Below are 72,089 nucleotides of genomic sequence, written 5' to 3'. Positions count from 1 at the left end.
GTTTGAATTGATGCATGGCTGAAGGGAATTGATCACCATAATGGTTTTTAAATCACATCTCACACTTAACAGGCCTGTTTGTCAAGCAACATGGTTGCCCTATCAAAATGCAATGTTCCCTGCTTTCGCAGAAAAAAAGGGGGGGGAGTTACTTTCTATCTCATTTAAAGCTATCCTTTCCCCCATCTGACCATCTTTGCCTTCAAATGGTACATTTAGCACAGTGGTTATCCTCCTTTATTGAGTGAAGAAGGGATGCTAAGATAACAAGCTGGACTCTAGCCAGCCTTGCAAAGACAAACCAGGAAACATATTGCATGAATCATTTGGAACTAGCCTGTGCGGAGGGAGATGAAAATGCTGAAGGCAAAAGCTTTAGCAGAAAGCATGTGCTACAAGACTTTGAAGTGTTTTGCCCTCCTTAACGAATATTACCTTGGGACGCACACAAGGCCAGCTTTAAATGTTACTTCACAAGAGATGCTGGAACGAATTCTAACATTGCTCATCTGCTCTGGTTAGATTATTTTTTTTCCCCTTAGAAGATTATGAAGGTGAAATAAGTACAGCTGAAAAATGGCTGCATCACTTTGTAGGCTGAATACACTTTTAATGCTTTCAAATGTCAAGAGTGTTAAATGGAATCAAATGAACAATCTGAATTCCCTTTCCTTTAAAGAAATGGCGTTGCCCGACATTCTTTTTTATGGTCTCTACAGAAACAGTCGCAGTAGTAGCCATGGAAGCTGTTCATGAGGGAGGTGGGGTGGCCACAGGGAAGGGAAAGCAAGGAGGGGAACTAGCAATCTGTCCTGAAGCATCTGGCAGAAATCTAGCAGTGTGCTGGACTTCTGAGTGTCTTGGACAGGTTGAACAAGCCGGCAAAAGTTTGAAGAGGAGAGATGGAACAAATTGGTCTCTTGGAGACAAAGGCTGTGTTATCTAAGAGGATCACAGATGAAAGGGGCAACTGGGATCAGGCCTATGCTGAGGGAAGGAGGGAATTTCCAAATACAAAAAGTGACTAGTTGCAGGCTGACCAGAGACAAAAGATGATTAGACTTGGGCAAAAGGCATTCTGCTGAGTCACTGGATGTGTAACCCGGTAAGTTTCCAAATAATGATTTGGTAGACCTAAGGAGCAGTGGGTAGGGCCAAGTATCTCAGGTGCACACCTCATGTAGGAAAGCCTCATATAGGTAAACAGATGTAACATTAAGTGATTCATAAAATCATAGAATTGTAGAGTTGGAAGGGACCGCGAGGGTCAACCCCTGCAATGCAGGAATCTTTTGTCCAACCTGGGGCTCAAACCCATGACCCCGAGTCTCATGCTCTACCAACTGAGCTATCCCAATAGCTCTTGAATCACTTATTGATGGGGTAATGCACCAATCAGGAGGAGACTTTTGTTCTCAGAAGGGCTAATGAGACCAAACTGAACCATGTGCTTCTGTTAGCAGCTGGCAAACAGTACAAGTGTAGAATTAGTTATTACCATACAAATGAAGGTTGCCCTCTGCTCAGTCCCATGTGTATCTTCTTTTAAAGAGAGTAGCTAGCTTCAGTCAACATTTGGTTCCTCTGTTGTATTGTACAGTGGTACCTCGGGTTACATACGCTTCAGGTTACACACCCTTCAGGTTACAGACTCCGCTAACCCAGAAATAGTGCTTCAGGTTAAGAACTTTGCTTCAAGATAAGAACAGAAATCGTGCTCTGGCGGCGCAGCAGCAGCTCGAGGCCCCATTAGCTAAAGTGATGCTTCAGGTTAAGAACAGTTTCAGGTTAAGTACGGACCTCCGGAACGAATTAGGTACTTAACTCGAGGTATTTGCAAAGTTGTTCCATGTAGTTCCAGGGCAAAGTGTACAAAGTGACAGGTGAACTGATCAACTTGGTAAGATACTGATCCACACCTTCTCCACATCACCAACCCCGTATCTCCTTGGTAATGTGTAGTAAAAATCAAAACAAAATTGATACAATATCATCACCCTCATTATGTTCAATAGTTTAATTTATTATTACTGTACAAAGGAGGGGCACTTATGGGATTTTTTACCCCAGGTTTTAAAATAATTTTGTCAGCTTTGTGCGTATTTTTTTAGTATAATTTGGCCATAATTTTTAAGTGGGCTAAACAAATCATGGTTGTCTGAGCAACCAGGTGATTAAGCTTAAAATCTTAGATATATACAAGAAGTGTATGTGTGTCTCTCTGTGTGTGTGTGTGTGTGTGTGTGTGTGCGCACACACACACACACACACACACACACACACACACAATACCTATATCTGATCTAAAGCTGTGGGGAGTTCAAAGGCCTGCAGAACATTTCCTGGAAGCTGCGGTTCAATCATATCTTAATTTTTCTTCTGTCTCACCTCTGTCACCTGAGGATAACTGACTTGTAAACCATTCTACAATTAGTATTTCAGAATGGTACAGTGGGGCTCATGAAATTCCCAGGAAGCAATGAAGTAGAAAGAATATAGGCCTAGTTATTAAGATACTGAGATTTATTACATGTGGGGGTTTTTTTATAAAAAAACCCCACCTGAAATGAGATTGTTAACTTGGGATAATAATTTCTGGCTCATTTTATGTACTGCAGGAATACTTTATTTAGTCAGTTGATTGGCCAGATCACTCAATTGATCTTTCACCAATTAGAAATATGCCATTGACTAAGGCAGCAGATTTCTTTTTTAATTGATGCAAGCGCTTATAAAAACTAGTGTCAGTTTATTTTTTATTTTTCCCCCATTTCCATTTTTTCACCCAATAGTGGAAGTGGTGGCTACAAATAAAAATTTTTATTTTTATTTTTTAGTAATAATCCAAAAAGAACAAATCCATTAAAAAGACAATTAAAATGACCAGCTTCAACATATAACCAGCTTCAACATATTTAGAAGTCATATTATGGGCCCAAGTTCTGTCTAAATAAAAATGGCTTTGCCCACCAGCTAAGAAACTAACTGGGATCAGCTGCCAAGGAAGCCATTTCTTAAGTTTCCATCTTAGAAGAGGCATGCCTCTTTTCCTCACACATATAAGAGACAGATGCTTCTGAACTACAATTTCTGTCACACTGAACAATGGCCGTGCTGGTTGAGGCCAATGGGAGTTGGAGGGCCACAGTTTCCCCAACCTAAAACTATGCTTGCTGCAACACGCATATATATCCATGAAAAACAAAGAATTGTTTTCCTTCAGAACGGTTGTTTTATGCACATGCAAATGAATGAACATTTAATACATTGCAACTCATAGGACTGATTGACTACAATTTATTTAACTAGGTGACAGACCTCATGTACTATGCTCTTCAAAGCATCCTGCTAGCACAAGCCTGAACCATTTCAACTGCTAATTTATGCTAATTCCTCATTCTGAGTATTAAGAATTCGTGCTTCCAGTTTAGTCTGGCTTTGAAACTTTACTGTAAACGTCTGCAAAGGAAATCTGTGCAGTCATGCTAATCTGGAAGAATCATTGTGCCTACTGACTTATCATTGCAGTTCAGTAGTTCCCAAAATATGAGAGGGACATACATTTCTAAAGTGAAGTGAGGGAGAATGCATTTCCCAGAATGCATCTACTACACTGAATTGTGATTTGGGTCTAACCCAGGCCTGCGAATCACTGCAATGCAAAATAGGAGACAGATCATTGACCTGACTTTGTATCAATTGTCAGAGGCCACCCACCAACAAAACACTCCTGTGGCGTTTGCCTCCTAGGATGGGTCATAAGGAAAGAGAACCAGAGCCAGGGCTTTTACGGCTGTGGCCTGATCTGGTGGAACGCTCTGTCACAAGAGACTAGGGCCCTGCGGGACTTGACATCTTTCCGCAGGGCCTGCAAGACAGAGCTGTTCCACCAGGCCTTTGGCCAAGGAACAGTCTGACCCCCTCCTTTGGTAATCCTCATAGAACTCTAGCCCAATGGTTGCCATTAATTTGATTCTGAATTGATTTGATTCTGAATTGATTTTAGAATGCTGTGTTACTTTCACTGTTGTTAGCTGCTCTGAGCCCGGCTTCGGCTGGGGAAGGCGGGATATAAGTAAATTCTCCTCCCCCTCCTCCTCCTCCTCCTCCTCCTCCTCCTCCTCCTTCTTCTTCTTCTTCCACTGAGCATTCTTCTTCAACCTACAGTCCAGTTGTTAGATCTCAGGTTCACATTTCAAGATGGACGTGCAAAAGGACAACACAGAGCCACTGATATCTTAACTGTTTATTGGAGACAGGCGAAATGTTAAAAAAAAAAAAAAAGGCAGATGATTCTAGTTGGAAGGTGATGCTTTCCAAACTGCCATTATCAGAATGAATCACTCCCAAGGGGATATTTTTATTCTGTTGTCGGCTGAAGTGGTGGAAAGGTCAGGCACTGTGCTAAAATTAAGCTGATAAACAGTGCTTTCAAACCCACTTGTTTTTCTTTTTTTATCAGGCTGAAACTCCAAATAGGGCATGATCCACCTATTTAAGCAATTTCCTCCAAAATTAAGAAAGGCTTATAATAGTTCCTAAGTAACACGAAGGAGTCTTTCTCCACTCCTTTTTCTTTTTGTCAGATATCATTTGTAAGTTTATTGGTTCTACCATGAAAAAAACTAAAACAAAGAAGAAAGTCACCAGTTTTGCACATGAGTATAGCCAGGATTTGGGGGGGGGGGCAGGCTTTTGTTAGGAGGGCAGACTTTTGATGGGGGGGGCAGAATCTCAGATTTATATTGGTTTTTATTGACTTAGATTGACAGGAGGCAGCTGTCCCCTGCCCACCCCCACTACACCCATGGTTCCACACAACCCACCCCAAACCAGAAATGCAAATTTTCAAAATCAAAGATGTTGAAAAAATCCCAAAGAATAATATCGAAGAACAGGGGGGTAGAGGGGCATTATGGGAGAGAGGGGGATGTGTGTTGGTGTGGAAGCAGCAATTGTGGTAATGTGATGCATGAGAATCTTTCCCATTCCACTTACTGTGTTCTCACAGTGGCCAATCAGATGCCTGTAGGAAACCAGTGAACAGAATATGAGCGAAAAGCAGTCTCTCCTCCAGTGGTTTCAAAAAATAAAGAAATCCCAGTTCTTGTCTGTGCTCCTCCAACATCACACCTGAGCCCACCTTCAGCAGGTGAGTCAGAGAAACTGGTGGGCGGCATGGTAGACTAGCAGCAACCCTAGTTTGCTATAACTGGCATCACTCTTCAAATATGGATTTTCATCTCAATCTTTCTGATACTTTCTGATACTTCAGGGAGAGTGAACAACACACTCTCTCTCTACCTTTCTTTCAGTGCACTGATACCTGCCCTCTAGCATTTAAGAACATCTTAAACTCTTTCTGGACTTTAGCCTAAGAAAACCAGTCGCTTTATGGATGAGCACAGATGATAATAAAGGCATTGGTTTAGGCTTCATGTGGTGGTAGGTTTGTGACTCACCATCTAAATAACAAAATCTGTGCAGTAAGATGAAGTCACCCAAAGATAAGGCGATGAGAACCAAGGGCATCGCTCTGCGGGGCGTCATCAGAAAAAAGGAGGCACCATCAAAAACAAGATGCAGAAAGAACTGTTGTGGAGATAGGTTATAATAGTCTCTCTCCATACTGTGCACATCACTTAAATTACTGCTTACAGGAGTTATGAACATGTGCTGGGTGACAAATTAATTTGTTATCTGTTTGCAGAATGTATTAAAGCATTCATCAGAGTTAGACGCTGCCATTAAATACAGGAGGAGAGAATGCCTGTGATGGAGCTTTGACATTGTGAATTGAGTAACCTGGGCAGAACAAAGTTCTTGAGTGAAATGCTAATTAAAATGCACTGACAGCAATGACTTCTTATATAATAATGAAAGTTGATGAAAAACAGTGCCCAAGCAAGGTCATCTTTAAACAACACCCACATGCTCAGTCATTCCCAAATCTTCAAATAGCTGGTGGGTATAGTAAACTGATACAGACTCCTCTGATTATTTGGAGGATGAGACATTTCCTGTTTCAACAGAATGCAGAAGGTTCTTCACTGAACTTTGTCCCTATACAGCGGTACCTCAAGTTACATACGCTTCAGGTTACATATGCTTCAGGGTACAGACTCCGCTAACCCAGAAATAGTACCTCGGGTTAAGAACTTTGCTTCAGGATGAGAACAGAAATCATGCTCCGGTGGCGCAGCAGCAGCAGTAGGAAGCCCCATTAGCTAAAGTGGTGCTTCAGGTTAAGAACAGTTTTGGGTTAAGTACGGACTTCCGGAATGAATTAAGTACTTAACCCGAGGTACCACTGTACTGCATTAAAGAAAGGGGATGGAAAATGCCTTGTAGTAGCAGAATGCAGCACCTCTCTCCAAAAGGTCATAATTTACTGTACACTTTTGGAACTTCTGGTGCTTTTGACACCTCTGTACTGGGATGCTAAGATGTTAGTGGATGAAGGATTGGTTCAAGTTGTGGTGCCTACAGGGCTGGGCTTGGGGGCAGAAGCCAAGAGATGTTGTTTGCTAGGGCCTCCTGCTTGGTTTACCTACTCTCAGTAGTGGCTCACTAAAGGTTCCTCATCACCCTGGAAACAAGTGACAAGTGGGGTGCCATAGTGTTCTGTCCTGGGACTGTTGTTATTCAACATTTTTATAAACGACTTGGATGAAGATACTGAAAGGATGCTCATCCAACTTGCAGATGGCAACAAACTGTGAGGGGTAACTAGTGTCGCAGAATATTCAAGATGACCTTAACAGATTGGAGAACTGGGCCCAAACTAGCAAAATTAATTTCAACAAGGACAAATGTAAGGTTCTACACTTTGGTAAGAAGAACCAGCTGCACAAATATAAGATGTGGGACACCTGGCTTGCCAGTACTACATGTGGAAAGGATCCAGGAGCATTAGTAGACCACAAGCTTAACATGAGTAAACAATGTAATGAAGCAGCAAAAAATATATAATGCTATTCTAGGCTGTATCAACAGAAGTTTAGTGCCCAGATCAAGGGAAGCACTGCTTTATTCTGCCTTGGTCAAATTCCCATCTGGAGTATCGTGTCCAGTTCTAGGCATTACAATTTAAGAAGGATGTTGACAAGCTGGAATGTGTGTAGAGATGGTGACCAAGAAGATAAAGGGCCTGGAAACAGTTGAGGGAGTTGGATATGTTTAGCCTGAATAAGAGGAAACGGAGCTATGATAATAATATATAAGGGGCTGTCGTGTCATTCATTTACTCATTCATTCATTCATTCATTCATTCATTCTCTATACCAACCTTCATCCAAAGATCACTGGGTGGTTTACAATATAAAAGCATATGGTAGATGGTGCAAGCTTGTTTTCTCCTGCTCTAAAGGGTAGGACTCAAAACAATGAATTCAAGTTACAGAAAATAAGATTCCAATTAAACATCAGGAAGAACAAATTATATATTTTATTCTACCTTCCAAATCCATCCCAACACTTTGTCATCATAACCACCTTGGGAAATGATTCAGACAAGCAGGATGATACTGACTATATTGTCATTTAAACCCTTATATTTAGAATCTTAAGTTGCCTTACTGCATTTCTGCCTCTCGGGAGCTCTTCAATCTGACCCATTGCAGAATGGGATTAAAGGAGGGCCAGTAACAAGTTTGCATTCCACATTTCTCTATAGCCTTTGCAATACTATCCTGACTTGGCCTTAGCAGAAGGTGTTTTGAAAAATTCAGAGTGACAACCTATACTGCTCAAAACATACAACAAATTGCAGATGATCTGCCTTTTTCATTCAAAATATATTTTATCTTTTCTGCTTTGTATACAATTGGCCATGATCTTCACCTTCATTCTAAAAAAAAGATACCCCACAACAACCCTAATACAATACAGCAATTGGCATTATCATAATTAACTTCAGTGGAGAGAAGCATTATTTCCATAATATTCGTAAGAACAGCTGATTCTTTAAATAGTTGATTAGCTACTACATATAATCAAATGATCATTCCTCATAATCAAGCTTTACTTCTTTCTTAAGATGTGGACCAAAAACAGATTTAGACATGAGTAACAGACAAACTAAATGTCTGTAGCTGAACTCAGAAAGTACTAATTAAATGTATAAAGGACTGTTTTAAATCACTGTCAGAGCCAACCAACTGATCACCCAAAGGCTAATTGTTGTGCTACTTTGTTATGAAAAATAAATGTCTTTCTCTCACAATATGCAAATGTACTGTCAGTTTCTAGAGCACAGGGACATTGTTTATTTATTTATTTGTTATAAATATCATTTTGGTTGCCCTTTTCCAACCCAGCAAAACACACACACACACACACACACACACATGGTTCCCCGCTTTCAGAGAAGAAGCAGTCCGGATCCTGATTGGCCTTAGCTGTCTAGTATTCCGAGGCATGTCCTATACTTTAAATATTTTCCAGCACAAATCCTCTATTAAAAAACTGAAAGGAATGTTGACTTTGCTTGAAAGAAGATAAAGTGCAGTGTTATTTTACTATTACTATTGCTCTTGCTCAGTGTTTTTCCTCAAGGTACGTATTGGCTGGAATGAGAAAAATAATGTTCTCTATCTATTCAAAACTTTTACAAGAGTTTTTATGAGAATTATGTGATGGTTCATGAAATCCATATTATTTATAGCTAGCTTTATGATCAATATATGTTAAAGGAGCTCTGTCACAGGACTCATGGGCGCAAACCTTCTCATATGCCAATGAAAACAGTTTCCTCAACACGTAACAGTGGAATGTATGTATGGAAAATGTGGCCCCCGAAAGCAATCCTAAACTACAAAAGTCAGTTAAGGAAACCCTTCAAATAGAGGACTGTCCTAGGCAGAGTGAAACACATGGCTGCCTGACCCTGGTCTGATTTCTTAAAACATGTGGGCCATTGTAACTAGTTTTGCTTTCGGATATGAACAATTCATGCTTCCACATTTTGGTATTTTGAGCTAAGTGTGCTGTTGTCACAGAGAGTGTCCTGAAAGCATGTCTTGAGACTAAGGGCTGTATTAGATTATCGAGACCACGAGGCCTGCCCCATACGTGGGTGATGGTAAAGTCTGATTTTAGTGAAAAGTGGGTGGGTGGGTGAGAGTAGCTGGACTTAGCCTGGTCTAACAGCTTACTTAACTGCAGCCTCTTCCTCAAAAACATTTTCTCCCAACCAAGCTTAATTCCTGTATCACAGCACAACTGAAGAGGCAAGTGCCACTGCAGGGAAGGAAGCAGAGGTGGAGCTAGCACGGTGGGTGGCGAGTGTCCCAGGGGGTGGCACGGTGATGTCACCCCCCCCCCAGGATGACACCCTGAGCGGACCGCACCTACCGCACCCCCCTTTTTCCGCCAGTGGAAGGAAGATACTGTAGGGGGAGACATTAGCAACCCCACCAGCATGCCTCTCTTCCTTTATATGTCAGAAAGGCACACACATCTTTTATACATTATTGAGCAGACTTAGATTTAAACAAACAGGTATTCTGCTGTAATGTCCAGTTTGGCCTGCAGCTGAGGTAAAACTTCAATTGCAAGGAAGGCATAGTAACTATTGGAGCACTGATAGCATTAGAACCTTGATGTGGTTTTGGAACATAAGGTGATACTGTGGGGTTTGTAGCCAAAATCACAAATGCATGCTTTGCTAGACAAGCACAGGGCTAGAACACATATAGTTATTGAACTTCCTAGATAGAACTCTGTGTGTAGTCACTTCCTTTGTCTCCTCTGGGTGAGAACTCTGTGACAAAGGAGACAATTGTTTATATTTCCTTCTGCCTATGAGACTTCCTTTTCTACCATGCCTTCATGCTGAGCAGACCTGTATGGCTGAGGATCCATGTTAACTAAGACTACCAACTTTTGTTTTACTGTAACTTAGAGGTATTTTTCTACATACTACTTTTGCTGTATGTGCTGCCTGCATTTAAATGTAAGTAAAACCTTTTTCTGTTTATTTTACTAAAAACATATGGATCATTCTCTGCAACAGGGGTGAAGAGGGGGAGGTCTGCAGACCACTAGTTTGAAGGGGATAAAAAGGTGTCATTGCCTAATTTTGTATTTCTCCCACACAGATGGGATAGGAGGCTTATATCTAAATCTAAATTTAACCCTCAATCCATCTCCCACAATGACAACTAGGGTTTGCCGTAGAAGGAGTAAAGTAAAATCTTCTGCCTTCTTCTTGTATGCATCACAGGAAAACAAAGCCTATTTTCTACATCATCTATCTTCAGAAAAAGTGACTTTGTTTCCAGTCCACCCAGCAGATATTACTCAGTAATAATTTAATTCAAAAAGCTGTTGTTAAGCGTAGCACTCATTCTACTAAATAAATTCTGTTTGATCCCACTAGAAGGAATATTGTATCAGTCATTAAATTTCATAGCATAGTTCTAATTAATTAAATAACATTAAGTCACTAAAGAAAACATGAGAGAGGGACCATGGATTTTATATATATATAGCTCACACACTTTATTTTAGGGTCTTTATTAATTACTTGCATTGGCAAACTGAAATTCAAGCTTTTCGTTTTTTTAAAAAATCCAGTGTCGATTCTTGAACAGTTCTTTTACATCTCAAAAGAAGAAACCTGGAATACACGACTGGCTTAAACAATCATTTTTTACCATATGGGCTCTGGTGTGGTGATTCATCAACTGCAGAAGGAAATAATGATCATGGAAGCATAATTTGATATGAAAAGTTTCCAAGAAAGGAAGCACCAGGGTATCTCTAGATGTCAGGAGGTGTAAAGAGAATGGGTGGGAGGATAAAAAATTGAAATGATAGCTTTACAGTACAGTCTGCTTGGTTAGCATGAACTGCAGAGCAAGTCGTGTTTTCTTTTTTTCATGCAGCACTGCCTAGTAAATTGAATGTTTATGCTTGGGTAATTGTGCAATACATTATTTAAGAAGGCTTCCTATAATAGCTTAAAAGAAAGGGGGAAAGTCTGTGTAAATATCACATAAGCAAATTGTCTAATAAGAAATGGGCTTTCTCATGGTCTTCTGCATTTCAACCAGAGGAAGGGGGTGAGTTTAAAGCATAATATCCTAATATTCTTTCCATACATAGCAGCTGGAAAAGATACCCTTGCAGAGTTTCTGTAGAGGAGTGATATTGCAACTTTATACTCCTTTAAAATGACATCAACAGTAGCAACTTTACATATCCCAGTGCACTATTATCTAGCATCAGAGTGTTGGAGAGAAGGGAACAAACCTTGGATTAGTTAAGAAAAATCACTTTGGTTCTTCAGGTTTTTATTTTTTTTAAGGACAGAAGAACTTGTGAGATTCCTGAGTTAATTTCAGGAAATCCTGGAAGAGCTCATTCATCTCTGCTGAAGTTCTTAAAAGGTTTGGAATACCAAGAAAGCAATTACCTGGTTCTGCTGTATTCTGAACTAAGTACCAGAGAACCAGTGAGATCTTCTCCAGCTAGGAATGTACAATGAGGTTCTGAGCATGGTCAGCTTGCAACACCCAAAGCCAGCCAGCTACCTTATAGCTAGCTACATGTACAAAATGCTAACTGATAACTGTGGATACATGGCTAGCCACTGAGCCAATTAACCTTTTGTTTGTTGAGTATCTTCTCTCAATGGTTCCTTGCAAGTGTATATGTTAGTATTGTCACTCGTGCTGTCATAAAATCTTCTCTTTCCCCATTTTCCTCCCTATTGGGAGGGGTTAGTTGAATTTCCAGGCAGCTCTCCACCATACAGTGGTACCTCAGCTTAAGAACTTAATTCGTTCTGGAGGTCCGTTCTTAACCTGAAACTGTTCTTAACCTGAAGCACCACTTTAGCTAATGGGGCCTCCCGCTGCCGCCGCGCCACCGGAGCACGATTTCTGTTCTCATCCTGAAGCAAAGTTCTTAACCCGAGGTACTATTTCTGGGTTAGCGGAGTCTGTAGCCTGAAGCGTATGTAACCTGAAGTGTATGTAACCCGAGGTACCACTGTAATTTGTTCTGGGAATGGCAACTCCCAGGAGACAATATGATAAAGCACATGTACACAGCACTATTAGACCACATATGCCAATATTATGAGCCACGAGAGAACTCTCAGAAAACGGATGTATTCCTGTCTGCCACCCGCCAAACACTTGCATGGAAAAAGCTTGCAATTTCCAAGCTCATATTAGATCAACTTAAGGGAGGTTTGCCTGCCTCTAAAGATCACCAGCTAAATGAGTGGTATTTGAACCTATTTCTTCAGTCTGAGTCCAGCACTCTCCTTTTCTATTCGAATTTACCATGGTGAAAAACTTCACTGATAATGTTAATAGCGTGAACCAGTCGTTTAACCAACCTAAAAATTTTCTCTTTTCAATGTGCCACGCAGCTTCTTCTAGCCCATAATCACAGTATTTGTCTGTAACTGGCAGGGTAACTCTCATCGCCCCATTGAAACAGCCTGTGTGTAGCTTGGTAGTACTCCTGAATGCTGCTTTGCTCTTTGAGACGCTAGTGGCTGCAGTAGGTACAGATGCTTTTAATCAATTATCAATTTTATATAGAACATAATTATATCAATTATTTACTAGCTCTGCTATTTCCTAGAATATCAGTTCCTGTCTATGGAAACCACTGTCACCGCCAGCGGGTTGCCATATGTCTTCTTTTTCCGGGACATATCCTCTTTTTCATGGATAGAGTTGTCATAGCGATCCAATAGAAGTCGGCAAATGTGTCCTCTTTTTTGCTCTTCAAAATAAGGCAACCCTACGGGCTCTGATCTTTCATTTTTTAAAGTAAGGCTCTAGTCAACCTAGAAGGAATGTTATACAGCAAATGTGCAGGTACCCTTCTAATCATTTTTGTGTGAAAGGAGCCTAAATCCTAAATAGCTACTGTTCCGCTATGTCCTTTAGTGCACCTTTCTTGCTTCTGTATTATTTTCTCTGCTGTTTGTCCTTCTATTTCCCCTAGCAACCAGGATGCATCTTTCCCGTGGTGGGTTCAGTCTGAGATCAGGTAGTCCCTAGAAGTTATTTTCTGCAAATACTACTACACAGAAAGCGTGGGTGGATGCAGGAGCTAAATAATTCATTAAGAATTATCTGAATGGTTATCTTATAGTATAGTACATCTGATGTCCTTTTAAATGTGTTGTGGATGGAGGGGCTTATTGGTTTCTTTCTTCTTCTTTTTTTAAAGATATTTATTGCAAATTTTAAACAACAAACAAACCACCAAACATATATAATAATAATAATAATAATAATAATAATAATAATAATAATAATAATTTTTTATTTATACCCCGCCCTCCCCAGCCAAGGCCGGGCTCAGAGCGGCTTACAAGCAATAATAAAAACAAGATGAGTGATTACAACTTAAAAAACAAAAATAAAATACAACATTAAAATAATGGAACATTAAAATATTAAAATGGAGCCTCATTGCAGGAGAAGGAAAAGAAAAAAGAAAAAGGGGGCGGAGGGAATCAAATTGGCTCCAATCCAAAGGCCAGGCGGAACAACTCTGTCTTACAGGCCCTGCGGAAAGAGATCAGATCCTGCAGGGCCCTGGTCTCATGAGACAGAGCGTTCCACCAAGTTGGGGCCAGTGCTGAAAAGGCCCTGGCTCTGGTTGAAGCCAATCTAACTTCCTTAGGGCCTGGGACCACTAGGGTGTTGTTATTTATGGACCTTGAGGCTCTCCGTGGGGCATACCAGGCGAGGCGGTCCCGTAGGTACGAGGGTCCTAGGCCGTGAAGGGCTTTAAAGGTCAAAAGCAGCACCTTAAATCTGACCCTGTACTCCACCGGGAGCCAGTGCAGCTTGAAAAGCACTGGATGAATATGCTCCCATGGCAGAGACGCTGTGAGGAGCCTCGCTGCAGCATTCTGTACCCGCTGGAGTTTCTGGGACAGCTTCAAGGGCAGCCCCGCGTAGAGCGAGTTACAGTAGTCAAGCCTGGAGATGACTGTCGCATGGATCACTGTGGCAAGGTCGGGGCGGGAAAGGTAAGGGACCAACTGCTTGATGCGGCGAAGGTGGAAAAATGTCGCCTTGGCTGTTGCTGTGACTTGCGCCTCCATGGAAAGGGAGGCGTCAAGGATTACACCCAAACTCTTAACGGAAGGCAATGGCACTAATTGGGCCCCCGCAAGAGAAGGGAGTTGGTCCCTCATCCCCATGCTATCCCGACCTAGCCATAGGACCTCTGTCTTCGAAGGATTTAGTTTCAATCGGCTCCCACGAAACCATCCAGCCACAGCTTCCAAGCATCTGGTCAGTGTGTAAGGGGCCGAGTTGGTGTGGCCATCCATCAGTAGATAGAGCTGAGTGTCATCAGCATATTGATGACAGCCCAGCCCAAAGCTCCGGATAATCTGGGCAAGGGGGCGCATAAAGATGTTAAAAAGCATTGGGGAGAGAATTGCGCCCTGCGGCACTCCACACACCAAGGAGTGGCGTGACGACATTTCCTCGACATATATGATACCATCACCATACAACAAACAGAAAAAAACAAAGAAAGGTTAAGAAATAGACAAAGAATGAAAAAAGAATACAAATAAAAAACAGTTATTCATAAATCATCTTTTCATAATCTTTGGACTTCCTCACATCACCCTTTCCTGCGTTCTCACTCATATAATTATAGACAGCAATTTATTACCTTATTTCAGTTCTTATTTTGTAATTCTCAAATATTATGTCCCAAACTTTAAATAATTTTATCATATATTGAACTGCTCAGCTTAAACATAATATTACTTCATATTTCCATCATTTTCTTAAATATCACTTATTCTCCTAGATCTTACAACTAAATTTCTGACGCCATGTTATTTTCTATCGTGCATTCTCTTAACATTTATACAGCTTATAATGTTTTTGTAGATAGTCTTTAAATTTTTTCCAGTCCTCTTCCACCGTCTCTTCTCCCAGGTCTTGAATTCTGCCAGTCATTTCAGCCAACTCCATGTAGTCTATCAGTTGCGTCTGCCATTCTTCCAGAGTGGGCGAATCCTGTGTCTTCCAGTGCTTTGCGGTGAGTATTCTTGCTGTTGTTGTTGCATACATAAAGAAAGTTCTATCCTTCTTTAACACCCCTTGGCCGACAATGCCCAAAAGGAAGGCCTCTGGTTTCTTAAGGAAGGTATACTTAAATACCTTTTTTAACTCATTGTAAATCATTTCCCAGAAGGCCTTAACCCTTGGGCATGTCCACCAGAGGTGAAAGAATGTTCCTTCAGTTCCTTTACATTTCCAACACTTATTGTCGGGCAAATGATATATTTTTGCAAGCTTGACTGGGGTCATGTACCACCTGTATATCATTTTCATAATGTTTTCTCTCAAGGCATTACATGCCGTAAACCTCACTCCGGTAGTCCATAACTTTTCCCAGTCAGCAAACATAATATTGTGCCCAATGTCCTGTGCCCATTTTATCATAGCTGATTTAACCGTTTCATCCTGCGTATTCCATTTCAACAGCAAGTTATACATTTTTGAAAGTACCTTAGTCTTAGGTTCTAACAGTTCTGTTTCTAGTTTCGATTTTTCCACCTGGAAACCTGTTTTTTTATCCAAGTTAAAGGCCTCCCTAATTTGAGCATAATGTAACCAATCTCGCACTTTATCCTTTAATTTCTCAAAACTCTGCAATCTCCAAGTATCTCCTTCTCTTTCTAGTATTTCCCAATATTTCGGCCATTTGGCCTCCATATTGAGTCTTTTCTGAGCCTTGGCTTCCATTGGTGACAACCACCTTGGGGTCTTGTTGTTTCTGCTGGTATTTTTGTCTTTTGTCTTTTTATATTGTAATTTTGTGCTGTGGACTGACTTGAGATCTATGGGAATAGGGCGTTATAATAAATAAATAAATAAATAAATAAATAAATAAATAAATAAATGTATAATGGTATACATGTCTACTTAAAAGTAAGTGTGTTTAATGGGGCTTACTCCTTGATAAGTGGGAACAGGATGGCAGCCAAGGCATTGGTATAGGATTGGCAGTGGGGGGGGGAACAGAATTTTGGTGTCTTTAACAGTAGTGTTAAAGGCAGAAATCCAACATGTTTAGCCTTTTCTGGTATGGAAATACCTTTATGAAACGATGCACAGGATCCACCCATTTGCTGTTCTGTTTTCTTTGTTTTGCTGCCTGTCAGCAGGGCCGGACTTTGGTAATATGGTGCCCTAAGCAAGGACAAAATTTGGCAAACCCCACCCTTAAATATTTCTTATTTTCAAGTCCTCCTCCATCTCGCCTTCTATTCTGCATGCCCTTGGCATGGAACAGGTAGTGGGAAGCTACTTGAGAGGCTTTTTAAAAAGGTATGTGTTGGGCTATAACCATTTTGAAGTTATAGAGAGTGTCTTAAAGAAATCATGTTTAATTACCTAAGACATCCCTTCCAAAGATAGAAAACAGTTTTGTAAAACTTGCTTATTAGTACACATTTTAAAAAATGATGATTCAGTCTATGTGTAGTCGCAAAGGGAAAATATTTCTCGAGTGACGTGGATATCTATATGCCTGATGATGCTAATATGCATAAGCAGGGGTTTACAAACCTTTTATGCCAGAGGATTCAGCTATTACGCTTGTTGCCAGAGCATGAATAGGATCTCTTAATGGGCATTGATGTGATATTTATAGCAGTAGTAGGGAAGGAAGGCTATGTATGTGTATTCCCAGTGTGACGTGTTGTAATTTCATGAGTGTGTTTGCCTATCCCTATAGATGTCCACAGAGGTTGCGTATATGGAGACACGACTTGGTGCCATAGTGTGTGCAGCAACTGGAAGCTATAGGTGCAAGTTAACATAAGGATCACAGTGAGCGAAGATGGGTTAAGGTGCTTCTGCAGTTGCCGTTCTTTATGGTGATGATACAAGCGGCAAACAAGCTGCAACTGTACAGCAGGCAGATTGTGAAGCACAACATCCCCACCGAGCCCGACTGCTGCGCTGCCCATAAAGTAAGCATGGAAGCAGCTGCTACCACTTCCCCTCAATTGCTCAAGGCTTTCTCTCAGTAGCCGCTGCTACCCGGAGGGAGAGGGCTAACAGGTGAGCAGGGGATGCCAGTGACTCCATGCTCTTGCCTGTTCTCTCCCCCTGGGGGAAGGTAGCCAGGCAGAGGAAACATCATTTCTGCTCATCTCTCACCTGCTCTCTTGCAAGCAGCTCCAGCCAGTGCGACTTTGCCATTTATACTTCCTCAGACAAGTGTGCTGCAGCAATGCTACAAGGAGCAGTCACTGTTTGCTCACCTGTGCTAATAATAATAATAATAATAATAATAATAATAATAATAATAATAATAATAATAATAATAATTTATTTATACCCCGCCCATCTGGCTGGGCTTCCCCAGTCACTTTGGGCGGCTTCCAAAAAAATATTAAAATACTGTAATACATCTCTCTCTGTGTTTGTGTGTTTGGATCCAGCATTGGGATTGGGCCCACAGTTTGGACTGACTGCAAGGGGTTGGAGGTGGTCAGGTCCCACCAAGCATGTTGCAGGGGCCCCACAAAATCCGGAGCCAACCAGATTAGACAGGAGGATGGGGCACATTTGGGGTTGAAGGAGGAAGCATGTGGTGGAAGGCAGAGAAGTGAAATGGTCTAGGTTACAATGAGGTAATCGCTTGTAGGGAAAGGTGGGGAAGTGAGAGGGGCAGCTCCGAATTTAGGGCGGTGCTGGCAGTTCCCCAGCTGCGGGGGTGCAAAATTGAGAAGATCCATCAGTGAGCAGATCCATTTGGGGGCGCCAAATTTTGGCATCGCACGGGGCGCCATGTTAGGAAGATCACCAAAGTCCTCCCCTATTTGGGGAGGGGGGGTGTCGGATGTCGGGATACAAATCGGCACAAAACATCTGGATCGGCCAAGGCTGCGCTAGGATGTCCGCTCTGAGGGAGGTGACGCTGAGAAGATAAGGAGAGGACGAAACAAATGGGGCGGGGGGGGGGGCTGGTTGGCTCGAAGGTGAGCGCGCCAGTCCCTCCTGGGCTTCCAACTTGTGGCTTTTCCCGGCGAGGAAGAAGAGGAGGCTGAAGCGGCACCACAAGAACCCGCGTTGGGTTACCACTTACCAGAGGAATCCCGCTCGCCCTCCTTGACTCCTCCGACTACTGACTGACTGAGGAGAGCGGGAGAGCGCCTGGCCCTCTGGAGCAGCTTGGCGGGAACTGGAGGCGAGAGAGCGAGAGCAAGGAGAGAGGCGCGCCGGCGCCGCCTCCCGCTCGCGTTCCCCGCCTCAGCCTCCTCCCGCCTCCCCTTCGTCGGCTCTGACGCGCCTCCTGCCGCCTATTAATCATCCCTCCGAGCCGGCAGGCTGCAATTAATGCCAATCGGACTCACGGCGGCGCCCGGCTCCCTCTTCTTCTCCTTCTGGACGGCTCTTTCCCTCGCCGCTCCTCAGATGCTGCCAAGCTGCGTGAGGAGGAGGAGAAGCAGCGCAGCAGCAGCCGGAGAATGTTGACGTCCTCCTGCCGCCGGCTGGACCGGGCGCGGGCGGCGCTGTGAGCCCGGGCCGACGGGGCGGAGGATGGCCCCTGCGCCCGGCTTGTCGCGGGCGCTGCTGGAGGCATGGACTCGGCGGCGGGCGCCAGGAACTCCTCGGGCGCCGCCAACGGCACGGTGAGCGGCGGCGGCGGCGGCGGGAGCGAGTCTCAAGGCAGCAGCGCCATCCTGATCTCCTTCATCTACTCGGTGGTGTGCCTGGTGGGTCTGTGCGGCAACTCCATGGTGATCTACGTGATCCTGCGCTACGCCAAGATGAAGACGGCCACCAACATCTACATCCTCAACTTGGCCATCGCCGACGAGCTGCTGATGCTGAGCGTGCCCTTCCTGGTCACGTCGACGCTGCTGCACCACTGGCCCTTCGGCTCGCTGCTGTGCCGCCTGGTGCTCAGCGTGGACGCCGTCAACATGTTCACCAGCATCTACTGCCTGACGGTGCTCAGCGTCGACCGCTACATCGCCGTGGTGCACCCCATCAAGGCGTCGCGCTACCGCCGGCCCACCGTGGCCAAGATGGTCAACCTGGCCGTGTGGGGCCTGGCCATCGTCATCATCCTGCCCATCATCATCTTCTCCAAGACCGAAGCCAACACGGACGGCACGGTGGCCTGCAACATGATGATGCCCGAGCCCAAGCAGAAGTGGCTGGTGGTCTTCGTGGTGTACACGTTCCTCATGGGCTTCCTCTTGCCCGTGGTGGCCATCAGCCTGTGCTACATCCTCATCATCGCTAAAATGCGCATGGTGGCGCTCAAGGCCGGCTGGCAGCAGCGCAAGCGCTCCGAGAGGAAGATCACGCTCATGGTCATGATGGTCGTCATGGTCTTCGTCATCTGCTGGATGCCTTTCTACGTCGTGCAGCTGGTCAACCTGTTCGTGGAGCCCGACGACGCCACCATCAGCCAACTGTCGGTCATCCTGGGCTACGCCAACAGCTGCGCCAACCCCATTCTCTACGGCTTCCTCTCGGACAACTTCAAGCGCTCCTTCCAGAGGCTGCTGTGCCTCAGCTGGATGGACAACGCCGCCGAGGAGCCCGTCGACTACTACGCCACCGCCCTCAAGAGCAGGGCGTACAGCGTCGAGGACTTCCCCCAGGACAACTTCGGGGAGTCCGGAGGCATGTACAGGAACGGGACGTGCACCTCCAGGATTACAACCCTCTGAGGACAGGCCTCGCCGCTCTCCCCCACCAGGAGAGGAAGGCCGGATCCGGGGAGGGGACGGGGGTCGAGAAGAGGGGGCGCCAATGGGTCAGTGCAACCCCCAGGAGGTTGGTGGCTCGGGCCCACCCAGGGACGTCAGGAGTCCTGCGTTGCAGGGGTTGGACTAGATGAGCCCGGGGGTCCCGTCCAACTCTGCATATGATGTAGCTAGAGAGAGCGGCACTGCACTAGTTGCCCATCAAATGGGGGAATATGTGTGCGCGCGCCTCCTTTCTGCTCAGTTGAACCCGGGCACCCCTTCCCTCTTACCTGCAGTTGCTTTGGACACCCTCGTCGATCAATCCACAGCTCGCCCAGCAAGACTTTGATTCCCACCACCACCACCACCTCCGCAGCGCTGCGCTTTGGGTACCGGGCCATTGAGTGTGGGTCGCTTGTTAGATCTTTCTTTCTTTCTTTCTTTCTTTCTTTCTTTCTTTCTTTCTTTCTTTCTTTCTTTCTTTCTTTCTTTCTTTCTTTCTTTCTTTCCCCACCCCTCTCCCAAGTTGCTCCTTTTGTCCACGTCACTTCTGCTCTACTTGCTGGTGGCAGATCACAAGCTTGTCTTTATTTGTTTAAGCGGCGTTTGCTTACTAAGAGAGAGGGATGGAGGGGGAGAGGTGTTGGGACTCCAAGTTAGCCCTCTAATTTAGAGGACCCAACCAATAAACACAGGTGTGGGTGTAATTTCTCACTTCTGAGGCTGGAAAGCGCTCTTAACATGCTCAGAGGGCGCTCACATAGACTGACCAGAGGGGCATTAAACGAGCCTTGCTTCGAATTAAGCCCTGGTTGCCTCAAACCCCTCCAAGTTTTAGAAATCGTGTTTGGCAAAGCGAGCGCACAACTAGGCGCGCGCCTCGAGCGCTTTTCTCTTCTCCCGAGAGGCGGAGGAAGCCAAGAGCTTCCCAGACGCAGGAGGCAACCGACCCCTTTGCAAGAAATCAGGCAAACAGTCCTTGGGGCAGCATAGATCTTCGATCTGTCTGGAGGCAGCTCCGGGGAAGGGCGAAGCTAAATACGGTGTCGCTTCCCCACACCCCGCCCCTGCACACGAAATTTCTGTTTGGCATTCAGCGGCGCTCAAGGGGAAATGGCAATCCGTTTGGAAAGGGAAAGGAAACCGGCCTGCTGGAAAGCCGGCGATTATGTCGTTATCTCGCGGCAACAGCAGGCTGCTGATAAGAGCGAGATAAATAGCTTTCCCTGCACCCACCCGCACCTTCCTCCGTGACAGTCGAGAGCCCGGGCGCTGGGCGCTCCCAGCGATGTTTGATCTGGGAAGCGTAGCGCTGTGTGGGTACATATCATAAAGGTGTGTAAACAAAGCAGGTTAAAGAGCTGCCAGGACTGTGTGATAGGCGGCGTCAGCGGTACGAGGGCGGGAAATTAAGGGGGCTCCTTCTGTTTGGAGAAAAGAATTGGTGAGTCAGACTTAAGAGACAGTTTATCTTAAAGACTTTCTTTTTTTTAAGGGTGCCGAATTATTTCAGCTACAATGCACAAAGTACTCCCTACTGGGTAGTAAATCTGATGGACTTCTGGGGAACTGGCCATTATTTGGTAGTTTGGGGAAACTATTCAATGGTAAAGGTAAAGGCACCCCTGACCATTAGGTCCAGTCGTGACCGACTCTGGGGTTGCGGCGCTCATCTCGCTTTATTGGCCGAGGGAGCCGGCGTACAGTTTCCGGGTCATGTGGCCAGCATGACTAAGCCACTTCTGGTGAACCAGAGCAGCGCACGGAAATGTCGTTTACCTTCCCGCCTATTTATCTACTTGCACTTTGACGTGCTTTTGAACTGCTAGGTTGGCAGGAGCAGGAACCAAGCAACGGGAGCTCACCCCGTCGCGGGGATTCGAACTGCTGACCTTCTGATCAACAAGTCCTGGGCTCTGAGCGCCACCCACGTCCCATTCAATGGTAGCTTAAGATAAACCAATAACATTTAAGACAAATCAAATTGCCTTGCCAAAAGAATCCTAAGGCTCACTTCTAGATGGCCCAGAGACGCTCACAGGAAGGATCTGATGTAATAAGCTATAGCTACACCCTCTTGGTTGGCTCCAGCCTTTTCACAAGTGACACGCCATCTATACTTTTGGGACACCTCCAGGTATATATACATGGGCTGCCAGGTGTTTCCCCCTTGCTTCCCACTGCAGGTGTAATGGGCATTGCTGCCCCTGGAGGCTTGCCACGGGCGGTATTCTTAGTAGAATCAGGAGGGATATTTCCAATATCACTAGGGACTTAAAGAGGAATCTGAGACCAAGAGAACTGCCAAACTGGGTCAAGTCAAGTGGACCCATTTGACCAAACGTCCTTTCTTTGAAGCAACCCAGGAGGAGATCCTACAATAAAAACAAACTGTACAGAAACAAGGTGCTGGGGTAGGGAAGGATCCAGCCCATTGCTACCCCACTCCATTTCCAAGCTGCAGGAATTTGTTGAAGCCCCTTCCCACTTTTGCCTTTGCAGCCCTCTTCATCGTTAATTTGTAATACACCGTCTAAGTGCTCTGCTGTCTGTTCCATTTCTGGGACTCCTGTTTTTAAATGTGAGACCAATCAGGTTTTTATGTTACTCAATATACTTGTGTTTCTGCTCTGTGAAAATTATTCTCTTTAAAACTGTTTTCTTTTGGAACAGCTTTTGATGTGCAGCAGCTTTTGGTAATTATTCAAAAGCTGAATTAATAACAATTCACGGGTTGGAATTGTTCAAGAAATTTTCTAGGGGGTGGGGACTGTAACCATGGGAAAAATTCCTTTTTGTTCCTTACATTTCTGTGTCCTGTCTTTTGTTTCTATTACTGTTGTTCATGTACATGTCTGGAAAACCAACAATGTTTTGTTTTATATATGACCTTAGCTAAAGTGCAATCCCTCATACTCCTTCCTGTTTTAAAATAATCACAGGTATACAGTCTGATAAAATATACCATTTTGCCTTTTATTTTTACACCATTGCATAAAATTAATGTGAAATGGAAGACACTGTACTCCAGTGATGTACTTCAACTCTTTCCCACTAAATGTACTTTTCCGATGATCAGGAACACTGAAAATTCCTTAAAATTATGTACCCATAATGTTAACAACAACTTGTAATAAGTAGCCTGAATATTACAGCTATAGTTGTCTGGTACCCTTAATGAAAGGACCGCATTTTCTCTCTGACTGCCGTGCTGTTAAATTATACTTTTCAGGTGTAAAGCAAAAAAAGTAGGAGATGTGGTTTAACAGTGCTGCTTGCTCACTTTTTTCTGAGATCCCTGCTCCAAATAGCCTCAGTTTGGCTGGACAATGCCCTTAAGTCCCACTGACTTTTAATGAATTAAAATTGCAACTCCCACTTTCTACAAAGTTGCTGACTGTCATAGGATTGCATCTATCCCACTGAAATCTTCAAGATTTAAAATTATTTAAATTTGGCTGGATTGTGTGCCTTGAATTTGGTCCGTGACAGTAAAAGAAAGAGGGAAAACAAAAGAACAGAGGGGATAGGAAAGGGGTTCATGTGTGCAAATGAAGCAGCATGTACTTTTGCCTAGTTTCACTTGGTGGTGTCAAAAGGCAGGCTGAATGTAATTTGGACAAGCCCCCAATGCCCCCATTTTATACAGCGATCCTATCAAATGATGCACAGAAACTGGTAATGGTTACAGATAGGTTGCCGTGTTGGTCTGCCATAGTCAAAATAAAAAATTCCTTCCAGCAGCACCTTAAAGACCAACTAAGTTAGTTCTTGGTATGAGCTTTCGTGTGCATGCACGTGTGTATCTGAAGAAGTGTGCATGCACACGAAAGCTCATACCAAGAACTAACTTAGATGGTCTTTAAGGTGCTGCTGGAAGGAATTTTTTATAGAAACTGGTAATGATGTTGATTCATGGAACTAAAAGGGGGGCAAATAAGTTCAATTATTGGGGTTAGAGACAACTAGATTATTTCAATCACCAACACAGAAATTATTGATTCATGCTTAAATATTTGAGTCTGAATTTCAGTTCCCTCATTTTTCTGTAGATTATTCATCTGAAACCATTTTTATGTTTGCTAATTGTACCTTGCCTCCCTGAAGAGCTTATTTAGAGAAGAAAGGGGGGAAATCAGCAAATTGTTCACAACTGACAGAACCTCCATTGTGCCAATTTTTAATTAACCTATTTATTTTTATATTTTTTGAATGACTTTTCAAATCTGGGTCACTGTTTCTTTAAGAGGGTTTCAATCTCTTACGCTGTCATTTTTCCCTAGCAATACTGTAATTCAGTGTTAGCTTAATAAAGAGATGTATTAAACAATACTCTGCAATCCATTTTCTACTGCTTCTGTACAATTGCTCAACTGGCTTGATCCTGAACAGCTACTGAGAAAGCAAATTTCATTCTGTGTATACACTGAAGATAAGAAGATAAGACATTAAATAACGCCACACTTGTTTATTTTTCGCCATCATGCAAACACACTTTGACAAGTGGGTGTTCTGCACTAGGCAGACTAAACCAACACAGATACAGGAGTTTAGCTGAATTGTCCAGCCTTTGTGTGGGAGACCATAGACATATAACAAAGATACTGAACTGCTAACATAAGACACCGATGGTCATGATTGCCTATGGACAAAGAGGGCTATTACATTATTCCTGCTTTTTCTTCCTTTATGTTTGGCAATTTGAATGGGAACAAATATGATTTGATACTGGAAGCACTTACAAAGGGGCTGCAGTGGGGCTGTTTCTCCTATGGGGAGACTTTACAGCAGGAAAACATTAAAGTTCATAGAAGCACATGTTAAATTTCTTCCCTTGAGAGAAAGCACTCTTCCCTTGAGAGAAAGCAGCTTTTAATGTTTGTTTACCATACCAAAGCCTCCACAGCTGTTTTTCATTGTGTTTTGATTTAAGTTTGGGCACAGAAATAAAGTGCTAGCCCAACTCTCTAAACTACCCTGAACCATCATCGGTGGCTGCTAGCTGATAGCTATGCTCTGTCTCTACGTTCAGTATGTTTCTGAATACAGTACCAGTTGCTAAAAACAGCAGAAAGAGAGAGTGCTCTTACACTCGTCACGTTTGTGACTTTCCCAAAGGCATTTGGTTGGCCAATGTGAGAAGAGGATGCTGGACAAGAAGGGCCAATGGTCTGATCCAGCAGGTTATTCTTACATTCTTATCCATGTGATTTTAAACAAATGCAATACTGATTATCCAAAAATGGAAAGATAAAATGATTTAGGAGGAGGGACTTAAAAAAAAAAAAGAATCTAAACAAGGGTGGATAATCATGTCACTGTTTGGAGAAGAAAGCAATAACCAAGGTTATCACCATGTATGTTTGAATTATGGCACTGGAGGAGACTCTTGAGAGTCCCATGGACTCCAAGAAGATCAAACGCATCCATTCTTAAGGAAATATTAAGGAAATTCTTAAGGAGTGCTCACTGGAAGGACAGATCCGGAAGCTGAGGCTCCAATACTTTGGCCACCTCATGAGAAGAGAAGACTCCCTGGAAAAGACCCTGATGTTGGGAAAGATGGAGGGCACAAGGAGAAGGGGACGACAGAGGACGAGATGGTTGGACAGTGTTCTCAAAGCTACCAGCATGAGTTTGACCAGACTGCGGGAGGCAGTGGAAGACAGGAGTGCCTGGCGTGCTCTAGTCCATGGGGTCACGAAGAGTCGGACACGACTAAACGACCAAACAACAACAACATGTATGATTTATTAGAAACCCTAATATAAAACTCGCCAGACAGAACAATTTCCCTGCCCCTGGCATGCTGTTCTGGGGGGGCTGTGCTGACATCCCCCCCACCAGCCAATTTCTTGGGGGGGGGAGGGGAGAATCCCCACTGTGTAAGCAAAAGCCCTTAACATGGTTCATTAGGTGAATCCTGCTCTTTGTATTCATGTGAAAAATAGACATTTATTAATATATTTTAAGAAAGCATGGACTGCGTAATATAAAATATGTAAGCAGTAGAAAAAATATATACAAATATAAAAGTTAAACTAAAAAAACCAAATTACACACCATATGAAATTGTTCGTTGTATTCTTGTAAACGTTCCATAATGTTGCTGATAAATACATGCTGAATGCATGGATCTGCCTGCAAGGCCTCGTCATCTCAGCACAGGGATAGCAAGGCAGTCTCTAAGATAACTTGGTGCTGAGTTGTTTAAGTTTTTATAAACTAAAACAAAGATCTTAAACACGGCCCAGTAGACATCTCTCAAATGGTATCAGGTTTTAGTGATAGGCACAGACCTGTTAAATTAGTTACAATCCTTAAATAAGATGTGCTGTGCCAGCAAAATAATTCCTCAGCTTATAGCTTACCAGCTGCTACACCAGCACAATATCACAAAACATTCCATTGGCGCTGCATGCCAAAGCACCAGGATTAAACCATTAGTTTGGGATTCAGGGTGGTGGCTCCTCGGTTAAACTGTACTGCAGCATTTCCCCAGCATAAACAATTTGCCTTCCTTTTTGAAACCAAAGCATCCTTAATTACAGAAGGTAAGATACTGATATAACTGAAGATCAGTAAGTTCTATTGGAATACAGTGGACTCTTGGGTTGTGAACATGATCCATGATGGAAGCACGTTCGCAACCTGCAGTGCCACGTCTGCGCATGCACAGGTCGCAATTTGGCGCTCCTGCACATGCGCAAAGCGTGATTTAGCGCTTCTGCGCATGCACAAGCACCAAAACCTGGAAGTAACCAATTCCGGTACTTCTAGGTTTGGCGCGGTGCGCAACCCAAAATTGCGCAACCCTAAGCGTCTGTAACCCGAGGTATGACTGTAGAATGGAATACATTTGTGCGTGAGCAGGGCCGTCTTTAGCAGATGTGGCACCGGGGTGCAAATATCCACCCAGCGCCCCCAAATTACCACAGATAGTGGGGGGGAAGCTGTGCACTGCCAGCTATGGGGGAGGGCAACTCTCCCACATGCCGCTGTGGGAGAGCAACCCCCACAGAGGCTTGGGAGGCAAGCTGCACGCCCGCCAGCCATATGGTTAACGGGGCGCAGCTGGCAGGTGTGCAGGGAAAGGGGAGGGCGTTGGCAAAGCCGCACAGCTCCCTCACTCGCTGTGCGTCCCTGAGAGGCTGGCAGCCTGGCGCAATGAACCACTAAGCCCTATGGGAAAGACGGCTCTGTGCATGAGTAAGGTCTGATTCATGCGTTCTGCTGCTGGCATGGTTTTTCCTTCAGAACAAGATCCATATGGCAAACTGGTCCCCAGCAGAAAGGGAAGTTTTTAATGTTTGATGTATTATTGCATTTTTATATTTTGCTGGAAGCAGCTCAGAGTGGCCGGGATGGTGGTGGTATTATTATTATTATTATTATTATTATTATTATTATTATTATTATTATCTCTTTCAGAAGTGATGCTGAATGCATGTGGGATGAGGCCACTGAGTTTGAGTAGATGCAATCAAACTCCACCATCTATAATCATGCGTGTGATTATAACATTTGCAGGGTCCTAACTGGAACAACAGGCAGTGATTGAGTTCCATCAGATGCAGATATACAGAATTTTGATTTTCCTAAGTAGCCATTTTTCGAGGGTGGGGGAGCTTTTACATATTAGGGTTCAAAAAGATCTCAAACTGATGGATTCCTTTAAGAAATTTCTCATATATTGTCATTTTTCAGTATCCCAGCTCAGGATTGCATAGTTTTTAAAGCACCCTTTGTCACCTCAAAATATTTAATGCAAATGTATTATGAGCTGCCCTTAATTTCAATATTCATTGAAAACAAATATTTCAAAATATGCACATTTTGATTCAGAACCTAGTCACCATGAAGACAGCACACTGAAAAATGCAAGCAGGAGTTGATGGTTTCATTTCATTTGCCTGAAATGGCAGAGTTCGAAATAAATATTCCCATTATGATACCCACACACCAAAATCATATCCAAGAAACAAAGAAATAATAAATGCATAGAATAAACTTCATTCTTGAGAAAGAATTGATTTATGTTTGGCCTCCGCTATTTCTAGGCTCTAGAACTTTATCAGTCTCCAGGGATTAGCCATTGAGAAAATGAATCACAAATCTATGGAGGCAAATAAAATATTTTCTTCTCATTATGCATTCAACACTGCAGATTTCTCTTGTGCAGAATCCCACTGGACTAATAGCTAGAGACCTAAGTTTATAAAAAGAAAAATGCATGTTCAGCCATTAACTCTCTTGCAAAGAAAATAGTGTACTGCAGACAAAGAGTAGTCAAAAGTCAAGGTACAAGGAATAAGAGACTGAAGTTGCTCGGCTAGATCAGCCAAAGTAGTGCCTGCCAGATGCTGGTGGACTACACTTCCCATCAGCCGTAGCCCACATCACCAATGGTCAAGGATGATGATGGGAAATGTAGTCCAACAACTTCTGGAGTACTTCATATTGACTACCCCTCGACTAGAATATTGAGTACAGTGGTACCTCAAGTTAAGAACTTAATTCGTTCTGGAGGTCCATTCTTAACCTGAAACTGTTCTTAACCTGAGGTGCCACTTTAGCTAATGGGGCCTCCCTCTGCCGCTGTGCTGCCGCCATGCAATTTCTGTTCTCATCCTGAAGCAAAGTTCTTAACCGAGGTACTATTTCTGGGTTAGCGGAGTCTGTAACCCTAAGCGTCTGTAACCTGAAGTGTCTGTAACCCGAGGTACAACTGTATTAGAGGTTTAAGTTTTCTTCTGAGAAATTCTTTGCCTGGACAATGCACACACGGGGGGGGGGAGTAGTCCAAGTCTACTGCTTGTCTTTATTATCAGACCTATCACCCTACCCTCTGCTTCACCCCAAATACTGTTAATTCTTGCAGTAGAGGGCCTGCAACATAAATTGAGATCCTATGGGTACTTGAATCTCTCATCTTTGCTTGGGAGTGATGAGGTTGGTGGCGGGTAGGGATTTTGATGTAGATGATAAGAGTTGGATTGGCAGAGTCCATATGGGATTGCAAAACAGGGATTATTAAAATGTCTCATGGCTAATTTAAGCCCACTGATTTCTGTGGATCTGCTCTGCCAATGATTTTCTGGGCCATCCTACACACAGGAAGATGGCATACTTTATGCCAGCATAAATTTAGATGGCATAAAGGGTGCCAGATCCTTTGCTAGTTCAGGGTGCTCAGGGAGGGGAAAACATTGGTCAAGCTGGCCCTAGCCCAGTGGGGTGGAAAGAAGCCACTGAAATGGGAACTGGGCCCAACTGCTGACACACAGAGGAGAGATCCCAGGTGTCATTATCGCGTTTGGATGAACTGTGAGGTCACACATAGATTGTTCATGAGGAGTAGTGCACAATTGACAGCAGAGGAACTTGCTAACACGCAGTCCACACAGAGCTGGAGGGCTGTTCCTTGGTTATCCATCCACATTCACATTAAGGCCAAGGAGGAGAGACAAACAAGTTGATATGGTTGAGATTCTAGAAACTGATTGTTTCGACCACATGGATTAGCTCTGACCAAGTTCTTCAAAGCATGCGAGATACATATAATTAAGCTGCTTCAGTTTAGCTCCTAGTTAACATTCACAGCAGGTAAACAGGAACATAACATTTTGGTTTTGCCTTGGGAGGAAAGTGCATTGGAAGTTTTAAGTGTTCCATTTGATATTTGCTTTCTATTATTAGCTCTATCTACAATTTTGAGTTTGCTTTGTAAAAATTAAACTAATGAATGCAGCACACTGTATTGTTGCATCTTTAAAAATATAATTAGCAAATTAAAAGCAAACAAGCATAGATTAAAATCTATTACTCTTTTTCCATTCACACAGCGTGGTGGCAATTGCAATTTAGTTTTCCCTAGCTCAAAGGAGGTATTAAAAAAACAAAACACTTTATTGAAGTTTCCAACAGAAAGATAACTGAACAGTAACAGTAAAGTAAGGAATGCAAACTGTAATATATAGAATTGGGTAGAACTGATTAACAAAATAGTCATCATAATATAGACTACAGAAAGTGATTTGGCAAACACAGAGCGAGAAAACACAAAGGAAAAATATTACAATCAGTCTTAGGACAACTTCTATTCAGTTCTTCCCAATCGCTACAAGAAACATCCTTTATAGTGCTGGGAAGCATCTATGCCTTCCTAGATGGGGAACTAGTATACAGGCAACTACCAGTTTTGTGGGGGTTGCGTTCCTGCCCCAGCACACATTGGCGGAGCACAATACCCCCCCCCATTACACCCCACTCCATTATGCCTTGTTGTGTCCCGTTTCCTGGCCACTTCCGGGTCTGCAATGATGAGCATGTGTGTGGTCACGTGTCCATTGGACGGGCATAAAATGGTCACTGCCTGTATATAAACGACAAGAATTGCATCTCTTGAAAAGAAGGGCGATTCCTCCACATTTCAGCTTCGCAAACCTAGCAAGTCACCTTGTGCATTATCATGGCATTCCACACTTTAGTTTTAGACTAAAGTCTAAATGGGAAACTGGTGGCCCTCCAGAGGTTGCTGGGCTCCAGCTCCCATCAGCCTCAGCCAGCATGGTCAGTGGTCAAGGATGATGGGAGTTGTAAGCCAACAACCTCAGGAGGGTTGCAGGTTCCCCATCCCTAAGTTATAGGAAGATGGGTAATTTTTGGAGGAAGTACACTTGAATTAGATTAGATTTTAGTCTATGTTGTAATTACATGTGTTTTATCACTTTTACAAGCAAGTCTTCCACCAACAGAGAAACCCATTTTATCCCCACAACACCCTTATTTCTACACACAGGCATCCCTGCACTCTATCTAAGATTCTAACAGCGATACCACACTGGCTCTTGAATATGATTCTATGACAGGCTTTATTTTTAATGTGCCAATTAACTGTTTTCTCTCAATTACATTTTGGTTGTTATTGGGAAAAGGAGACTGGGTAGATGCAAATATATGCTTTCCAGAGACACTAAAAACTCGTAATTCCAACTAAGTCAATAGAAGCTCCAAAGATTTGGCTCCAAGAACTTAATATAGGGGCAGGCAACCTAAGGCCTGTGGGCTGGGTGTGGCCCAATCACCATTTCAAACCAGCCCACAGACTGACTGGGAATCAGCATGTTTTTACATGAGTAGAATGTGTCCTTTTATTTACAATGCATCTCTGGGTTATTTGTGGGGCCTGCCTGGTGTTTTCACATGAGTAGAATGTGTGTTTTTATTTAAAATGCATCTCTGTGTTATTTGTGGGGCATAGGAATTCATTCATCCCCCCCCCATATGGTCTGAGTGACAGTGGACCGGCACACAGCTGGAAAAGGTTGCTGACCCCTGGCTTAATAGAACATCATTTGCCACCTTTTTCAAGCTGGAGATAGAATTTACCCAAGGCTGGAGCTCCTTATATTGAGAGACAGCATTCTTGGGACACTGTATTTCTACCTCCATATCTTGAAGATAGGCACAGTCTATAACATACTGTTACCAGCCATCTCAATCTCCACTGAGCGGTGAAAGATTCCAGGGGTGTTGGCATTCAACTGGTTTTTGTGTTTCTTTTGGGAGAAATGAGGCACAGTGGAGGCTGTATTGTCTTTATGAAATATGGCTTATCTTCAGATATTTACACTTGAGTCTGGATGGAGAGAACGTTCTGAGCAATACATCTCACGAGCAATACATCTTACAGCAGTGCAGCATGTGATTCAAAAGCAGCCAAAACACCATCTCTGTGTCTCCTCCACACAATTTGTCTGTCCCTCAGCCTGCATGCCCTCTGGCCTGACTCTCTTTTTTTTTATATAAAATTTTTATTGGTTTTACAAATTTTTTTTAACACAATACAAACATATAGAAAGACATACAAACACGTATAATTTTCATGACCTTTTTTTTCATAAACCTTGTTTCTCAGACTCCCCCATACCTCCCCTTTCTGCATCCCAATGTCCAAAAATTTTCAGCAACTTCTAAATAATTCTATCAAAGATATGTCTTCCTAATCTTTCCTTGAATCTAATCTTATATCGCTGTAACCCTTTCATTCTCAAAGCCTTGACATTTTAAGATTCATCAAGTTTATAATGGTCCTTAAGATAGATTTTAAATTTCTTCCATTCTTCTCCCGTCGTCTCCTTCCCCTGGTCGCGGATTCTGCCGGTCATCTCAGCCAGTGTCATGTAGTCCATCACTTTCATCTGCCATTCTTCCAGAGTGGGTAGGTCTTGTGTCTTCCAATACTTTGCGATGAGAATTCTTGCTGCTGTAGTAGCGTACATAAAAAAGTTTCTGTCTCTCTTTAACACCAATTGGCCGACAATGCCCAAGAGGAAGGCCTCTGGTTTCTTAGGGAAAGTACATTTAAGTACCTTTTTCATTTCATTATAAATCATTTCCCAGAAGGCCTTAATCTTTGGGCACGTCCACCAAAGGTGATAAAAAGTACCTTCAGATTCTTTACATTTCCAGCACTTATTGTCAGGCAAGTGATAAATCTTTGCTAGCTTGACTGGGGTCATGTACCACCTATAAATCATTTTCATAATATTTTCCTTTAAGGCATTACATGCCGTAAATCTTATCCCGGTGTTCCACAACCATTCCCAGTCAGCAAACATAATGTTATGACCAATGTCCTGTGCCCACTTAATCATAGCTGATTTAACTGTTTCATCTTGCGTATTCCATTTCAGCAGCAAGTTATACATTCTTGATAAATTCTTAGTATTGGGTTCTAACAGTTCAGTTTCTAATTTTGATTTCTCCACCTGGAAGCCAATTTTCTTATCTTGTTTGTACACCTCCATTATTTGGTAATAATGGAGCCAATCTCGTACCTTGGGTTTCAATTTCTCATGACTCTGTAACTTCAATTTATCTCCTTCTTGTTCCAAAATTTCCCAATACTTTGGCCATCCGGCCTCCATATTGAGCTTTTTCAATGCTTTAGCCTCCAAGGGTGACAACCATCTAGGAGTTTTGTTTTCAAACAGATCTTTATATCTTATCCAAACATTATATAAGGCTTTCCTGACAATATGATTTTTAAAGGCCCTATGCACTTTGATTTTATCATACCATAAATATGCATGCCAACCAAATACATTATTAAAACCTTCCAAGTCCAAGATATCTGTATTCTCGAGGAGCATCCACTCTTTCAGCCAGCAGAATGCTGCTGCTTCATAGTACCTCTGGCCTGACTCCCCCCCCCCCTTGGTAAAAATGTGATGCAAGCTTTGTGTAAAAAGGACATTTTTTCCTGTGGTGACATCACACTTCCTGTAACCCTTGCAACTTCCCCTTCCCAACTTTGCTATTTATTGTATTTTGCTAACTAACTAACACACATCTGGGGGAGGGACTCCACCTCCTACTTCTTGCCTGAGACTGAATGTCCCACCTTTTGTCAGGGCAGTGATTCTGCCATTTTGCTTTTGTGCTTTGAAAGCACCTCGCTCAGGCAATCTCTCAAGGAAGCTAGCTTGGCTTATATTATTTTTTTAGGCCTTACTAAATCCATCGATCAGAACCCCCCATTTACTAACTTCAGAAAGTATGAGAACTTAGCACTCAGGAATTTTAGGGGATCCTTTCCCCCCACAAACCCATAACAATATTTTACCAGTTAGGGACATAGGAAGCTGTCTCATATTGAGTCAAACCACTGGTGCATCTATTCCAGTTAGGGGTGCCAACTTGAATGAAATATTGTGGGGGCCCAGGTAAGCTCTGCCCTTCATAATCAATCACATGACACGATGCACACCACCATTTGAATGGCAATGCCTGCAAATATTTTATTGCGGGGCCAAAGTCCTCAGGGCCCCTAAGAGTTGGCTCCTATGGTTACTAGTCAGTTTCTCTAGAGTTATATAGCTATAGCTAGAGCCATGAAGCTCCACAGGACACAGGAAAAAAAGTTTGTGTGGTGGGGGTATGTTTCTTTCCCCAATAACTAAGGAAAAATTACAATTGGGGATAAAATAATAATAATAATAATAATAATAACAACAACAACAACAACAACAACAACAACAACAACAACAACAACAATAACAACAACAACAACAACAACAACAACAACAACAACAACAACAACAACAACAATAATAACAATAATAATAATTTATTATTTATACCCCGCCCATCTGGCTGGGCTTCCCCAGCCACTCTGGGCGGCTTCCAAAAGAATGTTAAAATACTATAATACATCAAACATTAAAAGCTTCCCGAAACAGGGCTGCCATCAGATGTCTTCTAAAAGCCTGGTAGTTGTTGTTCTCTTTGACATCTGGTGGGAGGGTGTTCCACAGGGAAGGTGCCACTACCGAGAAGGCCCTCTGCCTGGTTCCCTGTAACTTGGCTTCTCGCAGCGAGGGAACCGCCAGAAGGCCCTCGGTGCTGGACCTCAGTGTCCGGGTAGAACGATGGGGGTGGAGACGCTCCTTCAGATATACTGGACCAAGGCCGTTTAGGGCTTTAAAGGTCAGCACCAACACTTTGAATCGTGCTCGGAAACGTACTGGGAGCCAACGTAGGTCTTTCAAGACTGGTGTTATGTGGTCTCTGCGGCTGCTCCCAGTCACCAGTCTAGCTGCCGCGTTCTGGATTAGTTGTAGTTTCCGGGTCACCTTCAAAGGTAGCCCCACGTAGAGCGCATTGCAGTAATCCGAGCGGGAGATAACCAGAGCATGCACCACTCTGGCGAGGCAGTCCGCGGGCAGATAGGGTCTCAGCCTGCGTACCAGATGGAGCTGGTACACAGCTGCCCTGGACACAGATTTGACCTGTGCCTCCATGGACAGCTGTGAGTCCAAAATGACTCCCAGGCTGCGCACCTGGTCCTTCAGGGGCACAGTTACCCCATTCAGGACCAGGGAATCCTCCACACCTGCCCGCCTCCTGTCCCCCCAAAACAGTACTTCTGTCTTGTCGGGATTCAACCTCAATCTGTTAGCCGCCATCCAACCTCCAACCGCCTCCAGGCACTCACTCACACAGGACCTTCACTGCCTTCACTGGTTCGGATTTGAGAGGTAGAGCTGGGTATCATCCGCATACTGATGAACACCCAGCCCAAATCCCCTGATGATCTCTCCCAGCGGCTTCATGTAGATGTTGAAAAGCATGGGGGAGAGGACAGAACCCTGAGGCACCCCACAAGTGAGGGCCCAGGGGTCTGAACACTCATCCCCCACCACCACTTTCTGAACACGGCCCAGGAGGAAGGAGCGGAACCGCTGTATAACAGTGCCCCCAGCTCCCAGCCCCTCAAGACGGTCCAGAAGGATGTTATGGTCGATGGTATCAAACGCCGCTGAGAGATCCAGCAGAACTTGGAAACAGCTCTCACCTTTGTCCCTAGCCCGCCGGAGATCATCAACCAGTGCGACCAAGGCAGTTTCCGTCCCATGATGAGGCCTGAATCCCGATTGGAAGGGATCCAAATGGTCCGCTTCTTCCAGGCATGCCTGGAGTTGTTCAGCAACCACTCGCTCAATCACCTTGCCCAAGAATGGAAGATTTGAGACTGGGCAATAGTTGGCTATCGTGGCCGCATCTAAAGATGGTTTTTTAAGAAGCGGTTTAATAACCACCTCTTTCAGCGGGTCTGGGAAGGCTCCCTCACGGAGGGAAGCATTCACCACCCCACGAAGCCCATCGCCCAGTCCTTCTCGGCTAGCTTTTATAAGAAAGAAGGGGAGAGACAACGGCCAAAAAATGTTTTATCTTGCAATAACACATGAATGCTTTCTAATCTAAGCCTTCAAAACAGTGTTTTACTGCACTTTAATTATGCTACAGTGTTATTAGAAAGCATTCTGAGGAATTAGTGTCCAATAATTACAATTCCTGAATACTGTAGACACATCCAACTCTCAAATCATCTGACCTGTTCCAGATTCTCAATCTTCTGCAAGAATTTCTATAATAATATAAATTAATGCCTTTTATTAAAGGAACAGTATTTCAAACCCTCCAAGTGTCCCTATTTTCCAGGGACGGTCCCGGATTTACAGAAGCCACCCTGGTTTTTTATTTGATCCCTTAATGTCCCGCTTTCCTTAGGGCGTTCCTATTTTCTTCAGAGAAATGTTGGAGGGTATGGCGTTATCCAACCCCCCACCCCCATCTGAAGGCAGCCCTGTATAGGGAAGTTTTAAATGTTTTATTATGCTTTTATATATGTTGGAAGCCACCCAGAGTGGCTGGGGTAACCCAGTCAGGGATATAAAAGTGAACTTATTATTATTATTATTATTATTATTATTATTATTATTATTATTATTATTGAATAGGATGTCCCTATTTTCATCAGAGAAATGTTGGAGGGTATGAGTTCCTTGTGTTAGATGACAATCTAACATTCACCTCATCAGTAGAACAGGAATAACAAGCAGTTATTAATTTAAATTCTTTTCCTCCAGGAAAGAGCAACATGACCCAATTTCAATATTCGTTTCTGATATGGAAAATCATCTTGAGATTATTTTAGTTTTTTCTATTTCATGTATAAAATACTCCCCATTAAATGCACACCCACATGGTGACAGCAAATATTGTATTCCATTCAAAGCAAGTGACTTGTGGATTCTCATGCCATTTAGTTTAACACTTTCGAAGATACGAACTGTGTTATGTATTGATGGGCTGGAATATGTTTAATGAAATGGAAAATGCATCATTTTCATCAGGGAGCCAATTAAGGCTCAGTGGGAGCTACACGGACACATTTTGGTAGTAGAACTGTTGGCAACGTAAAGGTCCTATGTAGGTTGCTCCAGATGGTTATGTTAAAAAACTAGATTGCACATACAAAAGACAAAAAAAATTCAGAACACGTTGATCTCTGCAGCTCAGAAAATCAATAGTACAGTTAAAACCTTTCTTCTTCCTATCATCCTGGCAGGTTTATTTTGCATATTATTTGACAGAAACAGCTAGGAGAGCTGAAACACCAAGTTCTAAATATTGTTGAATAGGAAGGAGTTCTTAGGAAGTTCTTTGGAGTTTTTGGGAAGACTGGAAAAACATTTTGTTTAAACCTACTTTTAATTGTATATACACATGCACACCCTTATATTGTCCCTGCAGGGTAAATAGCTGGCTTGGGTGAGTGCAATTTAAATCTATTTGCAAAGCATGTGCTCTGTCCATTGATCTGTGGCCCATGATACCAATCCAAGGTATCATTGTGAACAATTTCATGGTTATGTCAGGGATAGGATATATTTTTCAATAAGAACATCTTCCTTTCTGAGCAACCTTCCAGGGACCACACAGCAGTAGTGGATGGGGTTAAAGGCAAAAGTGAGCACAACAATAAATGGAAATTTTACCTTTGTAGTTGGCTTATTTCTTCACACTCACTTACCCCATCAGAGCACCATCAGGACCCAAGAGCGCATTCCAGCCAGGCATAAATATTCAGGAAGGGTGCAGAGCAGGCTTGGAGGAGGGGGAAGGTATGGGCCTGGGGAGCACTCCAAGGGCCAGATAGAGGCCCCAATGTGTACTGTACGTTTAAAGCAGTATCATACAAATTTAAACAGACTGTTTTCCCCAAAGAATCATGAGAATTGCAGTTTGTTTGTGGGGTGTGAAACACAGATAGCAGACAAATACAACATTTCTAGACTGAACATGAAAGGGGATGTTTGCACCAGCCAGTAGAAAACGTCCTGTTTCTTCCTGGGCTGGGACAAATTTCCTCTACATGTGACTAGAGGTGGGCATGACCTTACCTGCCCAGGTGACAAAAGCACCTGGGACACAGCCCTCTCTCTCTGACTTCATTCATCGTAGAAGCAACAGCTCTTCAGCTAAAGATGCTCTGTTGGCTTTCAGTAAACAGAGCACAAAGGGACTATCTCTTTATGGAATAGATTCCAGTGTATATATTTTGTAACCTAAGTCTGCTTTCAGGGATCAACTGTGAACTGATGATGCTGTGAGTAAACTTCTTTTATTGACTTTAAATAAGATTGCCATGTCTATTCTTTTTAAGGGGGAGATAAGGGGACTTACCAGGAATCCTATTTTTAGAAGCTTAAACGAGCTTGCAACAAGCTAACCGCTGTGCGTTTAAAAAGGGGAATGTTAAAACTCTGCTAAGTTATAGAACTTGCTAGCGCAAGTTACGAAGGATATTATTAAACAATATATCCTCTCCTGCCTCCCTGAACATTCCCATATTGTTAATGGCGCTATTCCCTTCACAAAGCTGCACTTTACAGAGTTCCCCTGGAAGAGTCCCACTCTGGGAATTGCAGCTCTTAGCTATGGGAACCTGAAGTGCTATGATACTGTTTTGAATGTATAGTGCAGATGGAGCCAGAGAGGCCAGGAAGGGTGCATCTGAGGCCTAGTCCTGATCTCAGGCCTGGTTTATACATCACTCGCCTGCCATCCTTCTTCTAATAATTAGTAGTAACAAAGATTCTGACTGTACTTCACTTGGCTTGAAGAGGATTATTTGAGTTTCATCTCAAGGACATCCATGCCTCACCTCTAATGGGAACCAAAACCGCTTCAGAAAGAAAAAGAGCAGGCTCCCAGTGCTACAGATGCACTCATGAGGAAACTCACATTTATCTAATTAATAAGGTATCTTATCTAGGCTGACTAGATGAATGGCTGGACTAGACTACATCAGAGTAGACCAAGCTCTCTGGACAATGACTGCCTGACTTCTTTGTCTGATGTATCGCCAGCACTGTTGCTACATTGCAAGCATTAAATAAGCATCAAAGTCATTGCAGCAATATATTTATCTCTGTATGAGGATTCCATGGTGCAATAATACTAATTTAGAACTGGCAGAATTCTAATCCTCCTCCCAAATAATTATTGCTTTCTGCTTGGAAGACTACCTGTGATCCCAATCAAATCTACTCATATATGTGTAGTAAACAAAAAAATATGGCTATCTATATTTTATTGGTTCAAATTAAACAATACTGAGCTTTTGAATAAAACAGGGATGGGGAGTCTATGGTCCTCTAGGTGCAATCCTTTATATCATGCCAACGGTCAGAGATGAGGGCAGTTGTAGTCCAACATGTGGATGGCCAGTTTTTTGACATGTTCCTATGGTTACATTAAAAACAGAACATTCACAAGCACAGGAATGGGAGGTTCACCTCGCACCTTAATTACATATCTTTAGGTGCCAGGTGAAAACATTCCTCTTCTCCCAGGCCTTTGGCTAATCAAACAATCTATGGCTATTTAAACTATAGATGGGGTTATTGTTTTGTTTGCTATTATGGCCTGGATAGCTCAGTTGGTTAGTGTGTGGTGCTGATAATGCTAAGGTTGCAGGTTCGATCTAAGTATGAAACAGCTGCATATTCCTGAATTGCAGGGGAATGAACTACGGTAGATTCCATGTTTGTGTTATGCATTTCTCTGTTTTTATACTGTAAACTGCCTTGTGATTCTTGGAAGAAGGGCAGTATATAAATTTAATTAACTCATTGAACTCAATGGGACTTATGAATAGGCATGCATTGTATATCCTATAAGACTGCACTTCATGTTCATTGAACATGGGTATACTGCACTTCAATTGTTCTGTCAATATTTAATAAAAGTTTTCCAATTATATAAGCAAAATTTCCAGCTGTTTCCCTTTCTTCACTGCCATATAATTTGTAAGCTGTGACATGAAGGCATATTCAAAGCATTCATTTTCTCATTCCACTCTTAAAGGGGTGGATAGGGATTCTGCAATGTTTTGCATAACTTCAATCATACATAAAACGAGTTCATAACAGTTTGAAAATCTCTTTTGTATCCATAGAAAAAGAATTACATGGTTCAAAGAATGCTCTGTCATTCTTTTACATGCTCCATTTCTGTTGTCCTTTTTAATTGCTACCTTGATCTTTTTCTAAAACTTCCTCGCAACAAGGCAGATCCACCAAAAAGGCATCCTTTTCACAACAAAAAAACTATATCCCAACTTGTCATGAGCATAGTTATCTCTTAAATTAACATATAAAGAGGAATTATTGCGATTTTATTTTCACAATTCCAGATATAAACTCGCATATAGATCACCTAAGACCTTGTCTACAGCATATATGATGCCACGCCACAGTATAAATAAAAAAGAAATGATAAATAGGTGGGTAGGTAGATGAGTGGTTAGCAGGAGCTGGGACTGAGCAACGGGAGACTTAACTGTCAGGGGTCCTTTACCTTTAGGTAGATGAGAGAGGTTTCATCAGATTTGCGCTCATTTGATTTGCCGGTACAATTTAATATTTTAATTTTGACACGTCTGTCTTTTATCAGGGAAAGAACAAACATTTGCAGTAGATGTGTGATTACTGGCTTACATTTTTTCCAGCAATCAAACTACAGTATTTTGTCACTGGAAAACATTACAGCCAAATCTATCCATCACCAGAAACACATCTGTTGCAATAACAAGTACTGCCCAGCAGAAGGTGGTCATTATAAGAAGTGTTTATTAGATAATGCCTGTGTTCTAAAACAACACTTGGAACAACAACCAAATCTTCTAACTCCTTTGTGATCTTTTAAAATTATTTAAGTTTTATACCAGAGTGAAAATCTCCAAAAGGACTGGCTTCTGTGTAGAAATATATCGGATTGCACTGTACTTCCGTTTTATTTTATTTGGTCATCTTGAAAGGCCCCCAGACAGCAAACAATAAACCCATGCTGGCATTGTCTGCAGTAAACACATAAGTCATCTATACTGATTTTGTGCTATAGAGAAAAAATACTTGTCTCTTGATACACAAGCTACAGCTGCTTAATTGGCACTTTGTCAACAGTTCTTTTGAGCTTTTCTGAGAAGCGAAGAAATGCTGCCTGCAATCCTGTTAAAAACAGCCTGCTACTTCAGTGGTGCTTGGAACCTGCTCAGGGATACATTTTATTCCATGTTTCATGATTAGCACCATTGATTTAACCCCTAAGATGGAGCCCAGTAACACCCACTTACCTGGAAGTTCCCAAGGGCCTTATTTCTGGGTAGGTATGTATAAGATCATGCTGTTGAGACTTACAAACAACAACAAAATCAATTTATGGGACAGAACCAGTAGCAGACAGCATGGTGGAGCAGAGATACTTAGCTCACCTCCTGGCAGGTAAGTCACTGCTGCTTACCAGGAGGAGGGTGGCACAGTGCAAACACAGCAGCAGGAGCATCAGACTGGCTCAGCTGCCGTGTTTGCACTTCATCAACCTTTCTGCTCCCCCTTCTGGTAAGTAGCAGTAACTCACCTGAGTCATTTGTATAACTTTTCTCATGCCCTAACCCTAGTACAATGCATTTCCCTGTTACTATTCAACAATATTGTCTGCTCCTGGCAGGGGCATGCACTGTGTAATGAGGTCAGGACCTCTAGGCATGTTGCACTAGCTATCATGGAAAAGAAGGTAAGTGCTTGACGTGGAACTACCACGTTTGCCCATAATTCTGAGTGTCGTGCTTAGAATTGTAGCCTGAAACTCCCAACCTACAGTTCCATCAAAATCAGTAGGACTTATTTTCGTTCCATGTAATAGTTACAGTTGATGGCTTTGTGCTGAAAACAACTACCCTATTCCACAAACGTATGATCCAAGGAACCAGAGTGCCTATGCTTCTATAGCATGGACTGCATTGGTGCACTTTTCACACACTCTTCACAACATAACAGAAGGCTGTACTATCACATCTCATTGAATTACAGGTATTACATTGTATTGCAATGGATCACCCAAATCTAATGAGTTCATGCATTATTGGTAGTTCTGAGGTATATACACACAGGGCTTTCATGGTCGTTTCCCTGTTCCCTCCAAAGCAATATGGATAACTTGGTACCCCATTGAGCATAGAGAGCTATGCACATCAAGGTATTTGTAGCAGAGCCAACAGACTGAATGCAGCCCTAATAGCACATGACTACATGTGGTTTGTGGTCCAAGACCAGCATGACCACCCTCCCATCTACATTGCTTGCATCTATCAAGTTCAGCAGAGGGCAGATGAACACTGCAGTATACAGTCACATCATAAGCAGCACATGCAGATCTCATTTGCTGGGTGGATGTGAATATATCCTGGATAGTGGTTTTAGGAGATGAAGCTGTTTTTAGATGAAAAGAATTTTCACCAAATGATAGGGAAATGCCCAATTAATCAGTTTTTAAAATCTTCATTAGACTGTAGTACTTTGCGGGTGGGTGTTTAAAAATGGTCCTTTGAAGTCTTTTAATTTTGCCCCTGGCCACCTTTCAATTTCACTGTAATCCCATGGCACATTTAATCAAGCCCTCTGTAGTTTAAAATATTATTAAACGTCTCTTTTTGAGGATTTGAATTTTACTCCCGATTATGTGATGAAGATCAATCATCAAATATTCATCATATATTCATAATCGTAGCTTACATTCCCCCTCTGCTTCAAGATGCATATAATCATTTTGAAGTGTCTTAGAAGGAATTAATGGTCTAGAAATAAGATTTAAAGAGTGACAAGAGGATACACTGTCCTACTGTACTAGATGGAATGGGCAATCCCTGCCTTTGCAATGTTAATGGGTTTTCTGTGCTTTTAACCGATGAACATTAGGAGCCTTAGAAGCACTCAATGCTATAACATATACTACAAACATTACATACATATTTGTTGAAAATATGGTTTGTGTTGGAAATTAATGGCCTCTTCAAATGATCTGGGGCTGGTGGGTGGGTGGGTGTGTGCCAATATTTACGTTTTTTGAATACTGACTTAAAATATTCCTTAGCTGAAATGCACACATACAGGCAGGACTGTCCCTATTCAAGTAATGCTAAAAGAGAGAAATGCAAGGAACGCAGCTGTGGAGTCGGAGACAACAGAGAAAACTTTAAAAAGAAATCCTCTACCCCTTTCCTTTATTGAAGAGAGAAATGTTGCTTAAAGTTTTCACTGAGTCCCATTTCCCCACATTTGCTTCTCCTTCCAAACTGTCCCATCCACAGTGCTCTGCAGTGAGAAAATGGCAGAGCAAACCAAACCCTGGCAAGGCATGATAAGAGTGCTGGAGCCACTGCCACATCTGTAGCCCCATTGCTGATGCCAGCTAGGGTGGAAGGTGGCGGAGCCAGAAAAAGCCTGTTGCAGACTAAACTAGCCTGGAGCTGGCATAGTGATTGGGCCTGGATCACACCCAATTTTAATCAAATAATGGCAGTAGGACTGACTCAGAATCCAGAATGTATATTTCAGGGCTTTCCTCGGGCTACTGGCATGCATTTGTGTGTACCAATTAATTTTCATTTTTTAAATCTTCATTTTATGCATTAATACATTTTCCAGCGCTGCCTGTAAAACAGAATATTCCAAGGTGGCTTACACCAAATCTGTAGAGAAAACAATCAGCCATATAAAAAAACAGAAACATATAACAAAATTAAAAGTTTCAAATAAAGGCAGCCTCAGATCAGTCAATTTTGAAACCAAATATTTGGGAAAATTAAAAGGTCTTTGCATGGTTCTGAAAAGGCTACAGCATGAGTGCCAGGTGACCCCTTCCCCCAAAACAGTCTGTACCACCTAGACACCACCAGGGACGCGGACTTATAAAAAATATTGGGGGGGCCCGGGAAAGCTCATGAATAATAAATAAGCTCATGAATATGCAAATAAAGTGGCGCCGCCTCCTTGTGAGCGAATAGGGGAGAGCGTGCTGCGCCTATTAATCAGCTCCAAAGGAAATTGGGTGGAGCTTTTGCTCGGGAGGGAGGGCAGGAGGCATGCAGCCCGACCCTCCCTGTGCATTTTGGGCTGGGGGAGGGGCGGCGATGGCGCTCTGCTGGAGGGGCGCCGGAGATTATTGGGGGGGCAGAGCCCCCCCAAACGAATTTTTGAGGGGGCTCGGGCCCCCTCAAGCCCCATGGAGTCGGCGCCTATGGACACCACCACCAAGAAGACTCTCTCCCCAGTCAAAACCTACCACACCTCAGTTGGCCAATGACTTCCAAAGGTGACCTCAATGAAATGGAAGGTGGGAAAATGAGCTGGACCCTCAGTGAAATCTTAACAGATTTCCAGCCCACAATGTTATTCAGAGCAACGAGCCAGTATAAGCTAGACATATCTTGCAGGTTTTTGAAATTCCCACTTAAGGAAACTGGAGCAGATAATGCTTTTGTGCGACAAAATTTAACATGCACTGGCCAACACTTCTCTTATGAGTTCTCATACATCCAATCCGTGAGTCAGTCGAGACACAGTACTAAGATTTCAGGCTGTTTTCTAAGTCTCACAAATAGATCACACACATGCACAACTGTACTGGCACCCTAGAAGACTAGTAAGGACGGAGGACAACACCAGATTCAAAATAATGTTGGAAAGCTATTTAAATCATAAAAATCTTCTTTTACAGGGATGGGGAAACTGTGGCTATCTAGGTGTTGCTGGACTGTAACTCCCAATATCCCTTTGCCCATTGGCTAGGGGTGATGGGAGCTGGGGAGCAGCAATTAGGAGTCCCACAGGGCCCTCACCATTACCATTAGACACCTGCCATCTTGCACACACACCTGGGAGAAAATTCTACTGAAGTTGATGTAACTTACTCCCAAGTAAGTGTGTATAGGATTACACTGTTCTACAAGCAGCTTGGGGGGGGGGGGCTCTTAATGAGACTTGTCTCTTGCAGCACTCTGTGGGGTTACTTAGCACTTTAACTGAGAAAGAATGGCCAGCAGATAAGGATGATAGGAGTTGTAGTCCAATAACCTTTGGAGGGCCACAGGCTCCCCATTCCTGTCCTAATAAAAGTGCCTTCTTTGTATGAAAGTCCATTGCCTCCTTCAAATACAGCCTCAGTCCCCTCGTGGCTGTTCCTGCTCCACCTGCCCCGCCACAGGTTTGGGTTCATCCTGAGAAACCTCGGCAGACTCTGCCTTGCTGGGTCCCAGGGAATGATCCGAATCCTCGGGGTCGCCATCTGCGGTCGTGGCCGTCGTAGCCGGAGCTCCGTCCTTCTTGGTCTGAGAGCCCTTGGAGCAGCAAAGCCTGAAGCAGGCCTGGAAGATCTGCAGCGCGGCCATGACCAGGATCACCAGCGTCACCACAGCCACCGTGATCAGGATGAAGAGGTAGTTGGAAGACACGGCTCCGGGGGCGCTGCTGCTGTTGCCCACCTCGGAGGGCAAGGTCGCCGCCAGGGAGTCGTTCCGGCCAGGCAGGCCGTCCGAAGAGCCGTTCGGGGAGGCAGACAGTGCAGGCGACGGCGGCGTTTCAGTTCTCGCCGACGGCACGCAGGCTTTTTCGTCCGCCGCCAAGCGAGCGCCCCAGGCGCACAGGCACAGGAAGGCGCCCCGGGCGCCGAAGCAGTCGGCCAGCTCGACGCACGCTCCCTCGCTCGGGCTCCAGTAGCCGCTGGGGCAGGAGCAGAGGCCGCGCTCGGTGCCTTCCCAGTGGTAGCCGTCGGGCGAGAGGCGGCAGGTGAAGCGCGCCTCCCGCCCGGGGCACCTCAGAGTGAGCACCGTGCCAGGCGGGCCGAACTCCACGGCGGCGCTTTGGAGGCGGAAAGGGAGCGCGTAGTGCAGGTGGCTTCCCGCGCCAGGCGCGCGACACGCGCCCGCGTAGCTGTACTTGCACACGTACCCCGCGTTGGCCTTGGCGCAGGCGTGCTCGGCGAGGCCCCACGACTCGGCGGCGCGAGGCTCGCCCCAAGTCACCTGCAGGCCGGCGCACTTCTGCGTGGTGCACGACTTGCTGGGCTCCTTCACCCACGAGAGGCTCCCCTCCGCCGCGCTCTCGTTCCTCGCCTCCGCGCCAAGTCCTCCTGCTGCGGCCCAGGAGAAACCCCGCAGCGGCAGCTCCTCCATGGTGCACTGCTGAGCCTTCCTCACCAGGCCCAGCCAGAACAAGGAGGTGCCCGACCCGCCGCGGGCGACCCCTCTCAGCAGAGACACGATGGCCTGCACTTCCACCCGACCGCTCGCCGTGCTCAGGCGTCCGCCGTGCGCCGCGCAGGCCTCCTGGGCGCGTGGGAAGCTCAGGCTGCCCACGTGGACGCTGTAGCAGGACCCCGAAGGGTGGCACCAGGCGTGGTCGCTCTGGGGGCGCACGGCGGCAGTGGGGCCCCCTGGCACGGGGAGAGGTTGCATCAGGACGAGAGAGGCAAGCACCAGGCCCCTCATCTTGCCTCGCCTCCCCGCAGTGGCATTCGCGAGCACCAGCCAAGTCTGGATGGCGGGGATGTGGCGTCGAGGCGACTCCTTTTCTTCACAGCTCACATCACAACAATATCTTCGCTCCCGCAGACCTTCCCTTTCAGTGGCTGAAAGGAAATGTGTCAGGGGTTAGGCTTGACCTTAACATCCTTGATTTGTTGAAGTCCCCGCGCCAAAAGTTCCCTTCCAGAATTGGAAACATCTGATAAATAAAACCCAGACGGCAGCGAAACTTTTCTTTGCTTGCACTTTATAGGGAGAAACGCCCGCATAAACTAGGCGCAAGAAGGCAGACGAGTTCTTTGGGCTGAATTATTCACCTCCGTGTTAGTAAACAGGCCGGATGTTTAATAAATTATTTGAACTCTGTGCCTTTTATTGACTTGAAAGCTTAGCACTGATTGCAGCGGATCTTAAAACTATCAGAAAAATAATTGCTTGATGAAATGCAGTGGAGGGCAAGGGCATTAAGGCCCTAGTTAACCCCCTCCCATGCAAGCACACACACACCCTCCCAACCTACCAGTGTGCAGCTGCAGTGAAAAAGGCACATTCCATGCTAGGAATCATTGGGAAAGGAACTGAAAATAAAACTGTCAATTTCATAATTCCATTATACAACTCTATGGTGTGATTGCATTTGGAATACTGCGCTGTGTAGAGTTCTCACATCAAAAAGGATATTGCAGAGTTGGGAAAGGTTAAGAAAAGGGCAACCAAAAAGGAACAAGGCAGATGAAGTGACTCTTCTATGAAGAAAAGGACTTAGTTTAGAAAAACGGTGAGTAAGAAGTGAAATGATAGAAGCTTATGAGATGGCTAGTCCCTATAGTGGAGGCAGTAATAATTCTGAGTACCAGTTGCTGGAAGCCACAGGAACAGAGAGTGCTCTTGTGCGCAGGTCCTGCTTGTGGGTTTCCCACAGACATCTGGCTGGCCTCTCCGAGAACAAGATGCTGGAGTAGATGAGCCATTGTCCTGAAACTCTTCTTACGTTCTTATGCAGGAAATCCGAGACCATGTGGGTAAACTGGTAAAAAGGACTGGGAAGTAGTTAAAGAACCAGATGAAGAGAGTAGAAATAAATGGACAATTCTCACAATGGAGGGGTAGAAGAAGTGGGGGTTCCCCAAGGATCTGTACTGGGACTGATGTTTTTTTTTAAATGTTTTAAAAAACAGGGCTAAACAGTGTGGTGGCCAAGCTTTTGATGAAATCCAGTATTCAAGGTGGTTTGTGGAAATGGGATTGTTAGTAGCTCCAGAGGAATAAGTATTAAAATTCCAATTTGGTTCAGTATAAGCAAATGTAAAGTGGTGGTGGTGGTGGAATCCTAAATTCACATATACAGAGATGAGGTCTGAGGTGGTGGGTACCGTATCAGGAAAGAGATTGTGGTGGAGAGCTTGATGAAAACTGGCTATGTACACACCAACCCCTTCATTGCACAAAAATACAGTTTTTTCTCAACCCTGTATCATTCATGCTCATCCTTAGCATGCTGCTGTCAATCTAGATTGCGTCCAGATCCTGCCATCCACAAGGGCTGGCGTTAGTTACTTGATATGTATTTGAAAACACTTGTATGGATTAGGTTATCAATGCCTTTTCCTCCCTGAACATGCTCCAGGTGAATGAAGACGGAAGTCGTGTTTGTGATCTTGGTATACACCAACCCACAATGCCATTCATTGGACAGGTGTGGCTACACCCCATTGCCAAGACCACCTACATCTGTTTTCAAATGGACACACTTTGCCGGTGAGGGAAAGCAAAACCAATCTGCAGCGAGCAGATGGAAGGAGAAAGTGGAAAGCAGCACCTCTCTTCCAATTTCCTCCTTCTGTGTACTTTCCAGGTGAGAAAAAAGGTAACCGCCCTCACCCCTTCCTTCGTTACCAAGTGAACAGTGGAGAGGGCTTGTCATGTTGACCACTCCAACTTAATCATATCCTGACATTTCCATTTTTAAACGAAAATCCAGAAATGCTCCATAATAAAGGTGATAGTAAAAAGTATCTCATCAACTATGGACTCTGTGGACAATGCAATCGTTTATTTTAATGATTAATTAAAAGTAAATGACGACTAGGGAGTTAATTCCCAATGATTTATGAACCTATTTCCCCTGTTTGGCATTTGTCCTCAACAGGAGGGGGGGAACCTGTTTGCAGGGGTTGTATTTGTCTCTTACATTCCTTCTCCCCCTTAACCTCCTACAGCTATGCTGCTTAGCCAGGATTTATGCATCTCTCATTGCTCAGCTCACGCCAAAAATAAAGCAGTATCAACACAGGCTCTGAGTAAGTTAATGTCACCATAATTCATCATCATGACTTCTTTGAAATTAGTTGGGAAAATTCATCATGACTTCTTTGAAATTCGTGGCAAATTTTCCATTGATCTTAGTACAGAGCCAGGATTTCATAAAGTGGCTGAAATCTCTCTTCCCCCTCCCCTGGAAAAATAAAGAAGAAAGAGCCAAGCCAAAGTAAGGGTCTGAGAACAGTGACTAACATCTTCCAAATTTTGGCTTTGTTATAGGCGCCAGTGGTGTGCAATAAGATCAGTGCAAGGGGGTATTGTTAAGTTTATTTATGTATTTATTTTTTATATCTGTATTCTGCCTTTCCTCCAGGGAGCTCAAGGTGGCATACATGCTTCTCTTCCTCTCCATTTTATCATCACAACAAACCTGCAAGGTAGTTTAGACTGAAATATGTGCCTGGTGCACATCCTATTCTAATAATCTGCTACTTGAGGCAAACAGCTGTGCTTTCAATCTCACTCTTACCAAACCTGTCCTGGTGTTTCCCATTCCATATTCCATATTCCAGATTTGCACAAGAGAACTTTTTTTAAAGTGAGTTGCTCTAAGCCAGGCAAGGATTTGGAGTTGCTCCCCGCAAATGTCGGCCCTTCCTTTCCTCCTGTTTGTCTTTTCTGCTTCCTGTACCTGCAAGGGCAGTTTTTATTTTTAATGCTCCTTTTTTGGAGAAAATCTGAGCAAGTGACTAAAACAATCATTTGATACAGCACTCGCAGATGGAGAGAGGCTGCATATAGTAAGCACAAACACTGCTGGAAAGGAACCTTTTTTTTAGGAGGGGTCTGGAAAGGGGAGTAGCTAAAGGGGAGGGTTGAGCCACTCCAAGTTAGAAAGAAACCCAAAGCAAAGCATCCACTACCCCAAGTGCACCAGGCTGAGGTCAGTTTTAAAAATTACTTCTCTGATTGGGAAACCCAACTTCAGAGGGGGAATGTGTGAGTTCACAGTTATTTGCTGCAGATGCCATGTGGGTGATGCTAAGTTAATGAGAACAGCAATTTCTGATTCGCATTATACTCTGGTGTGGGCAAGCCCTTATTTTCGTTATTTTTCTTATTCCTTTCTGAGAGGCTGAATCTTTTCCTGCTATACTAAAATGCAGGAGCATTCATAAAATCCTGTAAAAAGAAACAGAAACATAGCAATCAGCAGAAAGCCTGGGTATTTCAGAGAGCCTTAAAAAACAATGCAATGATCGGTGCTCCCTTTCAGCAGCTGCTGTGTTCAGAAGTCCAGTAGACTATTCATCTACACAACACACACATACAGTGACCCCGTAGTAAGTCTAAACTTTGCCATCTGTTATTTGTGGACAGTGTGTTATGCTACCGTTGCTTCATTGGTTGAGACTATAGCATTGCAGAGAAAGCCTAGGTTTTCATAGCATCTGTGCAAGCTACATTTCATATACTGTGCAGTATCCATGAGACAACTATATTCCTTTGGGGAATGGTAGCAGAGTGAAGTATTTGTGCTTTCAAATGGCAGCCCATATGAGAGTAAATCAAAACTGTGGAGAATTCAAGTCATTTGCAACGAGGCAGAGTTTCCTAGGGAAACCTGCTAGAATAGCAGGAAGCCTTAAGCCTTGCCATAAATAGCAGACTTCAATCCCTGGCATTGTGCCTAGGCTGACCCTTCAACGTCTATGAAGTTTATACACTGCTGGTTTTAACTGCAGTGTTGTTTTGAATTATGTAATTTCATTCTTATCTTGAGCTACCCTGGGAACCCATTGGGGAGGAAGGGTGGGTTTTAAATTTGAAATAATGGCTCAATAACTGAGCATCTTAGTGGGGAAGGCAAGAGGGGTTTGCAAAAGAGCTACTGAAAACAAGAGGAAGAGAAAATTGTTGTTGCTGTTGTTGTTTAGGTGTTTAGTCGTATCGGACTCTTCGTGACCCCATGGACCAGAGCACGCCAGGCACTCCTGTCTTCCACTGCCTCCTGCAGTTTGGTCAAACTCATGCTGGTAGCTTCGAGAACACTGTCCAACCATCTCATCCTCTTCATTTCTCCTTGTGCCCTCCATCTTTCCCAACATCAGGGTCTTTTCCAGGGAGTCTTCTCTTCTCATGAGGTGGCCAAAGTATTGGAGCCTCAGCTTCACGATCTGTCCTTCCAGTGAGCACTCAGGGCTGATTTCCTTAAGAATGGATAGGTTTGATTTTCTTGCAGTTCATGAGACTCTCAAGAGTCTCCTTGTTGTTGTTTAGGCGTTTAGTCGTATCGGACTCTTCGTGACCCCATGGACCAGAGCACGCCAGGGACTTCTGTCTTCCACTGCCTCCCGCAGTTTGGTCAAACTCATGCTGGTAGCTTCGAAAACGCTATCCAGCCATCTCGTCCTCTGTCGTCCCCTTCTCCTTGTGCCCTCCATCTTTCCCAACATCAGGGTCTTTTCCAGGGAGTCTTCTCTTCTCATGAGGTGGCCAAAGTATTGGAGCCTCAGCTTCACGATCTGCCCTTCCAGTGAGCACTCAGGGCTGATTTCCTTCAGAATGGATAGGTTTGTTCTTCTTGCAATCCATGGGACTCTCAAGAGTCTCCTCCAGCACCATAATTCAAAAGCATCAATTCTTCGGTGATCAGCCTTCTTTATGGTCCAGCTCTCACTTCCAAACATCACTACTGGGAAAACCATAGCTTTTACTATACGGACCTTTGTTGGCAAGGTGATGTCTCTACTTTTTAAGATGCTGTCTAGGTTTCTCATTGCTTTTCTCCCAAGAAGCAGTCATCTTTTAATTTCGTGGCTGCTGTCACCATCTGCAGTGAGTCTCCAAGAGTCTCCTTAGACTTCAGCAAAATTATTGTTGAATTCAAAGACAAGGAATCGCTCTGAAGTCCTTGGTGTAAGTCTCCTTGGTGTAAGCCTGGCAAAATCAGAATGAAATGGTTTTGCACCACAGTCTCTTCTGTGTTAACTTCTTAACCCAAACCTCATGCCACAATTCCATGGAAGTGTCTCTGATCCCCATTTGCAGGTACACACAGCTCCTTTACTTAGTTCCTCTGCCTGTTCCAGAAGGGTAGACATTTACTTTATCATTAGCCCCAAATCTCTGCTAAGACTGACAAGGTCAGGGGAAAGCCTTGGCAATATCACCAGTGCCTCATTCATTTAGTCTTTTTAATTAAAGTAATACTATGCGCTCTGCCACCTCCTGCATGTGTGTAGCTTTTCAAAGGAAACCATGCAGTTGAAATTGATTACATTTTCCCTTGACACTATCCATTTCACTGCAGGGTAGAGCCTTTGCTGATAAAAATGACAAACCTTTCCTACAGCCAAAGGCTAGCGTGGAGTTTAAAATGTGGCAGTGCAGTGGCCAAGCATGTAATGTAAAAAAAGGGGGGGGCGACACGCTGTCAGTCTTGTGTCCAAATCTAGTTACTGAACAATATGGGCCGCATCCCAGTAGGCAAGGAGAGGGGTGAATTTTCTGCATTAACTGGAGATGATAACTTTTAAAGCACTGAAGTAGCGGTGAGATTCCTGATTGATTTTGAAATGCATAATTTTTAGGGTCATTGCAATATAGTGGCACCTCGGGTTACATACACTTCAGGTTACATATGCTTCAGGTTACAGACTCCGCTAACCCAGAAATAGTACCTCGCGTTAAGAACTTTGCTTCAGGATGAGAACAGAAATCGCGCGGCGGCAGCAGGAGGCCCCATTAGTTAAAGTGGTGCTTCAGGTTAAGAACAGTTTCAGGTTAAAAACAGACATCCGGAACAAATTGAGTACGTAACCAGAGGTACCACTGTAATTGGTATCAGGGCCATGCAACCCATGAGACAAAGTGAGGTGCTTGCGTAAGGTGGCAGGATCCACCAGGGCAGCAGATCCCAATGTCAATCTTTCTTACCCCCTTGTTCCTGATGTAGATCTTGCCGCTTCTTCCCTAGCAGGGAGGGGAGGTGCCATTTTGGCGTCTGCCTCAGGTGGCAAAATGTCTTGGGCCGGCCCTGCTCAGTATCGTAGGTTCTTTGTTAATTAGTTTGTTTTGCCTTTATCTTGCTAGAGAACTACATGCCTGCTCTTCTGGAACGTAACATGTTACAAAATCAGTATCTGCTCAGTTATCCTCAAGTTTGTATCAAAAGTTGGATAAATGTGCAGGAAGCGAAAAAATAAGGAAGATATAATCTTAATTCTATTTGTAGCTTGTCAGGCCACACTACTAACACAGCGTGAAGGGCATGGTAGGCCATTAAAATCTATGGGCAGCAGTACATTTAAGTCTGTTGAATTTTGTCTGAAGTCTTAAAAGGTGCTACATACTTGGTATGCAGTCTGTATGCAGTTTGTATGCAGTCTGATCTAATCCATATATATTACACTTCCTCTTACACGGGAAGACACCCGAAGACACCAAAACCTGCATCCCTATACCCGTGAAAATCTACGAAAGCATATATATATATATATATATATATATATATATATATATATATATATGCTTTCGTAGATTTTCACGGGTACAGGAATGCAGGTTTTGGTGTTTTCGGGTATCTTCCCGTGTAAGAGTTGGGGTGTCTAGGCGACGTTTCGACGAGGTCTCACTCGTCATCTTCAGGCTGGTGCTTTCGGCTTCTTGTTACTAGAACAGAGCAGGATCTCAGTGTTTGAGTTCCTATAAATACTGTTGAGGGGGTGTGGTGTATAGCCTCCAACGTTCTGGGCAGAGAGGAAGTTCCCAGGTTATTGTGCCTTTTCTTCTTTTGCTTCGTAACCCTGTTTTGCTGGTATCCGTTGGCGATTAACATGCACAATCACACCACCACCCTGCACAAATAAACTCCGTAGCCAAGACTCTCATCTCCAGAACCAAACGCCTGGCTGACGAAGACCACTTGACAACTGAGTTACAGAATCTCTCAAATGTGTTAATCGCCAACGGATACCAGCAAAACAGGGTTACGAAGCTAATCCAAAAAGAAACACCCCCCAAAAACCAAGACACAGAAGAAAACAATGGCATGGCCCTCCTTCCTTATATCAAGGGCACCACAGATAAAATTAGCAAAATCCTCCATAAACACAATATCAAAACAGCCTTTTGCACCAACCAAAAAATAGCCAATATCCTCAGAAACCCAAAAGATAAAATCCAGTTAGAAAACCAAGGGGTCTATGAAATACCCTGCAAAGTCTGCCCAGCCACGTACATTGGACAAACAAACAGACGAATAAATGCACGTATCGCAGAACACAAGAATGCCGTCAAAAAAGAAGAAAAAACTTCCTCTCTTTACCAACACATGAAAGAAACAGGACACGAAATTAATTTTGCAGATTCCAAATTGCTCTTTAACATGGAACATCACCACAAGAGAATAATCATGGAAGCCATCGAGATAGAGAAACACCCTCACAGCATGAACAAGCGTGACGACACGTCCCGCCTGCCAGACATCTGGAAATTAGCCCTCCCCACAAAAACCGACACCAGAACCAGAGGCACACAGAACGCCATCTCCAATCAACCACACCAGACCCAAACCCAGACCCTCTCCACAGATAAATTACAGATACCATCCAGTAGCCAAACCATAGTGGCACCTCCGGATGCTGCACCCCCCTGCAATCCCTACACAGATCTGGCTGGCACAGGGCACAAAACCACAGCTCGCCCCTATACACGAAGCCAAGCCAGAGCACAACTAAGTGCAGTACAGCCATCTTCTCAGAAAAACTCTTCTCAGAAAAACTCAGAAAAACTCTTCACAAGCTCAAGAGGTCAAGACACGAAAGCTTTAGCAACTAATCCACACCTAATGACCCTCCTAAGTGGTACTCAGAATATCACTCAAGAAATCACTCAAGATATCCCTCAAGTAATTAATGAACAAAAGAAGAAAAGGCACAATAACCTGGGAACTTCCTCTCTGCCCAGAACGTTGGAGGCTATACACCGCACCCCCTCAACAGTATTTATAGGAACTCAAACACTGAGATCCTGCTCTGTTCTAGTAACAAGAAGCCGAAAGCACCAGCCTGAAGATGACGAGTGAGACCTCGTCGAAACGTCGCCTAGACACCCCAACTCTTACACGGGAAGATACCCGAAAACACCAAAACCTGCATATATATATATATATATATATATATTAATGATAATGATAATAATAATGATAATAATAATGATAATAATAATAATGATAAATAATAATGATAATAATAATGATAATAATAATGATAATAATTCAAATTCATGGCCCTCCTTCCTTCACCACAAGAGAATAATCATGGAAGCCATCGAGATAGAGAAACACCCTCACAACATGAACAAGCGTGACGACACATCCCGCCTGCCAGACATCTGGAAATTAGCCCTCCCCACAAAAACCGACACCAGGACCAGAGGCACACAGAACGCCATCACCTATCAACCACACCAGACCCAAACCCAGACCCTCTCCACAGATAAATTACAGACTCCATCCGGTAGCCAAACCATAGTGGCACCTCCGGATGCTGCACCCCCCTGCAATCCCTACACAGATCTGGCTGGCACAGGGCACAAAACCACAGCTCGCCCCTATACACGAAGCCAAGCCAGAGCACAACTCAGTGCAGTACAGCCATCTTCTCAGAAAAATCTCTTCACAAGCTCAAAAGGTCAAGACACGAAAGCTATAGCAACTAATCCACACTTAATGACCCACCTAAGTGGTACTCAGAATATCACTCAAGATATCACTCAAGATATCCCCCAAGTAATTAAGGAACAAAAGAAGAAAAGGCACAATAACCTGGGAACTTCTTCTCTGCACCACACCCCCTCAACAGTATTTATAGGAACTCAAACACTGAGATCCTGCTCTGTTCCAGTAACAAGAAGCCGAAAGCACCAGCCTGAAGATGACGAGTGAGACCTCGTCGAAACGTCGCCTAGACACCCCAACTCTTACACGGGAAGACACCCGAAGACACCAAAACCTACATATATATATATATATATATATATATATATATGACAATAGATTTTAACTGAGTTTAATGGGGCACACCTCCAAACAAGAGTGCATATGATCGCAACTTTAAGACCTTTGTAAGTACCCACATAATGCAATCCATGGCAATGTTACCCATGTAGGCAAGGCAGTTTTGCAACCAACATCATTCAAATAAATATCTGCCAATCGTAAATATCTTCCAGGCTTCCTTTGAGACATATGTAGATTGCTCTAGCACATTTTTCCTAAATTATTGCACTACCAAAGTAGCATAAGAAGAAACAAGTCAGACACGGTAACTAGAAATATAATTTCAAACTGTACATTTCTTATTACTCTAGGTAAGCAGTCTCAGGCAGAGTTCATGATTCCCATTTTCTTTTATGATGATTAATAAAACACAGCTCATTGAAAGCACTGATGAAAGAATTATATTCAAAAAGCTTGTTAACATTTATGTATCTGTCAGAGCAGGCCGGAGAGAGGATGCAAAAACATTGTGCTGTTCTTGAACTTGGCGCAGGGAGGGGGGACAGCAAGACTAGGATTTGGTGTTCCCATTATGCTAAAGACTTCACAATTGAAAAATATTTTGCACTATTTCTTCTCTTTAACAGCACAGGTTCATCCAACACATTTTCAGTTATTATACCATATTTTTTTTAAGTCTCCGTTTATTCTAATAATTGCTTGACTCTTTACAAGGGCTATTAGTTTTTATAACACATCAAAATATTTTTAATTAGTGATTGACTAAGTAGATATTTGTTTTTATCATCTGCCTAGTGACTGTCAACTGATTCAGCTGTCTTGCATTCATGGGTGAAATTAATGAGTCAAGCAGGCCTCACATAAGGCTTAATCTTGTCATGTGCCAAGCACTTCCTGGCTCCTGAGAAGGGCATCAGTGCTTCACAAGAGCGCTGATCTTCATGTATCATAGAAACAACCCTGAAAAAGAGACTGAGGATAAAGAAATCCCTATTTCTTTTAAGGTCTGCTTCAGGAATTACCCTTTTTGTCCTAAGAAATGCTTGTACTACACTGTACATGCACACACTAAAGCGTCATCATCAAGTACTCTCGGGATCAGAATGTTCCAAAATAATGTTCTGAAAAACCTCCCAAAATTGAAGGGAGGGGTGTAAACAGGTTTCCCAAAGGAACAAGTTTCAAAAATCAGGTGGCATCATTGAGAAGTGTTTTCTCCCTCACTTCACATGGTGGTGAGACATGGGACAGAACATCCCCAGATCTTAACCCATGAGCAGAATACCAGTTGAGCAGTTGGCTCCTTTTAAATATCATAGATACAAACGATCCCTAACACTAGGCAAAGAGAAGCAGCAGCCACTAGCAGCTGATTTCAAGTACAGTGGTACCTCAGGTTACAGACGCTTCAGGTTACAGACTCCGCTAACCCAGAAATAGTACCTCGGGTTAAGAACTTTGCTTCAGGATGAGAACAGAAATCGTGCTCCGGCAGCAGCAGGAGGCCCCATTAGCTAAAGTGGTACCACAGGTTAAGAACAGTTTCAGGTTAAGAACGGACCTCCGGAACGAATCAAGTTCTTAACACAAGGTACCACTGTACTGTGAAAGGGCAACGAAATGTTAGTTATTGCATTTATTATTGTTGTATTTTTGCCGCCAGGAAGGGAAAGGCTCTTGTGGGGTTTTCTATCTGAAGTGCCAAAATAACTTCATCAGCTTTTGCTACTAGACACCTTGACTTCAGGGTTAGGCTGGGTTCCATTTTCCACTTCAGCAAGCAAAATGACTTCTGGCCCTGGCTTTAAAGGTGACTATGATAGGGAGGGGGGTATCAGCTAAAATGGCTTCTCTTCTTTTTCCTTGTTCATTTCCCCATTCATGGAAGGGCAACTTAGAATCCAATTCAGTATTGTTATGCACAGAGAGAGCTGTAAATCCAATAGAACCCACAAGTGGAATGCAAAAAACAAACCAAACAAAACAAAACAAACGCCAAAAGAAATTTATTTATTTTCAATAAAATTTGCATTCAGAGAAGTTGAGACTTTTCTTCCCCTGCTCAGTTCATTTCAGGTTTAACTGTGACAAAGGTAGGAAACGCTACAGGTCACTCTGTCTTCTCTGAGTGCTGTGAAAATTCTTACTTAGATCTCCATGAAATATTGATTTCACGTCATGACTAAGCTTCAATTAATCCACCACCCTTTCAGAAATGCACTCCTACATCTTGACTTGATAAAAAATGACTAATGGCTGGCTGGCTATAATGGATTTAAATAGTGACGGTCTTCCTTAAATGAGCTTTCATTCCATGATTCAAATTTTGACTGTTCGACTTGGAATAATTGTGCAAGCAATTTACACATCATTATGCTCTTGTAACTTATTCTGCTATTTCCCACATTGCTTTCCAGCATGAGCATAAACTATCCTGATTAACTGCATTGGCTCAAGTTACTTGGCACTGCAAAGTGCTGGGGGGGGGGGGAGAGCTTGGAAGCCTTTAATTAAGAAAGAGTAAATTAATAATGCAAACTACTGTGGTAGAATTCATGCTTGTTAAATCTTAAGTATATTGGATTGGAAACAGTCCCTTCTGCAAATAGAAGGGTTCCTTCTGGAAGGAACCAAAATCAAGTGAAGATTAACATTGGAGAAACAGCAGGAGAGGCAGTTTTCACTGATTGCCCCTTCCCACTGCCCTCCACAGTACTACTTCCAGCACCATTCTAGCGAGTTCCACAGACCTCTTGATCAGCTTTTAAGGAGACTGTGGTGGGAAGAATTGGCAAGGCAAAAATCACCCCCAACAACCTACTATGCGTCCTCCGGCATCAGGGGTGCCAACTTGAGTAAAATATTGCCAGGTAAGCCCTGCCCCACATAATTGATTGCACGACATGGTGCGCACACACCATTTGAATGGCAATGCCCATCCAATTTGGGGGTTCCGGTCACCTCAAATATTTTATTGGGGCTGAAGGAACCTCAACCCCTAGCATTTGGCTGCTATGCCCAGCAAGAACATCCTGTGAGTGGTGCCTGCTCGGTAGTGGCGCTCCCCCCTGTGGAGCACCCTCCCATCAGATGTCAAATGGCTTTTCTTAGAAGACATCTGAAGCCAGCCCTGTATAGGGAAGTTTGTAGTGTTTGGTTTTCATTGTGTTTTTATATATTGCTGGAAGCCGCCGAGAGTGGCTGGGGCAACCCAGTCAGATAGGCGGCATGTTGTTGTTGTCAATGTCAATGTCAATGTAGTCCTGCTCACAGGAACTCTGCAGCCAGCCCATTATCTTCTGTCTGAAAGTGCAGCATAGATGCATTTGAAAGGGCATTTGTGCTACGTGTGAGCTTGTTCTGGTCCCATTCAGACGAATATTGCATTGTCATCACCAACCCACACAACCATTCTGTTTAGGAAGGTAAATGGTGATGAAACAATGTTGGATAGGTTTTTGTTTTGTGTAAGGGAGACTGCATGCACCCAAGATACTCAAGGCTCTAAGCCTTTCATGAAACTGCATAGCCTTTTCTCTTGATACAGCAAAGCCTTTATCATACAGTGGGAGCTCTCCCTCATTCACTCCAATGATGGAAGAGTGAAAACCCATGCACACAAAGGGGTGCAGTCAGGAAAGTGCCCCATCTGTTTAAGTGTATAGGGAAGGTCCTGTGCAGGAACTTTGTGAACAGAGTGGAACACAAATGGAGCTATGCGCTGAGGGTTCTGCCAACTTTTACATTTACTGAAATCTTTGCAGAAGCACAAGGCTGCATGTTCTTCAGAATTGTCCAGGATGACTATTGCTGCATGACGATTCTGAAAGGTAGAAAGGGCAAAGAAAAATGTAAACACCAGGACCTGAGCACAGATGGGATTAGATTCACTCTTTTAACTGTGTCTTAGATGGAGACTGGTTTGGTGGAGAACTCTGATTTTGTTTGCATATAAAGGCAAGCCTGCTTTAGTCACACTTTCCAAAAGAGAATGTGAACTGAAACACGGTCATCTGTTGAAATATGTAAGTTTTGCAATGCCAAGTAAGCCAAATAACATGTACAGAAATGCACATACAAGTGCAAAGTATGTGAAAAGAACATTAAAAAACAAATTATATTATGGAGAATTGCTTTGCAAAAATATATGTCTCAGGCAAGAATGCATACAGAAATGTGTATATTAAGATAAAGTTGCAATAAATGCCTATGAATTTTCTTGAGGCCCTGTTTAAAAATAGTCATAAGCATGTGGAAATGTGGATAACTGGATTTAAGACTGGGAAAATGAGAAACCAAAATTGACAGATTTGCCATCCCTGCTGGGAAGGTTCCCATGCCTTGCTTGAGGAAGCTGGTTGTTGCTGGAGTCTTTCATCCTTGGCAACTGATCTGTGTACTCACTAGGAAACAAGCTCCCACGCTATACCTCATGTGAGATAGTGTCTGCATTTTCCCCTACACTGAGATTATCTTTCTCTAGGGAAGAATGTAGTGCATGCAACTGTCTTGAGTTACACTTTCCCAATAAAGGTTTATCTTTTACCACTGTATTCCTTGCAGTTCCTTTCACTTTCTGTATCTTCTTGTTTAATACTTCTTCCTTCCATTCTTTTCTCAGAACATTCCCAGACAAGTGAATTGTTGCACAGAATAACCAGGTAGTACTTGGAGAAAGTAACACAAAGTCTCTTCACAGTTGCTCCCCTTCCCATGTGTTCAGTAATCACATGAAGGGGGAATCAGGACTGTTTATGCAGACCCCACCTCATATAGCACTCCCAGTCACATCTAAAGCCTTGCATCTAAGGCTAAATTCCCCCTTTCAGACACTGCATGGGTGCTAGGAACTGAAGGAAGTGACATCATGGGCTGGGCCAGCATGATTGACCCTCTACACCAACCTTCCCCAAACTCACCTCTCCCTCAAATCCATTGCATTGGTTTACATTAAGTGTTAATCGACTTAAATAATTTGCAAGGTAAATTTACTTGTAGATGACCCTCTTTGAGCTCTCTTGAGTAATGTCTGATCACACCCCCTCCCACAGTCTTCCTTGCTGTTTTAGCAGCCCCTAAATGTATGCATTTACTTATAAATGAGTTTCATGGCAGTTTTAATGGTAACGATAATGTTATTACCCACAGGGATGATGCAGCAACTGTGATCACATAAACACACAGAGAATATTTTATTGCTCATCTCCATGGGAAAGTGACCTGCATCTAAAAAAACTCAACAACACATTATGCTGTTAAGATGTAATTTAGAAAAAGATTGACCTGGTGCATCTGCATTCTAATGAAGTCAAACTTTTTATATGGAAAATGAGTTCTGTTCATTTTCACAATCTTCACTGGGTGCAACCTAGCGGAGAAGCAATCCGCAAGGGTAGTTGCCACTGGTAATTTACTCCCATGTTCCTTTGCTATATTACTGAGAACTTGTGGCCTGCCAGGTCACTTTCATCACCCACATCCCACCATTAGCTTCCACAGTTCCTAAGCACAGAGACTGATTCCTCTTCCCTCATTGGAACTACAGCTGCATGCCACTTTGCAAACTGTTGCCCCAGGACTGACCAAGCAAGGGACATCACATAGATAGGAAAAAGTTCTTCTCTCTCTCTCATAACATCAGAACTCATTGATGTCCAGTGAAACTGAATGTTGGAAGAATCAGGCCAGGCAAAAGGTAGTCCTTTACAAGCCTTATAGTGTGAATTTTCTCCCACAAGTGACAGTAATTGCCACCAACTTAGAAAGCTTGAATAGAGGATTAGACAGACTCATGAGAGCCAGTGTGGTGTAGTGGTTAAGAGCGGTAGTCTCGTAATCTGGAGAACCGGGTTTGAGTCTCCGCTCCTCCACATGCAGCTGCTGGGTGACCTTGGGCCAGTCACACTTCTTTGAAGTCTCTCAGCCCCACTCACCTCACAGAGTGTTTGTTGTGGGGGAGGAAGGGAAAGGAGAATGTTAGCCGCTTTGAGACTCCTTAAAGGGAGTGAAAGGCGGGATATCAAATCCAAACTCCTCCTCTTCTTCTTCTTCTTCTTCTTCTTCTTCTTCTTCTTCATGGAGGATATCAGTGGCTACTAACCCTGATGGGTTTGCTCCAGAGGTAGTATGCTTCTGAGTACCAGTTGCTAGAAACCACAGAAGGTGAGAGGGCGGTTGTCCAGCTTGCAGGCCTCTCACAGGAGTCTGGTTGGCCATTGTGAGAATAGGATGTTGGACATAATGGGCCACTGTCAGGCTGCTGCCAGCAACTGGTTGCCCAGAAACGTACAAAGACAAGGGAATGTTTCTTACAGTCCACTTTTTATTCAGTATTTACAGTAGGAGGCTATAGAACACAGCCTCTTGGATAATGGTGTTGTCCTGGGTGAATCTCCTCCACCACCCCGTCTCTCCCACTTCCTCATTCGTCATTCTCATAGTCTTGCCTATGGGTGCTGCTCTGTACCCTCTGTCTTTGAGCTTTTTGCTCTCCTACTTTCAAGGCTTGCCGGGTTCTGGGAGAGGGAAGAAGAAGAAGAAGAGGAGGAGGAGGAGGAGTTTGGATTTGAGATCCCGCTTTATCATTACCCTAAGGAGTCTCAAAGCGGCTAACATTCTCCTTTCCCTTCCTCCCCCACAACAAACACTCTGTGAGGTGAGTGGGGCTGAGAGACTTCAGAGAAGTGTGACTAGCCCAAGGTCACCCAGCAGCTGCATGTGGAGGAGCGGAGACACGAACCCGGTTCCCCAGATTGCAAGACTACCGCTCTTAACCACTACACCACACTGGTTCTGGAATGCTTTCTAAAGAGACTGTGTCCATCAGCTGTCACCCCCCGTGCTTCCTCCTCCTCCTCCACTCCCATTATTTCCCAACTTTCCCCCTCATTTGCCTCTGAGCTGTGACCTCCCTCAAACCCCTGTTGTAAATCTAAACGGTCTTCCTCTTCCTCCTCCCTAGAAGGGTAAAGCTGGGGAGGTGGTCTCCACCATTCCTCCTCTACCCAGTCCCTGACAGTCACTGCCTGATCCAACAGGCTCTTCGTATGTTCTTATGACACTCTGGCCCCATGCCAGCAACTGCTGTACAAGCAAGAAAACCAGCAAGGGAAGATCAATCTGGCCCCAAAGTGCCACTTACCACTTCTTCTGGCCCTGAAGAACCGATGTCCCTCTTCTGCCTTCGCCCTCCATTCACATTTTCTTGTGTATCTGGTTTTTGTAGTGTGTAAGCCTAATGGCAGAGCCTCTCTCTCTCTCTCTTTGATGTGAGCTTCTTTGGAAGATGGTAATTATCTGAAGAGGGAGGGAGGGGACTACAATAAATAGATAAATAATATCAGGTGCACAACCGAAGGAGAATGCATCCCTCTTTCAGTGATGGAAAGTCACAGATGTCAGCCTTATTATCACTGCCGCATCTAGAAACTTGCTCTTACCCCATGAAAATCCTCCTCATAGCCATCAGTATTTAGCTACTTTGATAGGAGTGGTCAACTGCATAAATTTTCTCATTTCTTTCCCCACTTTCCCCCACCCTTTCCAATGTAATTCCACCTCTGCAGTCCCATGAGCTTCCTGTACCTGAACTAAATCAAATTCTGCCATCATCTAGCCAGGAGGATGTCACAGTCATTTGAATGATCTCAGCATAAGCAATGTCTCTTGTGAGCCACTCTCCATCTTCTTGTTCATTTTTCTTTCTTTGCCTTTTAGTGTCTCCTTGCTAACATAGTTTTCCTCGCTCACTTCCTGTTGTCAGTGGTGCAGCGAAACATCTTTACAACTTCATTTGAAAGCTTATGCCAGCAGCATGCTTGCAGGAAGAAGTCTATCCTAGCAGTGTGTGTGTGTGTGTGTGTGTGTGTGTGTGTGTGTGTCTGTGTGTGCGTGTGTGCGTGTGTGCCCAGCCTTGATTCGCTATGTTGACGTTCTAGTTTCTGCCAAGGAATTATTTATTTCTGAAAGGCATGAGCCCACCCACATAAGGTCCAGCAGTTTCTCCATCTTCTTTTCTGAATTTTTTTCCCAACTGCAATATCGTTTTTGAGGTGAGACATAACATGCAGCAGTGCGTCTTTACCCCCTGACTTTGTCAAACCAAAAGCAAAAAATGTCTGCTAGGGGGGAATTGAACATCTTCCCAACCTTTCATTTACTCATACTCGCAGCCTGCAAAGGTTGCTTTCCATTTTGGGGCCAGGAAAAAGATTCACATAGTTGTTTGTGACTTCCAGTATGGGAGAACGTATTCCTTACACTTTGTGAACTATAATATGCAGAGAACGCAACATATTATTGGGTGGGGGAGAATCATTACTCGCTGTGTATAGGTAATGAGGAGCCTTGTTGTTATTGATCCCATTGTACTGGCAGGGATAAGAACTCATTCTCATTTTGAACAAATGGATTAGGACTGCACTATTTAACAAGAGCAAACTGTGAAGATTAATTGTTTTAATATACAAAAGCACAATGAACACATTTATTTCCAAGTTAGATAATTCTGTATGAATGATTTTTGTTCCCTACACACTTGTTTATTGCAAAGTGCTTGAAAATGTTCATTATATACCAGCCATTACAAATAGCAGGTGTGGTGGGGGGAAATTTTGGCTGGGACCACAGCAGGCTCCCCCTCCCCCCACATCACTTTCCCAATTTGATTCGGAGAGCCTTTTGCTAGCTGTGTTGTTTTTTTGAATGAAACAACAGCACGACTTCCCATGAGAAAACTACGTCACAATCCTTACATCCGGTTTGGCACCATGAGAATGAAATCATGAGGGGGAGTACTTGTGTGACTCTCTTGCGCCAGTTGCATATTAGTATTTGAAATTGCCTCCACAAAATAAAAACCACTGCAAGCTAGCCATGTTATAATAAAATGTATTTTTTTAAAAAATATTTTTACCTATTTTCTATAGAAAATTGGCCAGAAGAGGCAAGGAGTTGAATCATTCCTGTGGCAAGTGTGCTAGGTACTTTTAAGATAATGTTGATCAGAGCCGTACAGAATTAGAAACCACTGTCAAGTCCAATGGAGGCTTCTAGAGTGCTGTTTAGCCATGTTATATTGGACCAGTTTTAATTTGGATAAGCTGCTTAAAGGGGCATGTCCTACTCACGTGTGTTCTCAACTCTTGCCCATCTTGGTTTACAAAAGCTAATTGGTGGTGAATGTATGCCTCGTTGCAGGGAGGGAGGCAGTGTCAGGTCTCAAGGAGCAGATGGTTTGGCCTTGGCTAAAGAGACTTGCTCATCTCAACACAGAAGTGCTTGACAACTATCACCCAGTCACTAATATCCCCTTTCAGGGCAAGGTGTGTCCCAGGGAAACTGGTGGTAAGTATTGTTAAAGATAAGCTAACCAAGCTTATAGAAGAACAAGCCCTACTGGAGCAAAACCAGCATGGCTTCTGCAAAGGCAAGTCCTGTCTCACAAACCTATTTGAGATTGTCAACAAGCATATAGAGAGAGGTGATCGGATTGAAAAGCTTTCAAAGCACCTCACCAAAGACTCCAGAGTAAGCTTAGCAGTCATGGGCTAAGAGGAGAGAGGTCCTTCTGTAGCTGAGGAATTGGTTAAGTAGCAGAAAGCAGAGAGTAGGGATAAATGACCAGTTCTCTGCATGATGTAGAAAGTGGAGCCACCCATTGATCAGTATTGGGACCTGTGGTTTTTAACTTGTTCATAGACGATCTAGAGTTTGGAGTGAGCAGTAAGGTGACTAGACTTGACAATGGTGCTAAATTGTTCAGGATGGTTAAAACAAAAAGAGATTGAGCTCTAGAAGCGTTTCTCCATACTGAGGATGACTGAATGAGTGATAAAATGGCCAAAAAATAAATAAATCAGTAAATGTACTCAAGTAGTCTGAACTTTTTGTGGCTAACTAGGAATAAGACACTATCATGTTGGAATCATAGTGCATAGCGTGAACAAGACGTCAACACAGTGTGTGGCAGCTGTCAAAAAGACCAATTTCCTACTAAAGATTGTTAGGAAAGCATTAAAACTGCTGATATCAGGATAAACTTATACAAAACTATGATGCGACAGAATTTGGAATATTGTGTACAGTTCTGGTCGCCTCAAACTCTCAGTTAGGAGGTGAGCCGCTTCATTCTGCTGCTCTTGAACGTACAGAATATGATTAGAGGCAGCCGCTCACAGGATACATTACAGTAGTCCAGCAATATAATAGGGTCAAAACAAATCACCAAATCAGATTCTAACAATCCTGATTGTAGCACTCTAACTAGAAAGAGTTGGCAGAGAACTCACCTGCCAGGATCCTATCTGATCCTTTATCCCTCACAGTTCACAAAGGGCATCGGCCATTTCCATTTTATTCTTTTCCGCTTTTAATTTCGCCTTGAATCTCTTCACCAGAAGCGGACAGCTCATCATTGCTAATGGGATTTAAATGGCTTTGCAGCCAAGTAGAACAGGCTCTGATGAGTGAACTCTCCTCTGCTTCTTCTGTTTAGCCTACATCAGTGGAGCTAATTGGGGAACAGTAAAAAGTCAAACAATAGCAATTTGAATATCATACGCACACAACTCCCCACCACCACCCAAACTCTGCCTATTGCTTCAAGAGCATTAAAAATACTCCTACAGTGAGATGATTAAGAAAATGCCATTCTGCATTTAATTAGGTTAAACTGCTGGGCTTAAAGCTTTCTACATCTAGTCGATAAATTACTTAAGCAGAAGAAAATAATCATGCAGGTTCCAGCCAAGCCAGTTCCTTCCACCTTCTTTCTAATTATAAGTTGCTGTTATGGAGGACAGTGTGCCATGCCAAGTCAGTGGAGACTCTTACACTGCTTTGAACACTCCCCAGGTGGCAATATGGATAAGTCTACATACTAGTAGTTGTGAATGCCACCTCACGGGGCACTTGGAGAAGGGATTTAGGGAAAGGAGCCTTCAGATGCCACAGTTCCAAACTGTGAAGGATTGTAAATGATTGACACCAGCCCTTTGAATTTTATCCAGAAATGGACTATAAATGTGCATCAGCAAGAACGTGTTGTTGCCTGCAGCCACACAGCAAATTATGCCTCAAATTAAAAATGCTCTTGTTTATTCACAGGCAACATGAGCAAAGGAAAGCTGGGCTTTCATCATTCTGCCCTTGTGCATGGCAGCAGACTGATTGCCATAGTGGATTCTTATAATCAGGCACAAGTTTGAAGGTGTGATACCATGTGGGGCCCCTTCTAGTATTACTGGCAAAATCTTCACATAGGGCTTCAGTGAAAATTTGCTGCCAAGGAGTGTGGTGGAGTCTCCTTCTTTGGAGGTCTTTAAGCAGAGGCTTGACAACCATATGTCAGGAGTGCTCTGATGGTGTTACCTGCTTGGCAGGGGGTTGGACTCGATGGCCCTTGTGGTCTCTTCCAACTCTATGATTCTATGATTCTATGATTCTATGAAAAATAACTCTATCGGCACTCCTCTGGGTGGATTTTTATCTTTTGACAGAAATCCCTGCTGGAACAATTTCCATACAGATAAGTTTTAAAATAAAACGGCAATAGATTCTCTTTATTGATTGATACCTCTGCACGCAGTGTATTTCTCTGCACAATTGATATTGCTCCACACAAGCGAGACTCATTTCAGGATATTCATGTGCCTTGAAAGGTTAACAAATATACCAAGGAAAGGAGCAGAGTTTCATGAAATTTTCTCAGTCTTATAATAATTTTTGATGATCAGAAATGCTTTCATTCATTTCTCCCTAAGTTGGCTCTTTATATTGGGCAAGCTTTGGAGCTTCCCAAAGCCTGGTGAATTTTCTGATCATTAAAAAAAAACCCCAGCTATATTTCAGCACATTATAAAATTTTATGACCTAATCAAATGTCTATTCTTTGGGAAAGGGGAATTGCATTTGGATGTTAAAAGTGTAGATGGAATAGTATTGCACTTCTGGGAAGAAATGGGCAAGGACCAAGAATGCCCTAAAGTGTAAAGTGTATTTGTGTATGTGTGTACAGAATATTATAATTATATTTATATATATATATATATATATATATATATATATATATATATATATATATATTCTGCCTGTGTTATTGCTTTCTAGATAAATGTGATCAATAAAAATGAATCTGATGAGAAAATGTTACAAATTGCAATGCCTCTCATTGACTCCTTTGACTTGAGGTTTATAGCAGATATATTAATAATGATATTTTCTATAGCTGGTCACTCTGGAAATTGGATTATATTATTCTTTTGACACTACTTTGAAAGAGCATTCCATAAATATATCACTTGTGATTTTAATGGCCACAACTTTTGTAGGATTCCTTTTATGTGCTTTGTAATAATAAAGTTTCTTCTCCTGTTCTTTTCCAGCAGTACTCCAGTTAGAACCACCACTTCTTGGTTCTAACAGCTTGGAGCTAGTCCCCAAACTGTAGGGTTATAATTAGAATATTTAAAAGGTGGGGTCTGACCAAGGCTGAACAGAGTGGGGGCATGATTCCCTTGATCTAGACACTATACTTCTGTTGATGCAGCCTAGAATAGCATTAGCTTTTTTGGCTGCTGCATCACACTCTTGAATCATGATAAGCTTGTGGTCCACCAAGACCCCTGGATCCTTTTCACATGTACTACTTGTAAGCCAGGTGTCCTACATCTTATATTTGTTCAGCTGGTTCCTCCTGCCAATCTTACAATTGTCCCTATTGAAATTCATTTTATTAGTTTGGGCCCAGTTCTCCAAACTGTTAAGGTCATCTTGAATCTGATTCTGTCTTCTTCAGCATTGCTTACCCCTCCTAGTTTGGTGTCATCGGCAACTTGACTGAGCATCCCCTCAGTATCTTCATCCAAGTCGTATAGCACATCAGCTAGGAGATGACATAAAGTAAGCAGACTCCTGTAGCATGGATATTGTTTCTTTTTTATTATAATGGTTGAAGTCCCCTTACCTACCAAGATTTCAGAGTTGTACTAAGCTATTTCCTGGTAGAATGAACACTGCTGGCAAAGCCCATAGATGTAGTTTTCATTATAATTGAGGACTGTTGCCTGGTCATTTTTAACAGTTTAACTAGTAAGCAACTGCCACATTTTATAGTTCCCCTAATATTTATGCTCAGAAGCATAACCTGGAGTATGTGTTTGTGCTTATGTGTGCTTAGGGTTCTGCCCTTGTTCTTTTCAAAGTCAGTTGACAAAAACATCTCTCCAACCTAATCATACCGCAGCCTCTGAAGTAAATTACACCTAGACCACTTTGGCCTCAGTGCTGTGTATTTAGTCACTACACATGCAATTAACAAAGGAGGATTAAAATTGGCGCTGCTGCATACATTTGACAGTGCTTTCGCAGCATTGTTGAATTATTCATTGTGATTCCATTCGCTTATTATTTCAGTTCCCTATGACCAGTGCTATTTTTCTAGAAAAAGAGGTGCCGGAACTCACCATGAATGCCTCCCTTGTTCTCTTATAATGGCAATGGCACCTACCTGAGAGGTGCTGGAACTGAGTTCTGGTGAGTTCCAGCTGGAAAAAAGCCCTGCCTGTGACAGGTTTGCAAATCAACCTAGATTTTAAGTACTGTGGTATGCATACGCCCATAAGTGAAGATCCAATGTGAAGTGAAGATTGCATATAGAACACTTTTTCTGCATTTAGGGAAAAGTTTGTGTACAGCACACAAGCACTCGCACATGACATGAGGCACAGATGTCTTACTTTTGCCAGGATTACAGGGCTTAAATAGACATCACACAAAAATCACAAATCCTGAGGTGAGGCAAGATGCCTTGGAGGGATTTCTGGCTTGTCAGAGGGAGGCAGAATCTCACACCAAAAATATGTTTCATGCATGACGGTGGGCATATATTTTCCTAGTACAAAGAGAACAACTGAATATGTTTCATTTATTTCCTTGTTTTATTACCGCTCCACTCTTAATCTATCTGGATGCATAGCAGTTTACAATTCCATAAAATGCAGCAATGAAAATTTCCAAATCCTTAAAACATTATATACAGACAAATGTTTCCTATGAAATAGATTTAGGCAAGCAGATTGATTTAACAGCTTTCAGCCCCTTTCAGCTGAGGCCACCAACTTGGACGGCTTTGAAACCAAATCCAAATCAAATGAAACAGCCAAATTCATGGAGGATACGGCTATTACGAACCCTTACGGCTATGTTTCACCTCCACTGTCAAGAGGCAGTAGGCTTCTGAACAGGAGCTGCTGGAAATTGCAGGAAGAGAGAGCACTGCTGCACTCAGCTCCTGTTTGCGTGTTTCGCACAGGATGCTAGACCAGATGAGCCTCTGGCCTGATCCAGGAGGCTCTCACTGTGTTCATGACTGCTTAGTAATAGTTTATGGTATATGATTGATCATCTGCCTCATGGCTTAATGCTGGTGCAGTGTAGTTGCTAAGCAGGTTGGCAGGGAAGTTCCTTCTTCAAATCTCATCTTGGCTAACAACTTACTAGGTGGCCCATGGAGAAATTCTAACTACCCCTTTGGTTGAGCGATACAGTGCTACCTCAGGTTACAGACGCTTCAGGTTACAGACTCCGCTAACCCAGAAATAGTACCTCAGGTTAAGAACTTTGCTTCAGGATGAGAACTGAAATCTCGTGGCGATGGCACAGCGGCAGCGGGAGGCCCCATTAGGTAAAGTGGTACCTCAGGTTAAGAAAAGTTTCAGGTTAAGAACGGACCTCCAAGACGAATTAAGTTCTTAACCCGAGGTACCACTGTACAGGCAATCTCTGATTTGTGTTGGGGTTGCATTCCAGGTCATTGCGAATTTACCTGAAATCACATGCAATTGAAGCACCCCATTCCACACCCAGTGACCCTGTTTCGCCCTTTTAGTGACATCTTTTATGAGGTTTCCAGGTCACTTTCGAGTTCAGTGCTGTGCGCTTGTGCGCGATCACACACACATTGGTCACACCTAAAGCAATGGTTGCCTGTATAGATTAACATTTTATTCAGATAATGTGTGCAAGGTGCTTCGAATGATGCTGCACCTCACCAGGTTAGGAATGGCCCTGCATATGTATTGGAGTCCAACTCCCATCAGCCGAGGAAGTATGGATAATAGGCAGGGATGAGGATTGCTGTGGCCCAGCAACATCTAAAGAGCCAAAGGTTAGCCACCCCTGCACTGCATAAATGCTAAATGCTATTATCATGTGATTTTTATTTTGTTTCGGCTGTTCAGGGAACAGACACTAGAATTATTGCAAAACAGAGTACAGAGAGTGATGAAGCATGAACAGCAAATAATTCCCTTGACGTACAAATTGCTGAAATACCTGCTAGTTCAAACAAAAATGTTTTGGTAAGGAAATGTTTCTGAATCACCAGTATGAATACAGATTGGTTTAAATGTGCCTGCTGTTGTGGATACATGAACAGTCATTTCAGAACCCTGCAAGGTGTTCTGTTATTTTCAGCCAATGAAGGGTAAAATAAGTAGTAGAAGCAAATGTTCTGAATGTAACATAAGGACAAATTAAGGTAATGGGAGTAGTTACCTACATTAGTTCCATCGAAATTAATGTATAATTCTGGTTTGGAGATATCTTTGATATGTGAAAATATTTGCAGATGTTAATGTACTCTGAAAGTGGTCTGATGGACAACAAAAATAGGTTCCATGGGCCTTTGCTGGTATCCCAATGCCATTATACAAATCTGTGCTGCAAACACACTTGGAATGCTGTGTATAGCTCTGGTTTGTCACACTTCAAAGTGAACACTGTGGAGCTGAGAAAGGTTCAGAAGAGAGCAGCCAAAATGACCAAGGGGCACTGCAGTAACTCCCCCATGACAAAAGGTTACAACCATAGAATCATAGAATCATAACATCTTTGAGTAGGAAGGGACCCAAGAGTCATCTAGTCCCGCAATGCAGGAATCTCAGCTAAAGCATCCATGGCAGATGGCCAGCCAACTGCTGCTTAAAAACCTCCAAGGAAGGAGAGTCCATAACCTCCCGAGGGAGACTGTTCCACAGCTCTTACAGTCAGAATTTTTTGTCTAGTCAGAATCTCCTTTCCTGCAACTTGAAGCCATTGGTTCAAGTCCTACCTTCCAGAGCAAGAGACAACAAGCTTGCTCCCTCCTCCATGTGACAGCCCTTGAGATATTTGAAGATGGCTATCATATCTCCTCTCATAGGCGCCGACTCCATGGGGCTTGAGGGGGCCCGAGCCCCCTCAATAATTCGTTTGGGGGGGCTCAGCCCCCCCAATAATCTCGAGCGCCCCTCCAGCAGAGCGCCGCCGCCGCGCTGGCTCTGCCTGTCGACGCTTGGCGCGTCCGCGGCTTTTATAGGGCACCAGCGCGGCGGGGGGCGCCGGGCCGGGGGAGGGGGGCGGCCGGCCTGTCTCCTTGGCAACCCCATTGAGCAGCGCCGGCTCCCCCGGGAGGGCCATCCCCCCGCGCCGCCGATCGCCAACACCGCCGACGCTGTGGCTGCCCGAGCCCGAGCCAAAGCCCGAGCCCGAGCCAGAGCCAGAGCCAGAGCCAGAGCCAGAGCCCGCCAGTCAGTCAGGAAGGAAGGAGAAATGGGGAGGGAGACGAGGGAGGAAAATTGCGCGCAGGGTGAAGAAAGGAGAAGGGCGAACGAGACGAGCTTCCAACCCAAAAAAGGGCTGGAAGACTGGGAGGATGAAGGATCGGGAAAGAAAGCGACGCCTTCCCCGCCCGCGACGTCGCCCGCTTGTCATTGGCAGCGCAGCGGGCGCCCAGAGGGGCTGGGCACCGGCGCAGGGCCGCTCCGCAGCCGCGGAGGATAGCTGCGCGGCTAGCAAGGTGTGCTGCGTAGAGCGCGGCCCTT

General features: G+C 43.7%; 2 protein-coding genes and 1 long non-coding RNA gene across 3 annotated transcripts; 2 read left to right on the top strand and 1 right to left on the bottom strand.

Moving 5' to 3' along the window:
• Positions 1-18,569: 18,569 nt before the first annotated feature.
• Positions 18,570-22,929, top strand: SSTR1 (somatostatin receptor 1). Its single transcript, XM_081209678.1, has one exon. It carries the CDS (start codon positions 18,605-18,607, stop codon positions 19,706-19,708), a length of 1,104 nt encoding a protein of 367 aa, XP_081065804.1. The 5' UTR covers positions 18,570-18,604; the 3' UTR covers positions 19,709-22,929.
• Positions 22,930-44,086: 21,157 nt separating this feature from the next.
• On the bottom strand, positions 44,087-47,795 carry CLEC14A (C-type lectin domain containing 14A). The gene has a single exon (XM_081201903.1). It carries the CDS (start codon positions 45,903-45,905, stop codon positions 44,580-44,582), a length of 1,326 nt encoding a protein of 441 aa, XP_081058029.1. The 5' UTR covers positions 45,906-47,795; the 3' UTR covers positions 44,087-44,579.
• A 13-nt stretch (positions 47,796-47,808) lies between these two features.
• Positions 47,809-59,772, top strand: LOC308591266. Its single transcript, XR_014010094.1, has 3 exons — positions 47,809-47,940; positions 48,161-48,241; positions 58,909-59,772. It is a non-coding gene; the product is annotated as an uncharacterized lncRNA (long non-coding RNA).
• The last annotated feature ends 12,317 nt before the right edge of the window (positions 59,773-72,089 follow it).

Source organism: Podarcis bocagei (genome assembly GCF_964188305.1).
Source record: "Podarcis bocagei genome assembly, chromosome: 1".
In the NCBI taxonomy this organism is placed as follows: Eukaryota; Metazoa; Chordata; class Lepidosauria; order Squamata; family Lacertidae; genus Podarcis; species Podarcis bocagei.
This window is presented reverse-complemented; position numbering and strand designations above follow the sequence as displayed.

What these genes read in the sequence shown, in the direction of transcription:
- CLEC14A (XM_081201903.1), bottom strand. Translation starts at nt 45,905, where the DNA reads ATGAGGGGCCTGGTGCTTGCCTCTCTCGTCCTGATGCAACCTCTCCCC.
- SSTR1 (XM_081209678.1), top strand. Translation starts at nt 18,605, where the DNA reads ATGGACTCGGCGGCGGGCGCCAGGAACTCCTCGGGCGCCGCCAACGGC.